We start from the raw sequence: 70,277 nt of genomic DNA on the forward strand, positions 1-70,277 counted from the left end.
ACACCATGGGGCCTCTGGACAAAAAGGGGCTGTTGTGACACCATGGCACCTCATGGCCGATTTTACATCCTGTTACCGGAAATAACTTAGGGAATAACACGACGCCACGAAGTCTAAAAGAATGAACGAGCCTTTGTGGAACCATGGGTCCTGACAGAACTGAGGCACCATTGTGACACCATGGGGGCTAACACAACCATGTGGTCATTGTGACACCATTGGGCCTGATAGAAGGAAGATGCCATGTGACACCATTGGACCTCAGGGCACACATAAGCCATTGTGACACCATGGGGCCTAACAGAACCAAGGGGTCATTGTGACACCATGGAGTTTAATGGAACCAAAGGTCCATTGTGACATCCTAGGGCCTCATAGAACTAAAGGGCCATTGTGACACCATGGCACCCACCAGAGCCAACGAGCCGTTATGACACCATGAAGTCTCATAGAACCAAGGGAATCTTGTGACACTGTAAAACTGCATGGAATCAAGTGTCCGTTCTTACACCATAGGGCCTCAGAAAGCCAAGAGGCCATTGTTACACTTATGCCTTAAGTTCTAAGTTTTTCTGTTCTGCTTGAGGGTGCTTTTCCATTGTGCCTGGGTGACGAAGACAAAACAGGACTATTCCAGATGGGAACTCAAGGACAGTTTCTTCAAACTTAAAGCCACAAGCATAAACAACATGAAAAGAGGAGGGTGGGCTAGCAAGCAAGCAAGGAGGATGAAACCTCACAATTTGAGACTATTAGTTGGACAATTGACTCCTCTATGCAAATGAACTATAATCTATACAGGCGAGATCTTATGACCAAGCCCTCTTTTGCTCCCATCTTGAAGCCATTCAGCCAGGAGTCACAACTATGGCACTGTTTCTGCAAGGGTGTAGCCTTTGAAGGCCTCTCAATAAATACCCTCTTTATTCCCCTCAGCTCTGTGTGGCCTCTGTTCCAGCTCCCCTGGACATCACTGAGACTGACAACAGGTCAGGAGACACAAGCTCTGAGGAGTTTTGTGTCTCTGCTGTGTCTTGTAAAAAGATTAAAAACAAAAGAGGGTGTTTGGGGTTGGGGGTGTTTTACTTTCTGTCCTTTGTGGAGAATTTTTTCACATTATCATGTTAAGGAAATCAGGTGGGCAACTCCCTTAGCTTTTAATTACCCAGGAAAAAAGGGATGGGTGGGGGCTGTCTCACTGGCTCAATCGCTGGTGGGGGGTTTGAGGGGTCGGGGTAGATGGTAATTCGTTCTTTTTTTTTTTTATTCCCGGGGGTGGGGGGGGTAAACTCGCCGGTCCAAACGCCAAGGAGAGTGATTTTTCTCTGCGGTTGGATTGGCCCTGCACCCTGCTCTGCTACAGCCTCCTGCTTCTGAGAACAGCGCCGAGAACCAGGACCCAAACGGTGAGCGGAGTCTTCCTTCACCCCTCTCCCACCACTGGGATACAGCCCTGCTGCTGCTGCCTCACTTCCCTGCTCCTGCTGCTGTGGCTGCTGCAGCGAGGGGCCCGCCCTGCTCTCCACCAGGACCATGCGGAGGAGAAGAGTGTCTATGACTGGAAAAGGGACTGGGACTAAGTTTTGTTCTGTTATTTCTCTGATTTTTCATAGCTGATGTTCTAGTTTGTTCTTGTTTGTAAAGAACTGTTATTCCTAAACCCACACCTTTGCCCAAGAGCCCCTTGATTTCCAAATTATAGTAAACTGGGAGGGAGGGAATTTTCACTCTCCATTTTAGAAAAAACTCCTGCCTTTGTTCTGATAGTACCTGTCCCCTAAACCAGGACACTTGGTCTGACTGGTCCAACTGCCCTTGGCATGTCAAGGGTCTCTTCTCATGTGTCCCTGAAAAACTGTGGCTCTGGGCTTTCCTTCAAATGGAAAACAACTGTCCTTCTCATCCAGGCATCCATTGCCAAAATGGGATTCTCTCTCCAAAATTCCCAATATCCAGGGATTGCTCCCAGACAAAAGTTGCCATTTCAACCAAACCTGGCTGACCTTGTCTTTCTTAGGGTAAGCTCTCACCTGCCTTCAAACACTGAGGCTCTATGCTTTCCTTCCTATGGAAAAGAACTGTCCCTCCTGCACAGGCACCCATGGCCAAAATTGGTATTTTTCCTCCAAAATTCTTATGCACAAGGGTTTCTCCTAGACAAAAGATGCCAGGACAGACAGATCTGGCTGGACTTGACCTCCTGAGGGCTGGCTCTCACCTCCCTTCCAAACACAGGGGCTGTGTGCTTTTCTTACTCTAGAACTGGCTTTCTCCTCCAGGCTAAAATGACTGAAATAAGGATTCCACTTTCAAAATTTTGCATATCCAAGGGTTGCTCCCAGACAAACCTGCCAGGACACACAGGTCTGTCTGGCCTTGCCCTCTGGTGACTGCGGTTCATCACTCCCTGAAACACTGCGGCTCTGTTATTTCCTTTCTGGGGAGACCATGGTGACACTGCAGGACACCATGGAACCAAGTGGTCATTGTGACACTGTGGGGCCCTCTGGAACCAAGAACATCATTGTGGCGCTGCTGGACCACATGGTCCCAAGGGGCCGGTGTGAAGCAGCAGGGCTTTGTGGAACCAAGAGGCCATTGTTGCATTACAGGGCCTCGTGCAGCCAAAGAGCTGTTGTGATCCTGCAGGGCACTGTGGATCCATGGAGACATTGTGGCATTGCAAGGCCTAATGGAATCATGGAGACCAGTGTGACACTGTGAGACCCCATGGAACCAAAGGGGCATTGTGACCCTGCAGGGCCTCATGGAAGTAAGGGGACATTGTGACACTTTGGAAGCAAGGAGAATATTATTAGGCTGAAGGGCCTCATGGAACCAAGCAGGAATGGAACAGATCTGGCTGGTTTGGCCTCCTGGGCACCACCTGAAAAGTCCGGCAGGTTCTGACGTGTGGAGGGCTATCACTCATCTGCCCCTGGAGCACTGGGGCCCTGTGCTTTCCTTCCTATGGAACAGAACCATCCCCATTTTCCAGGTGCCAAAGGTAGAAATTGGTACTCCCCAAAAATATCAATATATACAACGGTTTCTTCCAGTCCAAAATCTGCTAGGACCGATAGCTAGGCCAGCTCTGGCTGCCCTTGGCCTCCTGAGGTCTGTCTCTCACCTACCACCAACCACTGGGGCACTGTGCTTTCATTCCAGTGGAAAAGAACTGCCTTTCTCTCCTAGGTGTCAATGGCCAAAACCGGGATTCTACATCTAAAATTGCATCTATCCAAGGATTGTGCCCAGACAAAAGTAGTCAGGACAGACAGGTCTGGCTGCCTTGTCCTCTGGTGATTTTCTTAGACTATGAGCATAATATTTTCATTTGCCAATATCTTGGAGAGGGCCCAGAGGCTAAAAGCACATGACCACTGTATAGGGACAAAGGAGATCAGTGCTCAGTGGGGTGGACAATGAGGAGAGCAGAGGAGATCACTGGGAGGGATTAAAGAGTGGTTTCAGAGAGGATGGATAATTTTGACATAGTTAAGAAAAGCTGGAGAAATAAAGAATTAATGCAAAGAGCAGCTTGGGAGGCCCAGACTGGACAGAAGGAGAAAGGAATTTCTTTCCCATGGCAGGGCTGAAGTGCAACACATCCCCGAGAAGGAGACTGGAGCAGCCCAAGGCTTTGTGTGGCCAGGCAGAGGCAGGCAGGATGCAGAGCTGTCAGCAAAGGAAGGGGCCAGCCAGGTGGGGCAGCCGGAGGATGACGACAGCCTGCAGGGACAGAGGCACAGGGCATGGACACCGTAGGACAGCCTGGGCTGCACAGGGCACAGGGATGGGCAGCAGCTGAAAGGCCCTGCCAGAGCCAACTCCTGCAGCACTTTGGCCATGGCTGCTGGCCCTGGGCCTGAGGCCAGCAGGAAAGGACAAGTGAGCCTTGCTGTGCTGGGGCCTCATTGCCTCCTTGTCCCTGCTCAGCAGCCTGGCAGGGGCCGCCCCATGGTGCTGCCCTTGGCATTGCACATCCCCAGAGCCCAGTGGCCCGGGAGTAGCCCTGAGCAATGAGGGAGGGACAGGATGTGCCTTGCCAGGGTCTGGGGCTCAGCCCTTGGCCCTTTGCATTCCTGGAACACATTCCTGGGGCTCAGCATCAGAGACACCTTTCCCTTGTTTGTCCCCACCTGTAATCACTGCTGACAGTGTTCTACTCTAAATGAAACTTGGAGAAACTTTCTCAGTTTTGACCCTCAGTGGGGCCCATTAAAACTTCAAGAAACTTATAAGATTCAATCTTACTTTGAGTTCTTGAGAAGTTTTTTTTAAAACACACTCTCAGGGACTAAAACCACTGTAAACAGCACGAAAGCCCTGAGAGGGTCATTAAAGTCTTTGTGCTGTGCCTTTGCTGCTGAGTGGGCCTGGCTCCTGGCACAGAGGGCGATCCTGGTAACCAAGAAGAGCTTCAAAAACAAATTTCTCCTGACGAGCAGCTCTTCTCCCAGCCCAGTAGAGCTGAGGGCTCTGCCTGCAGCCTCCCTGGGCACAGCACAGAGGCACAGAGAGCTTCAGTCAATCAAAACTGGGAAGATGCTCAGAAGTGGCTGGGGCAGAATCACTCCCAGCCCTTGACACAGGAAACCTCTGGCTGCAGGACAATGCAGCTGCAGCTCCTGCAGTGATCTCCTAAAGCTGGAACATCCCAATGCCTCCAGACTCTGTGAGTACATTCTCTGATTCTCTCTTGTGCAGAGCAGCCAGGGGTGCCCAGGGCTGTCCTGCAGAGCAGGGTCCTGCAGCCCAGGGTACTGTGCTGGGGAAGGGACTCTGCTGCCTGCCAGGGACAGCTCTCAGCCAGCCCTAAGAGATGCCCACAGCACTTGGGGGAAACATCTGGGTGGAAGGAGAAAGCTGATAAGGCTTGGAAGTGTTCTCCTTGTCTGGTGAGAATGCTCCATTATTCAGGGCTGCTCCCAGGATGACATTTAACTCTAGAGCTTTTCCAAATATATTATAAAGGGAGCACAGTGAAGAAGGGACTGCATAAAATCTAAGATCTTGCCTTTTAATCTACTACTTTGGGTTGCCTGCATAGGAATTTGTACATAGTGTGCAAATTTCAGGTTGAGAAAAATTAAAAACAATTCTCTCAGATCTTAATAAACCAGGCAGTGACAGAAATCAGCACAGGGCCACTTACAGTCAGCATCAGTGTCACTTTTCCAGCCACCTCAGGTCTGCTGATACATTGCCATCAGGCAGAGCTGGCCCTGGGCAGTGCCCTGTGCTGGGAGGGGTCTGCAGGGCAGAGCTGAGCCCCCAGGGCCAGGCTGGGCTCTGGCAGCACTGGCCGGGCCAAACCCTGGGCACAGGGGAGCAGCTGCTGGCAGGGACAGCTCCAGGCAGCAGAGCCCGGGGCAGATAGTGGAGGAAAGTACCACCAAGCAGGGCTGGGATATAGAAAGTCCTCCTCAAACTGAGCTATTCCATTATTACTTTTTTTACAGACCCCTATGCCAAGGCACTGCAAATGACCAACATCAGCTCCATCAGCCACTTCCTTCTACTACCATTGGCAAACACACGGCAGCTGCAGCTCCTGCACTTCTGCCTCTTCCTGGGCATCTCCCTGGCTGCCCTCCTGGGCAACGGCCTCATCATCAGCGCCGTAGCCTGCAGCCACCACCTGCACACCCCCATGTTCTTCTTCCTGCTCAACCTGGCCCTCACTGACCTGGGCTCCATCTGCACCACTGTCCCCAAAGCCATGCACAATTCCCTCTGGGACACCAGGAACATCTCCTATGCAGGATGTGCTGCACAGATCTTTTTCTTTCTATTCTTCATGTCAACAGAGTTTTATCTCCTGACCATCATGTGCTACGACCGCTATGTGTCCATCTGCAAACCCCTGCACTACGGGACCCTCCTGGGCAGCAGAGCTTGTGCCCACATGGCAGCAGCTGCCTGGGCCAGTGGCTTTCTCACTGCTCTGCTTCTCACAGCCAATACATTTTCCCTGCCCCTGTGTCAGGGCAATGCCCTGGGCCAGTTCTTCTGTGAAATCCCCCAGATCCTCAAGCTCGCCTGCTCCAAATCCTACATCAGGGAACTTGGCCTTATTGCTGTTAGTGCCTCTTTATCATTGTGCTTTTTTGTGTTCATTGTTTTCTCCTATGTGCAGATCTTCAGGGCTGTGCTGGGGATCCCCACTGAGCAGAGACAGCACAAAGCCTTTTCCACCTGCCTCCCTCACATGGCTGTGGTCTCCCTGTTCATCAGCACCTCATTTTTTGCCTACCTGAAGCCCCCCTCCATGTCTTCCCCATCCCTGGACCTGGCCCTGTCAGTTCTGTACTCGGTGGTGCCTCCAGCCCTGAACCCCCTCATCTACAGCCTGAGGAACCAGGAGCTTCAAGGCTGCAGTGTGGAGAATGATCACTGGACAATTTAAGAAACAATGATTTACTGGCCAATTTCTTCATTTCGCTTGAAATAAAAGTGATTTTTTTTCCTTTTTTTGTGTTTTTTGTTTGTTTTAGTTTTTAGTTTACTTTTTAATATTATCCAGAAATAAAGATCATTTTTCTACCCTTTCTTTTTTTTTCCTCCCTCTTTTCTGTGGCCACAGACTGTGTCAATGAGAAGCTGTGCTCTCAGTGGCTTTAAATGAAGTAAAGGATCTTGCAACAAAGTTTTCACCAGACAGAGCTTTTCTGTTCCTTTCCCTGGAGCTGCCGCAGCAATGTCTGTGTGCAGAGCTGGGTGCAGGTCAGTGATGGCACAGCAGCTCTACTCCTGCTGGCCACACCATTCCTGATCCAGCCCTGGAACCATTGGCCTTTTGGCCACCTGGGCACACTGCTGGCTCATGTCCAGCCTGCTGTCCATCAGTGACCCCAGGTCCCTTTCTGCGTGGCCACTGTCCAGCCACTCTGTCCCCAGCCTGGAGCAGTCCAGGGGTTGTTGTGGCCAAAGTGCAGGACCTGGTACTTGGTCTTGTTCAACCTCATCTTGCTGGATTTCGGCCCTGGATCCAGCCTGTCCAATTCCCATTGCAGAGCCCTCCTACCCTCGGCAGATCCACACTCACACCCAGCTTGGTGTCATCTGCACATTGGCTGATGGTGGAGTAAATGCCCCCATGCAGATCATCAATAAAGATGTTAAACAGGACTGGGCCCACACTGATCCCTGCAGGACACCACTGCACACACGCTGGATGTGGCACCATTCCCCACCACTCTCTGGGCCTGGATGTTCAGCCACTTCTTAGCTCAGGGAAGAGTGAACTGCTCTAAGCCACAGGCTTCAGCTTTTCCAGGGAATGCTCTGGGACATGGTTTCAAAGGCTAAAGTTCTGGCAGACAACATCCACAGCCCTGCTCACACGCACCAGGCCCTGTCAGAAAACTCTTGGTGGACAGGAGCTGGGCAGGAGGCAGCCGAGTGCCCTGGCAGCAAGGCAGGCCAGGAGCACCCTGGGCTGTGTGACCAGGACATCAAGGACAGGGATTATCCAGGTCACTGGGGCCTGGTATTTGGGTTCCCTAGGGCAGGAAAGATGTCTGGCAGCTGGAGCAGGGTGAGGGAAGGGCCTCCAAGGTGGGGCTGGAGCCCTTGGGCTGTGAGGAGAGGCTGAGGGAGCTGGGCTTGTCCAGCCCGGAGCAGGGAAGGCTGAGGGGCTCCTGATCCCAGCCTGGCAGTGCCAGCCAGGAGGGGATGGAGAACACAGAGCCAGGCTCTTCACTGGGGGGCCTGGGGGGAGACAAAACACAATGGGTGGAAGGGAAATGAGGGGAGATCAGACAGGACATGTGGAAAACCTTTGTTCCCATGGGCCAGACAGGTTCTGAGATGGTGCTCTTTCTCTGTCCTTTGGGATTTTCAAATTCAGACTAAATCAAGCCTTGAACCACTTGATCTGACCCAGTTTCTGACAGGTTGGTCTCCAGACTTGATGAGGTCCTTTCCAATTCAGCTATCTGATGATCCCAGGATGATGCTGCTCCCGATTTTTGAATGGGCTGGAGTAGATGTTTATGGGACAGGAGCCCTCTGGAGCTGTAGGGGACCTGACACTCGCAAGCTGCACGAGCACATCTCATTAGCTGACGCATTTGAGTACTTTAAGAAGTGTCAAAATTTTCCCACCAGGAAGAGATCAGGAATTTCCTGGATGTGTACTGATGGCAGGAGAAGAAATACTGATCTTCCCCTCTGCCTGTGTTACCACCATACTGTCTATGATTTCATTACCCTCTTCATTTGGGTGTTTCCACCTCTCCTGTTTAATGACCATGTCTAAGGACATCTCTTCACTAGAGCAGCTGATTCTGTGGCCTTCCCATTGCTCCCAGATTTCCTCCTTCCAGTTGTTCTCTGGTCATTCCACATTAGTCAACATTTAATTGTGTTTACATCTATCGTAGAATCAGCCTTTTCTAATATATTTATCTAAAATTGTTCTTGTAATGGAAATCAATTGTGCGTGGTGGACACATCAGATACTGCTTTGACATTGCACAGAAGCTGAGGGAAGAATTTTGATGTTTATTAAATCATATCATAATTACATTTTTTTAATGTTGGCCATGAAGAGAAACTCTCTGTGCCTCAGAGTCTCACCAGTTCCTGATTCCCAAAGGACACAAACCTGATGAGTTGAGGTGCCCACTGCAGTGGTGGCACTTGCACCTCCCTCCATCCCCACAGCAGAGCTCCCTTATCCCAGAAAGTCCCTGGCAATGCAGGGATGAAAGAAAACAGGGCAGGCTGTGGGGATCAGGGGCAGGGCATGGCCAGGGATTTGGGGTGGTTGTGAGCCCAGGGCAGGAGCCAGCCCTTGGCCTTGGTGAACCTGATCCAATTGTCCTGGGCCCAGGGCTCCAGCCTGTGCAGATCCCTCTGCAGAGCTCCCTGCCCTGCAGCACAGCCACACTCCCACCCAGCTTGGGCTCACCTGGACACTGACTGAGGGTGCCCTCCATGGCCTCATCCAGATCAGCAATGAAGAGATTTCATTGCCCTGGCCCCGATCCTGAGCCCTGGGGACACCCCTGGATGTGGCTCCATTGCTCAGCACTCCTTGGGCTGGATTTCTTTTCTTCATGAAGATGTGCCTGCCTTTGGTTTTGTTTACTGACAATAAATGAACATCCCTCTGTGTCTCAGGCAGCTCCTTCTCCAAGGAAAGCAGGTGGGAGTTGTTGCCAAGGAGCAGAAAGCTGCAGGCACAGCCTGGAGTGGAGGAAGCTCAGATTTGCACAAGGCTGCTCTGATTCCAGGAGGTTGGACGAGGGAAATGATGGGGTTGGGGTAGGGACAGAGTGTGAGATTGATTGTCAGCCATAAGGGGTCTTGATTTACATATCTATTCATGCTGCATTTGGAGGTGCTGGGGATCAATATCAACAGGAGATTGCTGATATCAATCAATAAACATGAAAGGAATAAATGGGAAAAAAGACCTTCTCTCTTTTTGCTTTTAAATGAAGTATGTTTTGAATGGAGTGAAAGCTTAGACACGTCCTGCTTTATGGTCACGTTTCTGGCAATATCTTCTGTTTCAGGTGACCTGCACCCCAAATTTCTCTTGCTCCCAAGTTGTTTAGAATGTTTGTTCAAGTCTATTGTAAATTGAATTTTTTACTGAATGGCCTCAAGATTAACAGACAAGAAACTTTAAATGGACTACTTACTGCACAGGAAAAGCAAAAGAACTACAGGTAGATAGAAACACAGTAGTGCACAATAAAGTTACCTATATTACAGCTAGTGAAGAAATAGCAGAGATCAGGAATCAATGGAACTTACCACCGAATTAATGAGGGAGTGCACATGGAGCCCGTTCACTCATCTTCCAGAAAAAAAAACACCAAGATGCATCAAGACCTGGAGGAGAAGCCCTACCCGTTTCCAGGGAGTATGTGGAAGAATTCTGCTTAGTGAAAGTTTTGTGCAGCTTTTCTAGTTTGTAAAGTGAAGTGTGTGTCACTCAGAAATTCAAGGCTTGTCTCCCTTCACACTGCTCTCAGGGCAAGATGTTCATGGTCAGCTGGGAATTCCACCTCCCTGGCACCAGAGAGAACTCAGGACAGGACAGATGTCCAGCCTGGGTTATCTCAGCAATTCCTGAGAGGGGGAAGATGCCCTGAGTGATGGCCCCAGCTGATGGACAGAAGAGATGAGCTCTGCTGTGCCACAGGGGAAGTCCTGCTGCAGGAACCTCATGGAACCAAGGGTGTGTTGTGACACTTTGCAACTACAGAGATCATTGTTGAGTACAGAATCTCATGGAATCCAAATCTCCATTGTGACAGATCAAGGCCTCATGGAACCAAAAAGTACATTGTGACACCGTGGGGCCCCATGGACCCAAATCTCCATTGTGACAGTCCAGAACCTCATGGAACCAAGGGGCCTTTGTGACACTGCAAGGACTCAGGGAACCAAGGAGTCCAAAGGTCTCAAACATTCCTTGCAGGGTTCTGCCTTGGGGAACGGGAACCTCCTTGGTGGCACCTTGGGCTTGGCACACACTTGAGGAGTGTGTCTGTTTTCTGTGGGGAAAGTTAAAACTTTCAGATTCCTTCAAAAATACAAAAAGGAAAAACCCCTGTTTGCCTGAGTGCAGCCAGTTCTCCAAGCAAAGCAAGTCCCAGGTGAGTGAGGACAGACAGGATGGGGTTGGGGAATGTGGAGCAAGGTTGTCCACACTGGGTCAGACCTCAAGGTACAGCTTGTCTCAGCAGGCCAGACCTCCTGAGGAGAGACCCTGCATCAATATAAATCACAGAATGCTGCAATAATTTCTTGCTCTAACGAGAACAGAAATAAAATACACCATTCAATATAATAATAAACATTTCTAAGAAGCTCTTTGAAATAATTCTCCATAACTGGATTTGAAAACCTTCCTAAAGAACTGCATGAGACCAGAGGGAAATCAAGGCAGAGCCATGGTTTGTCAGGACTTGCTTGATCCCAATGAGCCCCGTGGTGCATTTGGTGCTGAGCCCTTGAACCTCAGGGCCTGAGAGGAGATTGCACAAACCTTTCCAGGAGTCCAAGTCAGAAGAAAAAACACAAAGCAATAATGGGCCCCACTGAGGTCCATGTCCAACACAGGCTCCTCATGGACTCCTTGGAGGAGAGAACTGGAGGCCATGATTGCCCAAAAACCTCTCAGAGACTCAGAGAGTAAAGGAGAATCCAAAGTACCTTTGAAACCTTGAGTATCTAAAAGTATTAATGAGCCCCACTGAGTGTCAATACAAAGCTCTCAGGGGACTTGTAAAAGTAGATAATTGGGGCCATGATTGCATAAACTACTGAAAGAGTTGGTGTCAAAAGAGAAACTCCAAGTACTTTAAAACACTGAGTACCCTGAAGTATTAATGAGCCCCACTGAGTGTTGTTACTGACAAAGCCTCTCAAGAGACCAATTAAAGCAGATAATTGGAGGCCATGATTGCACAAAGCTCTCAGAGACTCCAAGGCAAAAGCAAAACCCAAAGTCCTTGGAAAAACCTGCAGTCCCTGGGAGCATGAAGGAGCCCCCAGGGCCATTCCTGACCAAGGCTCCCCAGGGACTGGTCCCAGCACATCCCTGAGGCCACTGGGATGTGGGGGGATGCTGAGGGCAGGACAAGGGGTGACAGTGCCCAGCCCTGCTGGGGCTGTGCCAGGAGGCCCCAGTGCCTCAGGACAAGGTGTCTCCTCAGAGCCCTTGGTGGCACAGACCCTGCTGTGCCCCAGGGCACCAAGACTTGGCTTCTCTTTGTCCCCACCTGTCATCTCTGCCTCCAATTTCCTGCTCTAACTGGAATCTGGGGACACTTTCTCAGTCGTGTCCCCAGTGGGATTCATGAACGATATCAGAAACTTTGGAGTTACATTATCACTGAATTCTTGAAAGGTTTCCTAACAAATCACAACTCTGCCTTGATTTCTCCCTGGTCCAGTGCCTTTCATTATGATGGCTTTCAACTCCAGTAATGGAGAAATAATTCAAGGAGCTTCTCAGAAATACTAATTTCTATTTTAAAGGGTACATTTTATTACTGTTCTCTTTAGAGCAGAGGTGATTGCAGCATTCTGTGATCGATATTGATGCAGGGTCTCTCCTCAGGAGGTCTGGCCTGCTCAGAGAAGCCGTGCCTTGAGGTCTGACCCAGTGTGGACAATCTTCCTCCACATTTCCCAGCCCCATCCTGTCTGTCCTCACTCACCTGGGACCTGCTTTGCTTGGAGAGCTGGCTGCACTCAGGAAGAGAGGGATTTTTCCTTTTCTTTTGTTTTTAAGCAATCCAAAAGTCCTAATTTTCCCCATTGCGAATATACACACTCCTCAGGTGTGTGCCAGCCCAAGGTGCCACAAAGGAGGTTCAGCGCCGGGGATCGCTGCTTCGGGGGCGGTGCCTGGAGTCAGCGCCATCTTTCCTCTGTGCCTCCGAGTCCCGTCATGCCCCGCGGCCCCATGGAGCCCCATTGGAGCCGGGACTACAACGCCCGTCATGCCCCGCGCTCCACAAACACCAGTAGCCCCCCCATATGTGCCACAAGTGTCCCCCAGACCCTCCAGGATCTCTAAGTGCCCCCTCACCACCCATTTGGGACCCCCCCAATAACGTCCCTGAATCCCCTGAATGCTCCCAAGCCCACAGATTCCCATCACAGCCACTTCTGGAAATTCATCTCCTGCCATCCCCCGCGAGCTCAGAGCACCTCATAACACAGTCCCGTGCCTAAACGTCCTGCTGTGCCCCGCGCCCTAAAGAGCCTGGTTGGAGCTCTCCAAACTCCCCCCAGGAGCTCCTGAACCATATACGTTCCCGTCTGAGGACCTGAAGTCGCCATTCAGAGGCAAACGTGTCCCCACAGTGCCCTCCCGGACACCCAAACGCTCCGTAAGAACCACTTCCGGGACTACAGCTCCCATCATGCTCCACGGTTCCGGTAGAGTGCTATTCCAGCCATGACTTCATCTCCCATCACTCCCCGCGATCCAGCGAGAGACATTGCAGCTGCGCCTACATCTCCCGTGATGCTCTGCAGCCCCACTAAACCGTATTATATCTGTGCCTACAACTCCCATCATCCCCCGCGCCACACCTGGGGAGGAACCACCCGACATCTGCACCTGGGCACGATCCCAGCCTGGGAATGGCCCCAAACCCTGGAATGGCCCCAAATCCCGGAATGGCCCCCATGCCCACCCCATAGACCGTGAGTTATGGGGGATTTGTGGGATTTGTGGGGTTAGTGAGGGATTGATGGGGTTAATGGGGTCACATCCCAACCCCCGGGAATGGCCCCGCACCAGCATGGCCCCCATGCCCACCCCACAGCCTGTGAGTTATAGGGGATTGATGGGGTTAATGGGGTTATACCCCACCCCGGACATGATCCCACCGCCAGGAATAGCCCTAAATCCTGGCATGGGCCCCATGCCCACCCCACAGCCTGTGAGTTATAGGGGATTGATGGGGTTGATGGGGTCACATCCTCCCCCCTGACATGATCCCACCCCCAGGAATGGCCCTAAATCCTGGCATGGGCCCCATGCCCACCCCACAGCCTGTGAGTTATGGGGAATTTGTGGGATTCATGGGGTTAGTGGAGGATTGATGGGGTTAGTGGAGGATTGATGGGGTTAATGGGGTCACATCCCTCCCTCCAGGCATGTTCCCACTCCCTGGAATGGCCCCAAATCCCAGGATTTCCCCGGAATGGCCTCAAACCCCAGGGGATTTGGGGCAGGATTTTTGCAGATTTTTGGGAATTTTTTGTGAGATTTTGGGGCGATGTTCAGGTGTGACTTGGGGCTGATTTGGGGCTGATTTTTACTGACTTTGGGGTTGATTTTGTCCTCCTTTTTTATCCCAAATCATTTTTTTTCTCAAATCCTCCTTTTTCCAACCTCAAAATCTTTCTTTATGTGCCCCAAATGTCCTTTTTAGACCCAAAAATCTCCCTTTTACCACCCCAAATCTTCTTTTTCAACCCCAAGTTCCATTTTCCCAACCTATATCCTAACCTCAGATCTGCAATCCCCACCCTAAATCCTCTTTTCCTCCTCTAATTCTCCTTTTCCATCCCAAGATCTCATTTTTCCATCCCAAATCCTCCTTTCAACCCAAAATCTCCTTTTTTCACCCCAAATCCCCTTTTTAGGGTTTCCCAGGTGTTTTTAGGGTTCCCCAGGGGTTTTTGAGGTTTTTCCCAAGCATTGTACCCAGGGTCTCTGCAGACATTGCATCTGGAGCTGCCCCTACCCCAAATAAATCCCAAATCAACCCCAAATGAACCCTGCTGTGCCCCCCAGGGCTGGAGTGGTTTCTGGGGGGAGTTTGGGGTTTGGTCGGTTTGACCCCAAAGTTTGGGGATGGGGGAGGTTTGATCCTAAAATTTGGGGCTTGGGGGGATTGACACCCCAGGATTTTGGGGGGTTTGACAAGTTAACAAGGTGTAGGGGTTGGCAACTACTGGGTATAAATCTTCAGTTATCTTATTAACAGCTCTTACATTATGTACTAACCTGTATGATCCATCGGGCTTTTTCACAGGCAAAATAGGAGTATTAAAATCAGTTTGACACTCTTTTAATAGTCCTATTTGCAAAAAGTTCTCAGTGATTGGTCTAATTCCATTTCTGACTTCCCTTTTCGAGGGATATTTTTTGATCCTTACCGATTGTTTTCCTTCTTTGAGCTGGATTTGTGCTGGTAGAGCATTCTTTGCTCTCCCTGGTATATTAGAGACCCACACCCCAGGGAACACCTGATCTATTATTTTCTTAATAATTTCTTCTTCATTTTCCACTTCAATTCTTTTACTTATTAGCATTAAGCTTAACAGTTGCACATATTGTTCATCTTTTACCTCCAAACTAATTTCGCCATTTTTAACTATTATTTTTGCTTCCAGCTGCTCTAGCAGATCCCTGCCCAAAAGTGCAGATGGAGCTTTAGGCATATACAAAAATCGATGAATTCCCCACAGTTTCCCCAATTTATACTTTAATGGTTTACAAAAATATGCTTTTTCAGATTGACCAGTTACTCCCTTTACTACAACATAATCATTTGTTATGGTATCAGAGCCTTGTTTAACACTGAATATGCTGCCCTCGTGTCTACTAAAAATTTCACTTTTTTCTCATTGTTCCCTAGTTTGACCATAATCAGAGGGTCCTCTAGGGTAGGGCCCTCCGGTCCCCTTCAGTTCTCCTTTATGTGAGCCACCACCCCCTCCCCTTTCTGGTCACCTTTTCTCTGTTCGTCACCTCTTCTTAGTTCTGGACACTGTTTTTTCCAGTGTCCGAATTTCTTACAGAATGTACATTGGTTTTTCCAGTCGGGGTGGTCCTTGTTTTGGGGGACCTTGCTGATGTTTCCCTTTTACATTTTCTTGTATTGTTGCTACTAGTTTCTTTGTCCCTGGTTTACACCCCTCTTCTCGATTGCTGAAAACTCTCCATGCCTCATCCAGCAAAGTCTCTCAGTTCCGACTTGCTGGGGCCCACATCTTCTGGAGCTTTCACCTGATGTCCCTTGCAGATTGCCCTAAAAACAAGTTTACCAACTGTTGTATTCCCTCATCACATTCAGGATCCAGGGTGGTGTGTCAGTGCATTGCCTCTCGCAACTGATCTAGAAATTCAGAGGATTTTGAGAGGGATTCTGTTTAATAGCAAACAAGGCTGACCAGTTTATAGTTCTGGGAATTGTCCTTTCCAGTCCCTTTACTATTAATTCCTGGTATTTTGTCAGCCGGGCTCTTCCCTCTGGCCTATTGGCATTCCAACCTGGGTCCTGAAGGGGAAATACATCCTTAACATCATCTTGTGTTATTATACAATCATCCTCAGCCAGATCTTTAGCTACCTTTAAAACCATCTGCTTCTCTGATTCTCTTAAGGAGTCAAGTAGTGTCTGAATGTCAGCCCAATCAGGCCTATGTTGTTTAACCATAAATTTCATCCTTTTAGCAACACTTAGTGGGTCAACCCAATAATTTTTAGCAATCTTTTCCCAGGATTCTAAATCCCAGGCAGTAAAGGGGGTTCTGACTAACACAGGTGGCTGTTTCCCTTAGAGGGGCTTGTATGGCCTCCCTCATTTTTTTTCAGGTCCTTGATGCTACAGGACCCTGTGGGGAGAGTTCTTCTTCCTCACTATTTTTAGAGGGTGTCACAGTCCGCACAACCTGAGCGGGGGTCGTGATGGTTCGTTCGAGCACAGGGTACAAAAGACAACAGCAAGAGACTAAGGTTCTTTCAGCAGCAAGCAGCAAAGCAGTTTATTGAGGGCCAAAAATTCAGATTTGGGGTAATGGTCAGAAAGAGAGAGATAAAAAGGTGACGAAGAGAGGGACAGAGAGGCAGAGAGAAAGACAGAGAGAGAGAGAGAATAGAGGGAATAGCTACCAACACATGGGATGTCCTTGGATCATCTGTCCATGTCTTCTATCCGGGAGGAGAAAGAAGTCTCAAAGGTCTCTTCAGAGAGTAATAATTTTATAGTCCATTTCAAGGTGAGTGGCTGCTGGCCAAAAGGTGGGGAGATTTATGGACTATTGTGTTCAGAGGACCATGGCTTCAAGAATCAGGTGCAGAAAGTACGGCTGTTCTAGCCCCGTACCTGCCCGAGTCCATTGTACCGTGACAGTACAGCACAAACCCGACACAGTCCCTTGGCAAGCATCCACCTTGGCCAGACCAGAACTCCTGCCCAGAGTGAGAGGTGGGGTCCAGGGGTCTCAAGGGTCTCAGGGTCTCAGTCTCTGACGATGATTGTGAGGCAGATCAGGCAATCTTCGGACTGACCCTTACACCACCCCGTGACTCACAATCATTGTCAGAGCGCTCCTTTGTGGTGCTGTTCCGAAGTCTTCAGGACTTGTGCAAGTTGGCAGCATATCCCAGAAAAAAACAGAGACAGGAAGGTGGACAGAATAGAAGAGTAGGAAAAAGATAAGGAAAAGAAAAAAGTGAAAAAGAAACCAAAAAATAATCAATTTTCAATTTCATTACCTAGAAACAATCAATTTCTGATTACAAAGAAAATAATCAATTTCAATAAAAACCACGATGCAACTAAAATAATCAATTTTAATCAATATTCAAAATATAATATGACTAAACGAAGCAATTTTAAATTAATATTCAAAATATAAGACAATCAAAAATAATCAGTTTTAATTACTATTAAAAAAGGCAGCACAAACAAAAAAAAGCAATTTTCATCAATATCACATTTTATCTTAAATCATATCGTTAAAAGGTAATGAAAAGTAACAGGTTCTGCGAAAGGATAAATCACATCTTGCAATTTTAGTAAAGTTACAGACACAAAGATTTGAATAATGCTGTACTCAGTGCTAATTATTCTACAAAAAAGAAAAAATATAAAAAAAAAAAAACAACAAAAAACTATTTCAAGCAGTTATTAAGCATGCGCACCCATTGCCTAAATATATATACCAGTACTGTTTCAGGAATTTTGTTTGGATGATTTTCAAGTTGCAATCATTCTGTTCCGTGTCTAAGCAAATATCTTGAGCTTTGATTGCGTTACTTTCACAGCTAAACTTTCGTTGTTCCCGGACAATGCAAGTTTCCAAATTAACAGTTTGCCACTTCCCACCAATTTGACGGGCCCATTCTCTATGCTCAAAAAGATAGAGAAAACTCTGTCATGATTCAGCCCTAAAGCAATGATAGGGAATGTTGAATGCACTGAAGTGTTGCGTATTGTCAGTGCAAAGGCTGCGGCTGTGTTTGTGCTGGGGTTGTAGGTAAAATTCAGCAGGTTCCACTAGGATTGGAATTCTTTTTCAAAGTTAGTGTCACTATCCCAGATTATTCTCCAAATTTCAGTAGGAAAAGTGCCTTCCTCACCTTCTCTTACAATAGAGGCAACAACTGATTGCATCCACAATTGAGCCTGGACACAACTAAGGGCTAAGGAAATGTTATAGCCAATTTATCCATCAGTATTGCTGAATCAATGCTATTCAAAATTCCCAATCCTTTTTCCCACAACACTGGTCATTATTCATTATTATTCATTACTTAAAACAATTATTGACAATTTGTCTTGTTTGAAAAACTATGCCAAATTAAACAATATTGTTGTTGGCCGGTTTTTCTAATTAAGTATGGTCCAATTTCAATAATTTTCAGTATTGTCGGTGGAGTCTCAGGAGTTCGAGACGACCACGTGTATATTTTAAAATTTCTGTTTCAGCCTGAGCACCAAAGAAGGAATCAGGAGTCATCTTCTGTAGTTCCCAGAGGTTCTTTATTTTATCTTATCTAAGAAGTTCTTTCCCTGACCCCTGTGAGCCGTTCAGCAGATCAGTCCAAGGTACACTTTTATCTTTTTATACTCTAAACTTGTTGTGGGCTGTCAAGGTTTAGAAATTTTTCCCATTATTATGTTAAGCTAGCCGGGGTGGTTCCCCTATTAGCCGTTAAGAGCTGAAGACAAAGGAACGGCTGGACCAGCCCCAGCCCGATGGCTCCATTAGGGAAAGGTGGAGTCCTGCTTTTGTCCTTCGGCGAGTAGGAGGACACTCGCAGCTCACCGGCGGAGGAGAGAGGTTGTTTCTTCTCCGTGTTTCTTCCCCGCTGGACTCGGACTGCAAAAGCTTCCTGCTTCTGAGAAACAACGCCGAGAACCCACTGGACACCCACGGTGAGCAAGTTCTTCCCTTCTCCCACCTGGGACAGAGCTGCCGCCTCGCTCCCCTGCTCCTGCATGAGCCGCGACTGAGAGGCTGCCCTGCCCTGCTCCATCAGACTGTGCGGACGAGGAGGGGCATTGGTGACTGGAAAAAGGGACTGAGACTGTTTCGTTCTGTTCTGTCACTGGGTTTTTTTTTTGTTCTCTTTCATATAGCTGATGCTGTTTTTGTTTGTCTAGTAAATATATCAGTAAAGAACTGTTATTCCCAACCCATACCTTTTTTGCCTGAGAGTTCCTGAATTTCCTTTTCCTGGCAATACTGTCCCTTTAAACTAGGACAAAACTACATAAACATTATTTACAGTTATCTTCCAACACCTATCACTTATATTGTACAGTCTGGTTCTACCCTAAACCAATCCAAAAATGCCAACATCACCCAGAAGATGGATGCCAGGAAGAAGGAGGAAGAAGGACAGAACACGCCCAAATTCCTCCATCTTGATCCTGGATCCCTATTCTAAAAATCTTAAAAATCTTTTTTTTCACCTCGTGATAAACTAACTTATATTCTACTTATTTTTTGTGACTCTTCATCCAAAGGTGGAAATTTTTCCCAGGATTTTTGGGCTCTGTGCCAGGGCTCCTGAGCCCCCTGCCAGGGTCTCGAACCAGTCCAGGGCAGCCACAGGGATGTCCTGGGCTCCCACAGAACCGAGGAGCGATTGGATATTGTGATAGGGGTTGGGATATCGCGATAGGGGCCTGAATATTGCCATGGGGGCCTGGATATTGTGATAGGGGCTGGGGTATCACAATAGGAGCCTGGATATCACAATAGGGGCTGGGGTATCATGATAGGAGCTGGGATATCTTGATAGAGGCCCAGATATCACAATAGGGGCCTGGATATTGTGATAGTGGCTGGGATATCACGATAGGGTCCTGGATATCATGATAGGGGCTGGGGTATCATGATAGGAGCTGGGATATCTTGATAGAGGCCAAGATATCACAATAGGGGCCTGGATATCGTGATAGTGGCTGGGACATTGCAATAGGGTCCTGGATATCATGATAGGGGCTGGGGTATCATGATAGGGGCCTAGATATCATGATAGTGACTGGGATATTGCAATAGGGGCTGGGATATCACGATAGGGGTCCAGATATTGTGATAGGGACCGGGATATCACAATATCAGGTCCCCTATGTCATATTCCAGCCCTCATCACGATACCCGGGCTGCTATCATGATACCCTAGCCCCTATCACAATATCGGGGCCCCTATTGCAATATCTGAACCCTTATTGCAATATCCCAGCCCCTATTGTGATATCCCGGGCGCTATCACAATATCCCAGTCCCTATCATGATATCCCAACCCCTATGGCGATATCCCAGCTCCTATCATGATATCCAGGCCCCTATCATGATATTCCAGCCCCTCTCACAATATCCAGTCCCCTATCATGATATCCCAGCCCCTATCGTGATATCCAGGCCCCCTATCGTGATGTCTGGGCCCCTATTGCAATATCCTGGCCCCTCTCACAATATCCGGTTCTCTATTGTGATATCCCGGCCCCTGTCATCATATCCTATTACGATAGTTGGGACATGTCCTCACCTGCTCCCGGTCACCGCCACCAGAAGGTGCCGCAGCCACTCCAGGCCCTGGTTCAGGCACTGCTGGTGGAGACTGGGGATACTGGGATGGACTGGGATGTACTGGGGTGGAACTGGGAGAGACTGGGATGGACTGGGAGAGACTGGGAGGGAACTGGGATGGACTGGGAGGGAACTGGGATGGACTGGGGGGGACTGGGATGAACTGGGAGGGACTGGGATGGAACTGAGAGGGACTGGGATGGACTGAGATGGACTGGGAGGTACTGGGATGAACTGGGAGGGAACTGGGAGGGACTGGGATTGGTTACTGGGAGCATCCCCCCTGCTTCCCCCAATGATGTCATTCATTAATGAGCCATCAGTCATGAATTAATCAATTAATTAAGAGCACTTTATTAGTAATTACAGGCCCCGCCTCCTCCTGGAGGTGGCCACTTGGTCACTGGGGGGTCAAGGGGTCAGTGGTGGTCAGTGTCCCCAAGGAAGGGTCAGTGTCCCCAAGGAGGGGTCAGTGTCCCCATGGAAGGGTCAGTGTCCCCAGGGGTGGTCACTCATTGGTCAGTGGTGGTCAGTGTCCCCAAGGAGGGGTCAGTGTCCCCAAGGAAGGGTCAGTGTCCCCAGGGGGTGGTCACTCATTGATCACTCAGTGGTCAGTGGTGGTCAGTGTCCCCTAGGAAGGGTCAGTGTCCCCAGGGGGTGGTCACTCACTGGTCACTCATTAGTCACTCAGTGGTCAATGTCACAGAGGGGTGTCCTTGGGTTGGTCAGTTGGTCACTCACTGGTCACTCATTGGTCACTCAGTGGTCGCTTCTCCCCCTCCGACCACTGCAGACACCACTCCATGGCATTCTGGAACATTCTGAGCCAGGGCCTGTGCCCGGCCTTGCTGCGTCCGGCCGTGGCCGCGCTCCGGCCGGCCCAGGGGCACTGCCAGGCGCGCACTGACCACTTGGGGTGCGGCATGGCCACCAGGTGCTGGCCGCAGGTCACCAGCGCGGTCACGCCCCGGCTGGAGCCATTGGGGTTCATGGGGTAGCACTCAGTGGGGACGCCGCAGTCATCGACGTAGCGCAGCGCGGCCAGGCCGGACTGGACACTGCGCGTCAGCAGTGAGGGTGGGCGGAACTGGAACCAGCCTGGGAGACCAGGGACAGAGGGGTCAGCAACCGGTGGGACTGGTTAGACCAGTTACTGACCGGTCATGGACTGATGAGACTGGTTAGACTCGTTACACCAGTTACAGACCAGTCAGGGACTGGTGGGACAGGTTAGACCAGTTACAGACCGGTCAGGGACTGGTTAGACCAATTAAACCAGTTATAGGCTGGTCAGGGACTGGTGGGACCGGTTAGACCAGTTACTGACTGGTCAGGGACTGATGGGACTGGTTAGACCAGTTACTGACTGGTCAGGGACTGGTGAGACTGGTTAGACCAGTTACAGACCGGTCAGGGACTGGTTAGACCAATTAAACCAGTTAAGGCTGGTCAGGGACTGGTGAGACCAGTTAGACCAGTTACTGACTAGTCAGGGACTGGTTAGACCAGTGACAGAGCGGTCAGGGACTGGTGAGACTGGTTAGACCAGTTACAGATTGGTCAGGGACTGATTAGACCTATTACTGACTGGTCAGGGACTGGTTAGACTGGTTAAACCAGTAACTGACTGGTCATGGACTGGTAAGACTGGTTAGACCAGTTACAGACCGGTCAGGGACTGGTGGGACTGGTTAGACCAGTTACAGACTGGTCAGAGACTGGTGAGACTGGTTAGACCAGTTACTGACTGGTCAGGGACTGGTTAGACCAGTGACAGAGCAGTCAGGGACTGGTGAGACTGGTTAGACCAGTTACAGACCAGTCAGGGACTGGTTAGACCAGTTACAAATTGGTCAGGGACTGGTGAGACTGGTTAGGCCAGTTACAGACTGGTCAGGGACTGATTAGACCTATTACTGACTGATCAGGGACTGGTTACACTGGTTAGACCAGTAACTGACTGGTCATGGACTGGTGAGACTGGTTAGACCAGTTACAGACTGGTCAGGGACTGGTGGGACTGGTTAGACCAGTTACAGACTGGTCAGGGACTGGTTAGAACAATTAAACCAGTTAGAGACCGATTAGGGACTAGTTAGGGACTGGTTAAACGAGTTACAGACCAGTTAGGCACTGGTTAAACCAGTTACACCAGTTAGGGAGCAGTTAGGGACTGGTTAACCAGTTACACCAGTTAGAGACTGGGTAAACCAGTTACAGATCAGTTAGATACCGGCTTGAGACAGCTTCTAGCCCAGTTCCACCAGTACCTTCCAGTATAACTAGTGCTCCCAGTATCCCTCATCCCCCATCACTCCCAATGCTCCCCAGTCCCTCCCAGTATAACCAGTGCTCCCAGTATCACCAGTATCCCTCATTCCCCATCATACCCAGTGCTCCCCAGGCCCTCCCAGTGCTCTCAGTATAACCAGTATCCCTCATTCCCTATCACTCCCAGTGCTCCCAGCCCATCCCATCCCCTCCCAGTGCTCCCAGTATCGCCAGTACCTTCCCTGTGCATCCTCCAGACCCCGAGCCGTGCCCCCTCCATGCCCCAGTGCTCCCAGTATCCCCAGTATCCTTCATTCCCCAGCACTCCCAGTGCTCCCAGCCCCTCCCAGTATAACCTGTGCTCCCAGTTTGCCCAGTACCTTTCCCATGCACCACCCAGACCCCAAGCTGCGCTCCCTCCATGCCCCAGTGCTCCCAGTATCCCTCATTCCCCATCACTCCCAGCCCTGCCCAGCCCCTCCCAGTATCCCGTTTGCCCAGTATCTTCCCCGTGCGCCACCGAGACCCCCGAGCTGCGCCCCCTCCATCCCCCAGTCCCTCCTACTATAACCAGTGCTCCCAGTATAACCAGTATCCCTCATTCCCCAGCACTCCCAGTCCCTCCCAGCCCCTCCCAGTCTCTCCCAGTATTCCCAGTTTGCCCAGTACCTTCCCCATGCACCACCCAGACCCCGAGCCGCGCCCTCTCCATCCCCAAGTGCTCCCAGTGCTCCCAGTACAACCAGTATCCCTCATTCCTCAGCACTCCCAGTCCCTCCCAGTCCCTCCTAGTCCCTCCCAGTTTGCCCAGTACCTTCCCCGTGCGCCACCCAGACCCCGAGCCGCACCCCCTCCATGCCCCGCAGCATCAGCGCCGGGCCTGGCTCCACCCGCACGGTCACGAATCGCGACTCGAAGCGACCCGAGAGGTTCCGCTCCAGGGCCACCGCCCCGGCCAGGCCCGTGGGGACATCTGCGACACGGGAGTGGCACCAGTGTCACCTCAGTGTCACCTCATGGACACCAGAGTCTCACCAGGGGAGGGGACAGCCAGGGGACACCCCCAGGGATGCCACCGCCCCGGCCGGCCCACGGGGACAGTGCCTGTGACACGGGAGTGGCACCAGGGTTACCTCAGTGTCACCTCAGTGTCATCAGGGTGTAATCAGGGGAGGGGACAGCCAGGGGACAGCGAGGGGACAATCCCAGGGATGCCACCACCCTGGCCGGGCCCGCAGGGACATCGCCTGTGACATCAGGGTGGCACCAGGGTCACCTCAGGGACAACGGGGTGTCACCAGGGGGAGGGGACAGCCAGGGGACAGCCAGGGGCCAGCCAGGGGATAGTGAGGAGACATCCCCAGGGACGCCACTGCCCCGGCCGGGCCCGCGGGGACATCACCTGTGACACGGGAATGTCACCAGTGACACCACAGTGTCACCTCATTGTCACCAGGGTCACCTCAGTGTCACCACAGCATCACCAGAGTGTCACCTCAGTGTCACTGGGGAGGGGACAGCCCAGGGACAGCCACGAAAGGTAAATCCCAAAGGGACAAAGTTGGGGACACTTTTGGTGACACCGAGGTGTGACACAGGTGGCACTCAGGTGACACAGGTGACATTAATGACATTCAGGTGACACACAGGTGACACAAGTGACTCTGAGCTCACACAAGTGACACAGGTGACACTCAGGTGACACACAGGTGACACTCAGGTGATACAAGTGACATTAACAATACTCAGGTGACACAAGTAACACTCAGGTGACACTGAGCTCACACAGGTCACACACAGGTGACACAGGTGACAGTCAGGTGACACAGGTGACACTCACCTGGTGGCAGTGTCCCCACCCAGCCCAGCAGCGCCATCAGCTGGCAGCCATTGCACACCCCGAGGCTGAAGGTGTCCCCAAGGCCCAGGTGTGACACAGGTGACATTGAGCTCACACAGGTGACACAGGTGACACACAGGTGTGGATAGTCTCCCTGAGCAGTGGTTGAGAGACAAAGGACACGGGGATAATATCAGGCTGGTTAAAGTATGAGCAAAGGTTGGGACAAGGGCAGGGTACCCTTGCGGGGTTTGAAGAGGAACAATAACAAGGGAGTATAACAGCATGTTATGGGAAAAGTACACGAAGAGAAACAGCTTAACAGCAAGGCTTCCGACATGCGTCAAAGGGCTGATAAATAGCTGTACCAATCATAAGCTATGGTTTTGCAATATGCATGAGCTTGATTATTTACTGTATAAGAGGACAACAGCATTATAATAAAGTTGAGACTTGTTGACCATGATAGCTTGAGACTTGTCTCCCGCGTCATCCTGCAACAATTGGTGACCCCCGACGTGCCTCGCCCTTTTCGGAACCGGGGGAGGACGTGGGCAGCCGTGCGGAGTACTGACGACGCGTTGGGTTCGGGTCCTGCACGCAGAGGGACAGCAGAAGGGCAAGCGGGGCCCCGTGCCCGGGATGCTACAGCGGTGGGTCTCGCCAATACGTGCCGCCGAGACTTGGAGAGGCTGCAATAGCGCTAACGTAAGTATGGACAGGCAAGCAGCATATGAGTTATTAACAGCCACTTTGAAACATAGGCAGGTCAAGGGAATAGATTTGAGTAAAGACCTTCCTGCTTTGCTACAGCACACAGTATCCTATGGGTTTTTTGTGAACCCCCACTCGGTGCAGACGCTGGCTGAGTGGCGGAGGTATGGGGATAAGTTGTGGGAGTTAACCCTTGAGGACGATAAGCCAGCAAAAAAGTACGGGAAGCTATGGAAGGTTGTGCATAATGAGCTACTCATGATGCAGGCTGAGAAAAGGGCTGCAGAAGGGGCACGTAGTGCACAGGAAAAGAACAAGGACTATGGTATAGACTGGGGTGCGACAAACCCCCCCATGTTTAGTTCCGTTACCCTGCCTTCTACTATGCCTTCTGCGCCCCCTGAGGAGGAAATGACAGAGCGGCTTGATCCGCCCGCCCAGCCTCGGGGCGGGACGGAGCGGCTTAATCCGCCCGCCCAGCCTCGGGGTGGGGCGGAGCGGCTTAATCCACCCGCCCAACCTCGGGGCGAGAACCCCTTCCTCAATCCGCCTCCGCTGCCGCCTCCGGGGCCGTTGGCTCCACCCCCGGATGACGAATCCGATTTGGGAGGGACTGCGGCCAGGGAACAGCAACAGATGTGGAACATGCTTGCCCGGGAGGCCATGGATAAGGGGGATGAGGACATGGTGGAGGCAGCTAGAGATATGTTGGTGTTCCCTGTGACTTTCACTCAGGCTGTGAGCGGACTGCAGGCTAACATTACATCATTGGATTGGAAGTTGCTTGCTCAGTTCCGTTCTACCGTAGGGAACTACGGGGTGGCCAGTGAGCCAGCAAGGCAGATGCTGGATTATATGTTCTCTGCATTTGTGCTATTGCCCACTGACATCAAAGGCATAGCTAGATTGATGTTCTCAGCACACCAGAAATTATTGTTTGAAGCCCATTGGCAGCAGGAAGCTATAAAATCGATGACCACTCCACGTGGCCCTGTGACCCCCTTCATGGCATAACCCTTGATGAACTATTGGGTTTAAGCGCATATGCTCGGGTAGAGGCTCAGGCTCTGATGGGGCCAGAACGCTGTAGGGAGGTGATGGCTGTGGCCAGACGGGCTATGGATAAGGTTAAGGCCCCAGGGGGGTTGCCTATATATATGGTGATAAAACAGGGAAGAGAGGAGCCGTTGGGGTCGTTTGTGGATAAGGTGATGGAGGCCATAACAAGGGCAGGAGTACAGGAATTTATGCAAGAAGGGTCATTGAAGCAGTGTGTACTGCAGAATGGCAATGCCCACACACGCTCTCTCATTAGTACCATGTCTGGGGATTGGTCTATAGCTGATTTGCTAGAAAAGGCATCCTCACTGCCTGTAGGGCCGCAAGCATTTCTACCTAGTGCGTTAGATAAATTAGGAGAAGGGATGAAAGCGCAAGCTGAAGCTCTTCAAGAACAGACCAAAGCAGCTCAGAGTCAGGTGTTAGCTGCCCTTGCACCTCTCCAAGCGGCTACGGCAGGCCCCGCTCCCGACCAACCAATGAAGGCCGCATGAAATGCTTCCGGTGTGGCAACTTTGGCCATACACGTCGTAACTGCGAAGCAACTGGAGTGTGGTGTGGAAAGTGTCAATCGAATACCCACAACACAAGTGCCTGCCGAAGGAAGTCGGGAAACGGCAAGAGCAGCGCGAACAGCGGCCGCGCGGGGACACAAGTTGCAGCTGTCACGTCAACATGCGATCACTGCAGCCAGCCACCGCAGGGAGCCTCGGCCTGGACCTGGTAGCCGCAGTAGACGTCACCTTGTTTAACGACCACCCTGTTAAAATACCCACGGGACTTTACGGACCAATCATTGTTGGGGAACAGCCTGCTGGCGGACTGCTGCTTGGACAGTCATCGGCCAGCATGCAGGGTTTGTTCGTGCTGCCCGGGGTAATTGACTCTGATTATACAGGGGAACTTATGATAATGGCGTATACCCTCTTTCCACCATTTACAATAACCAAGGGCCAGCGCATTGCTCAGATTATCCCACTCCCTCAACTGACTAAGGGTATCGCTCCCCTCGATCAACAACCACGCCAGGATAAAGGTTTTGGATCTACCGGAGGTTTGGTTCTCCTTACACTGGATCTTACATCGCGGCCCCGAAAGACTTGTAAGATCACGCTTCAAGGGGAAAGTATCACTGTATCCGGACTTTTGGATACGGGAGCAGACACCTCTATCTTAGCGCCTGAACACTGGCCAACCGAGTGGCCTACGCTCCCTTCTGCTACAACTGTCACTGGCATAGGTAGCATGACCTTAGCTCGCCGTACCCCCGTGGCGCAGCTGGAGGTAGAGGGTAAGACTGTTCCCATCACGTTCTCCATTGCACCCCTACCACCAACGGTGCAGTGCCTCCTTGGGCGTGACGTACTGTCTCAATTGGGTTTAGTCCTCACAAATGACCACCCTTTAACGTGAATGCCATTGCTTGGGACTTCCCGCTACCACTCACGTGGAAATCTGAATCCCCCATGATGGTTAAGCAATGGCCACTAAAGCGGGAAAACCTCCAACAAGCTCACCTGCTGGTGGAGGAACAGTTTCGGCAAGGACATTTAAAACTGTCAACCAGCCCATGGAACACACCCATCTTCGTCATCAAGAAAAAGTCAGGAAAGTTTCGGCTTCTGCATGATCTTCAGGCCGTTAATGCGCAAATGGAACCCATGGGGGCGTTGCAGCCAGGGTTACCGAACCCCGCCATGCTTCCCGAGCGGTGGACTTTGCTGGTAATTGATTTAAAGGACTGTTTCTTTACAATAGCCTTACATCCTAGTGATACAAAGAGATTTGCATTCACCCTGCCTGCCTTGAATCGAGGTGAACCGGATAAATGATTTGAATGGACTGTGTTGCCCCAGGGTATGCACAATTCCCCCACACTCTGCCAGCTATACGTCGATGTGGCTTTACAACCATTACGCCGACAAATGCCGCACACTATTATATACCATTACATGGATGATATCCTTCTCGCGCAGAAAGAGCAGTTCACACAAACGCAGATCGATTTCATCATCCGGATGCTGGCAGAATTTTCGCTAGTTGTGGCCCCTGAAAAGGTACAAAGATCGGCACCGTGGAGATACCTTGGGTGGACCATCACAGACCAGAGGATTACGCCTCAGAAATTGGACATTGCAACAGAGATTTCCACCCTACATGAAGCTCAGAAACTTCTCGGCGATCTCCAGTGGCTTAAACCAGTGGTAGGAATACCCAATGATCTGCTGAGTGACCTGCGCCCCCTACTCAAAGGGACTGACCCCTGTACGCCCGTAGCGCTCGATGACCACCAGCGGCAGAGCCTAGACAAGATACTGCACCGCATTGCTACTGGTTTTGTGGCTCGATGGGATTCTACAGTTCCCCTCAGCCTCATGCTTTGGGCATCACAACAGCATTTGCTAGGCGCCATAGTGCAAACAGTAAAGAAAACGGGGGAGATACAGGTATTAGAATGGCTGACCCCGCCTCTTCAGCAGAGACGAACAATATCACCAAAACTTTTACAACTGGCATCATTGATCAAGAAGGGTCGCATACGGACAGTGGAAATCAGCGGCATGGAGCCTGCGACGATACACCTCCCCATGGAACGGGATACTTTGGACTGGTATCTAATAAACTCAGCAGAGTTGGCCGACGCGCTACTCACTTCAGGAGCCACTGTTGCTGTGGCGCCAAAAGCATTACAGTGGATAGGGGAGTGGAACTGGATCGTGAGGCCGCTGAGGAGAGAAAAGCCCATTGCCAGAGCAATAACAGCATTCACTGATGCGGGAAAGCGTAGCCGTCGAGCTGCTGTGGTGTGGAAAGTCAGGGGCAAATGGCATCAACAAATACTAGAGGCTCACCCTGATGATAGCCTCCAGACCCTGGAATTGCTTGCTGCAGTATGGGTTATGTCTAACATATGGGAGCCTGTGAATTTAATCTCAGACTCCTTGTATGTAGTTGGATTTGTAGCCAGAATTGAAGACGCCTCCATTAAGGAGGTGGAAAACAAGCGCTTGCTCGATTTGTTCTTACAATTGAAGCGCGCTATCAAGGACAGAACAAATCCATACTCTGTCATCCATATTAGAAGTCACAAATGGGAGGTCGGGCTAGGGGAAGGAAATGCGCGGGCAGACAGGCTTGTTATGGCTAGTGTAGAACAAGTTGCTACCAGCCTAGCCTCAGCTAGAGAGGCTCATGGACTGTTCCATCATAACGTGAAAGGCCTAGTCAGACAGTTCAATATAAAAATGACAGATGCGCAAGCGATAGTGAGGGCCTGTCCTGTATGTAGTCAACATAATGGGGGTCTGGGTTTAGGACTTGGAGTGAATCCCAGGGGTCTTAAATCAAACGAGATCTGGCAGATGGACGTCACACATGTGGCAAGCTTTGGCAGATTGCGATGGGTGCACGTTACCATTGACACCTTTAGTGGGTTTATGTGGGCGACTGCTCAAGCAGGGGAAAAAGCCCTCTACGTCATAAGACATCTCACTAGCTGTTTTGCCTTAATGGGGGTCCCCAGGCCAATAAAGACAGACAATGGCCCTGCTTATGTGGGCGGTAAAGTAAACAGGTTCCTAGATACGTGGGGAGTCAAGTATATAACAGGGATCCCACATTCCCCCACAGGGCAGGCGGTTATAGAAAGAGCCCATGGCATGCTGAAGCGATATATTAGTAAGATGGAGGAACAAAGCGATATCCATACAAAACTCGCCAAGGTGTTGTATGTCATCAACTACTTGTGTGTGTTTGGGGAACAGAAGGAGCCGTCAGCCATCCGTCACCAAGCCGGCATAAATAGGGAGGCCCCCACGGAGGAAGTATGGGTTAGGTATAGGGACCCCAAAACGGGGGTATGGCAGGCACCAGCTAAGGTACTATACTGGGGCAGAGGCTACTTATGTGTTTCCACCCCCTCAGGTACCCTGTGGGTCCCTTCCCAGTGGGCTCGACCAGCTAATGTTCCCGGCAAGCACTGCCAACCCGGAACTGAACCTTCTGCGGAATAAACTGTGTCTCCAGCACTGTGTGGAGGAGCTACAGAGTCTATCCAAGAGGCCATTGAACTGGGACTGACAAAATCCTGAGTATCACTTCGATGCTATTTTGGATAGGTGTGAACGTGAGCATTGGACACTAGACACGTTAAAATGTCTATCATGCCAGGGCAAGCGTTGTGGTGGTAGGGCGCTGGTGTTAATGATTTGTGGGGGTTGCGGGAGGAAGGTAGTAAGGTCACAGTGGGGTTCTACGCTTTTGCTTTGTCACACGTGCGCGTTCCATAAGCAGACAGAATCGTGGCAGAGAGACACCCAGCAATTAACAGAGACTCATTCCCTTAGGGAAGCCCTGTTGCTTTTTGAGAACAGAGAGGACTGGAACAGGTTACGAGTCAAGTGGGCGGTCCAGCACACAGTGAAACACATAAAACAAAGTAGAGCTAGTCAGATTCTTGCCTTCTGTTGTGAGGTACCCTCATACAGGCCAAACCCCCAGGAGCTAGAGACCCTCCCTGACAGGAATCCAGAACTAGTAAAAGCCCTGTTCAAATTATCAATATGAGCCCTGTAAGTGCCATGATACTCCTTATACTGGAAAGAGTAGTCACCCTAGCCCAGAATCGACACTTGGGCCCCAGCACAACCGAAGGACAACGTCTGGGTGACATTAGCCAATCGAACAGGCCAAGAGGCTATTTGTCTGTCCTTGTCCTCACCTGGCAACCTATTTTCTACCTGTTTGGTGGGGTTGCCCTTAGACAACCTACCTTGCCCTACCGAAGCAGCATTTTTCTGCTAGGCCAATGAGTCGCGGTCGTACACCGACCGATGGGATCAGGTGGTCCCATATTTCCCACGGGCAGCCCTGGAACCACAAGAGCTAGAAATTTTGGGTACGGTAAGGGCCGATTTCTGTGTTCGATTCAATTGGACTAGTGTCTACCGAGGGCTCGGAAAGAAGCAATTGCTACCAATTAATGTCAATTCGAGTCTTAAAATGTACCAGAACGCGTCCATGTGGTGCAATTACACGAGTCCAAATGTCTCAAAATCCTCCAACACGCCCATACAGTTACCTCAAGGAACATTTTTGATTTGTGGAGATCGAGCTTGGCCTGGGATACCCTCGAGGTTAGAAGGTGGCCCATGTACTCTAGGGAGACTAACCCTATTGTCACCAAATGCATCTATGATTATCCAACGATATAAGAAACATAAGCGAGCCAGAAGGATGGTGCGTGCTTTCCAACCTGAGTGTGATGATCAGGCTCAATTCTGGTCACCAGGGGAGAGGGTCCTGGGATCCCTAGTACCAGGGATAGGCACTGCACATGCCTTGAAAACCTTGAATAAATTGGGCTGCTGGTTGGCGAAACAGACTAACGCAACGTCAACCGCTCTATCTGGCCTGACAGATGTAGACTCAATCCGTCATGCCACATTACAGAACAGGGCCGCCATAGACTTTCTCCTACTGGCTCAGGGCCACGGGTGTCAAGATTTTGAGGGGATGTGCTGTATGAACTTGTCAGATCACTCTGTGTCGATACATGCCCAGTTAGATAAGTTGGCTACTCTAACGTCACACTTACAAGAAAACACAGGGTTTGGGCTCAATGACTGGCTAAGGGGTCTAGGTCTCGGACCTTGGTTGACTTCCCTCCTTCAACACCTGATCACTATAGGGATAGTTCTTTTTGCACTTGTACTGCTTGTGCCTTGCTTTTGCGCATGCCTTAGAAAGGCCCTAAATAGAATGATCCTGGACAGCACAGCTACCGCTCTGCTAGCGCATAAAGAAAACGGGGGAAGTGTGGATAGTCTCCCTGAGCAGTGGTTGAGAGACAAAGGACACGGGGATAATATCAGGCTGTATGAGCAAAGGTTAGGACAAGGGCAGGGTACCCTTGCGGGGTTTGAAGAGGAACAATAACAAGGGAGTATAACAGCATGTTATGGGAAAAGTACACGAAGAGAAACAGCTTAACAGCAAGGCTTCCGACATGCGTCAAAGGGCTGATAAATAGCTGTACCAATCATAAGCTATGGTTTTGCAATATGCATGAGCTTGATTATTTACTGTATAAGAGGACAACAGCATTATAATAAAGTTGAGACTTGTTGACCATGATAGCCTGGGACTCGTCTCCCGCGTCGTCCTGCAACAATTGGTGACATTGAGGTGACACACAGGTGACATTAGTGACACACAGGTGATACTGAGCTCACACAGGTGACACCCACCTGCTGGCAGTGTCCCCACCCAGCCCAGCAGCGCCATCAGCTGGCAGCTGAAAGTGTGACACAGGTTTCACACAGGTGACAGGGAGGTGACACAGGTGACACTCAGGTGACACAGATGACACAGAGGTGACACACAGGTGACACAGGTGACAGGGGACACTCAGGTGACACTCACGCATTTCTCCAGGTACAGGGTCGGGTTGTCCATCAGAGCCTTCACCATCCCCATCACATAAATCAGCAGTGCCAGGTTGTTCTAAACCACGTTGACGCGCACCTGGGGACAGGAGGGGACACTGAGGGGACACACCTGGGGACAGGAGGGGACACTGAGGGGACAGGTGGGGATGCATCTGGGGACACTGAGGGGACAGGTGGCGACACGAGGGGACATCTGGGGACAGCTGGGAACAGGTGGGGACACTGAGGGGACACTTGGGGACATCCCCTAAATTTTGGGGGGAATTCCCAGGATTTTGGGGTCAGAATTTGGGGTGAATTCCCAGGATTTTGGGGGGAATTCCCAGGATTTTGGGGTCAGGATTTTGGGGTGAATTCCCAGGATTTTGGGGTCAGGATTTTGGAGTGAATTCCCAGGATTTTGGGAGGAATTCCCAGGATTTTGGGGTCAGGATTTTGGGGCAAATTCCCAGGATTTTGGGAGGAATTCCCAGGATTTTGGGGTTAATTTGGGGGATTTTGGGTCCCTCACCACCTCGGAGATGAAGGTGCTGAAGCGCGGTAGCATCTGGTACAGCCCGGGGTCGGTGGCGATGCTCTGGAGAGCCTCCTGTGGGGACATTGGGGACACTGGGGACATTTGGGGACATTAGGGACATTGGGGACATTTGGGGACATTGAGGATTTTTAGGGGATTCTTTAGGAATTTTTTGGGGATTTTTGAGGAATTTTCGTAGGATTTTGGATCTGTGATCCCTGCAGGATTTTGGGGTGACTCTGGAATATATGTGAGATTTTTATGGGATTTTTATGGGTGATTCTGGATGATTTTGAGGCGTTTTCGGGATGATTTTGAGCCCATTTTGTTCCGATTTTTTAGATTTTTATGGGACTTCTTTTTTTTTATTTTTTAGGATTTTGGGGTGATTTTGGGGTTTTGACCCCTGCAGGATTTTGGGGTGACTTTGGGATTTTTTGGGGATTTTTTGGGGGCGATTCTGGATGATTTTGAGGCCTTTTTGGTCCGATTTTGTGCCGATTTTTTTTTTATTTTTATGGGATTTTTGTGGGGATTTTTGCAGCTTTTGGGGTGATTTTGGGGCTGTGACTCCTGCAGGACTTGGGGATTTTTTTGAATTTTTTGGGGGATTTTTTTGGGGTGATTCTGGACGATTTTGAGGCATTTTAGGGCTGATTTAATGGGATTTTTATTGGATTTTTAGGGGAATTTTTTGGGATTTTGGGATTTTTTGGGATTTTTGTGGGATTTTTATGGGGTTTTTGTGGGATTTTTATGGGATTTTTTGGGATTTTTGTGGGATTTTTATGGGATTTTCATGGGGGTTTTGGGTGATTTTTGAGCCAATTTTGTGCCGATTTTTTTTTATTTTTATGGGATTTTTTTACGATTTTGGGGTGATTATCGGCAGTGATCCCTGCAGGATTTTAGGATGTTTTTGTGGTATTTTTGGGATGTTTTTAGGATATTTTTAGCGTCACTCCCAGCCCGTCTGGCCTCGCAGGACCCCACACAGGCCTCAGTGATCTCCTTCTAGGGGTAGATTTGGAGCTGATTTTGTGGGGTTTTTTTGGGAATTTTTGGGATTTTTATGGGATTTTTTTGCAGTTTTTGGGGTGATTTTGGGGCTGAGACCCCTGTAGGATTTTTGGGTGACTTTGGGATTTTTTGAGATTTTTTTGGGGGTGATTCTGGATGATTTGGGGGTGATTTTTTTGCTGATTTTTTGTATTTTTACGGGATTTTAAGGGATTTTTGAGGGATTTTTTTGAGACTTTTTTTTTTATTTTTGTGGGACTTTTGTGGGGAGTTTTTGGGATTTTTGTGGGATTTTGTGTTCATTTTATGGAAATTTTTGGACATATTTCTAGGATTTTGTGACATTTTTGTTGGATTTTTATGGGATTTTTCGGGGATTTTTTTGGGGGTGATTCTGGATGACTTTGAGGCATTTTTGATATGATTTTGGATGATTTTATGCCGATTTTTTGGATTTTTTTTTTTATTTTTTGCAGTTTTTGGGGTGATTTTGGGGCTGTGACCCCTGCAGGATTTTGGGGTGACTTTGGGATTTTTTTGGGATTTTTTTGGGGCAATTCTGGATGATTTTGGGTCGATTTTTTGCCGATTTTTTTTTTTATGGGATTTTTTTGGGATTTTTTTTAGGATTTTGGGGTGATTTTGGGGCTGTGACCCCTGCCGGATTTTGAGGTGACTTTAGGATTTTTTGGGGGTGATTTTGGATGATTTTGAGGCATTTTTGAGGTGATTTTGTGCTGATTGTTTGAATTTTTTTTTTATTTTTATGGGTTTTTTTGGGTGATTTTGGGGCTGTGACCCCTGCTGGATTTTGGGGTGACTTTGGGATTTTTTGGAGGCGATTCTGGATGATTTTGAGGCCTTTTTGCGTCGATTTTGTGCCGATTTTTTTGATTTTTATGGGATTTTTGTAGGGATTTTTGCAGCTTTTGCAGTGATTTTGAGGCTGTGACCCCTGCAGAATTTGGAGATTTTTTGGGATTTTTTTAGGATTTTTTTGGAGTGATTCTGGATGATTTTGAGGTATTTTAGGGCCGATTTCACGGGATTTTTATTGGATATTTTTGGCGAATTTTTTTGGATTTTGGGGTGATTTTTTTAGGATTTTTGGGTGATTTTGGGGTGATTTTTAGGCCGATTTTGTGCCAATTTTTTTTATACTTTTGGGATTTTTATGGGATTTTTTTAGGATTTTGGGTCTGTGACCCTTGTATGATTTTAGGATATTTTTTGGGTGACTCTCAGCCCGTTTGGTCTCACAGGACCCCACGCAGGCCTCGATGATCTCCTTGTAGGGGCAGATTTGGGGCTGATTTTGTGGGGTTTTTATGGGATTTTTTTAGGATTTTGGGGTGATTTTGGCACTGTGGCCCCTGCAGGATTTTGGAGTGACTCTGGGAATTTTTGGGGATTTTTGGGTGATTTTGGGGTGATTTTTGTGCCAATTTTTTTCATTTTTTGGGGATTTTTGTGGGATTTTTTTTTTTTTTATTTTGGGGTGATTTTGGGGCTGTGACCCCTGCAGAATTTTGGGGTGACTCTGGGATTTTTTTTGGGCGATTCTAGATGATTTTGATACATTTTTTGGGTGATTTTGAGCCGATTTTGTGCTGATTTTTTTTATTTTTGTGGGATTTTTATGGGATTTTTAAAGCATTTTTTAAGGATTTTTTGGCTATGACCCCCGCAGGATTTTGGGGAGTTTTTAAGATATTTTTAGGGTGACTTACAGCCCATTTGGCCTCGCAGGACCCCACACAGGCCTCGGTGATCTCCCTGTAGCAGAGCTGCTGTTCCACCGAGAGCTCGCGGACACTGCGCGGCTTCAGCCACAGGGGTGGTCCCTCCAGCAGGGGGGGCTTCTTCTCCTTCCCTGTTTGGGGACCCCAAAAATGTCAGAGATCCCCCCAAAATCATCCTGAGTTCCCAAAATTATCCTGAGCCCAAAAAATCCCTCAAAAATCCCATTTAAAGTAGCCCAAATCCACCAAAATTCACCCAAAATTAACCCCAAAATTGTCCCAAAATTCCCCAAAATCCCCCCAAAAATTCACTGAAAATCCCCCTCAAAGAACCCCAAAATCCCCCTTAATTCTCGCCAAAATTCCTCTCAAATCACCCCAAAATTCACTCCAAAATTCCCCCTAAAATCCCCAAAATCCACTTCAAAATTCCCCTAAAACTCCCCAAAACTCCCCCAAAAATTCCCCCAAATTTCCCTCAAATCCCCCCAAAATTCACCCCAAAATTGCCCCAAAATCCTCCCCAAAAATTCACTGAAAATTCCCCTCAAACCACCCCAAAATCTCCCTTAATTCTCTCCAAAATCCACCCCAATTTTCCCTCAAATCCCCCCAAAATTCACACCAAAATCCCCCCAAACATTCACTGAAAATCCCCCTCAAACAACTCTAAAATTCCCAAAATTTCTCTCAAATCACCCCAAAATTCACCCCAAAATCACCCTAAAATTCCCCTTAAATGCCCCCAAAAGTTCCCCCCAAAATTGTCCCAAAATTCCCCAAAATCCCCCCAAAAATTCACTGAAAATTCCCCTTAAACAACCACAAAATTCCCCAAATTCACCCCAAAATTCTTCTTCTTCTTCTCCTTGCCTGTTTGGGGCACTCCAAAATCTCAGGGACCCTGCCAAAATCACCCTGAGTTCCCAAAATTATCCTGAGTCCAAAAAATCCCCCCAAAATCCCATTTAAACCTCCCCAAAATCCCCAAAATTCACCCCAAAATTGCTCCCCAAATCCCCAAAATTTACCTCAAAATTCCCCCAAATCCCCCCAAAATTCCCCAAAATCCCCCCAAAACTTCACTGAAAATTCCCCTTAAGCAACTCCAAAATTTCCTAAAATTCCTCTCAAATCACCCCAAAATTCACCCCAAAATTGTCCCCAAAATTCACCCCAAAATTGTCCCCAAAATCCCCCCAAAAAATCACTGAAAACCCCTCTCAAACTCCAAAATTCCCCAAAATCCCCCTTAATTCTCTCCAAAATCCCCCCAAATTCTTCTCAAATCACCCCAAAATCCACCCCAGAACTCCCCCCAAAATCCCTTAAACCACCCTAAAATCCATCTCAAAATTGTCCCAAAATCCCCCCAAACTTCCCTCAAATCCCCCCAAAATTCCCTCCAAAATTCACCCCAAAATCCCCCCAAAATTCACCCCAAAATCCCCCCAAAATTCACCCCAAAAATTCCCCCAAATCCCCCCAAAATCCCTCCAAAAATTCGCTGAAAATCCCCCTCAAACAACCCCACTTCCCCAAATCCACCCCAAAATTCACCCCAAAATTGCTCCCAAAATCCCCCAAAATCACCCCAAAATCCCCTTTAAACCCCCACAAAACCCCCAAAAAATCCCCTTTAAATCCCCCAAAAATCCCCCTCAATCCCCCCAAAATCCCCTTTAAACCCAGCCAAATCCACATTAAACCCCCCCAAATCCCCTTTAACCCCCCCAAAAAATCCAAAAATCCCCCAAAAATCCCCTTTAAATCTCCAAATGCCCCCCAAATCCCCTTTGAACTCCCCCAAAATTCCCTTTAAATCCCCTAAACCACCCAAAAATCCCCATTAAATCCCAAAAAAATCCCCATTAAACCTCCCCAAACCCCCTAAAATTCCCCAAAATCCCCCAAAAATGTGAAATCCTGACCTTTGGGGTCAGCCCCAGCCCCCCCTGGCCCTTTGTGTTTTGGGGTCCCCTCCTGCTCCTGGCTGGGCTTGGCCGATTTCAGGGCTCGGTGGCCTCGGCTTTCTGCTGCTCCTTGGGGGCTGGGGGGAAAACGGGGTCAGGGGACCCCAAAATACCATGGGGACCCCAAAATGGGTGAGGGGATCCCAAAATGAACCTGGGAGGGGGTGAGGGGACCCCAAAAATTCATGGGGACCCCAAAATCTGAATGCGGGGGGAAATGGGGTGAGAGGACTCCAAAATACCATGAGGACCCCAAAATGGGGGGAGGGGACCCCAAAATAAACCTGGGAGGGGGTGTGGGGACCCCAAAAATTCATGGGGACCCAAAAAAATTAATGGGGACCTCAAAATCTGAATGGGGGACCCTAAAATTAATGGGGGGGGGAAATGGGCGTGAGGGGACCCCAAAAACTGAATGGGGACCCCAAAAACAACCCCAAAATAACCACGGGGGACCCCAAAATCATCCTGGGGATCCCAAAATGGGTGTGAGGACCCCAAAAACTGAATGGGAACCCTAAAAAATGAATGGGGACCCCAAAAATGGGGTCAGGAGACACCAAAATCAACCAAAAATTGTGGGGGAGGACAAAAAAACCCCAGGAATTTGGAATGTTTTGGAGAATTTTAGAGGTTTTTTTGGGGGGGAATTGGAGGATTTTTTTGGGGGTTAGGGATTTTTTTTTGGGGGGGGTTTTTTTGGGGGCCTCACCCAGGGGGGTTGGTTTGGGGTTTTGGGGGTTTTTGGGGGTCTCACCTGGGGGGAGGGAGTTATTATAAATTATATTTAATAATATTTATAGTAAATTATAATTTTTTTCCTTAAATTTTGGGGGGTTTTCCCAATTTTGGGTGAATTTCCCCCAATTTTGGGCAATTTTCCTTCAATTTTTTAAATTTTTTTCCCCAAATTTTGGATAATTTTCCTTCACTTTTTCTCCCTTAAATTTTTGGAATTTTTTCTCCATTTTGGGTGAATTTCTCTCAATTTTGGGCAATTTTCCTTGAATCTTAAATTTCCAAAATTTCCTAAATTTCCCAAATTTTACTAATATTTTCCCCACAATTTTGGGTGAATTTTCCACAATTTTGCCTATTTTCCTTCAATTTTTTAAATTGTTATCCCTTAATTTTTTTTTCCCATTTTGGGTGAAAATTCCCGCAATTTTGGGCAATTTTCCTTCAATTTTTAATTTTTTTCCCCTTAAAATTTTGGAATTTTTCAATTTTGGGTGAATTTCCCTCAATTTTCCCCCGATTTTTTTGCCCTTTTCCTGGATTTTAATGATTTTCCCCAAATTTTGCATTCCCATGAATTTTAGGGTCAATTTTTCCACATTTTGGTTAAATTTTACCTCCGCATTTTTTAATTTCAGAGCCAGATCCACGTCCCCAGTCGTGAGCTTTCGTCTCTTGCCCATGTGCATGAACTTCAGGGCGTCCCTTTGGGGCAAAAAACCGAGATTTTGGGAAAATTTGGGGGGAGAAATGGATTTTTGGGGAAAAAGGGGATTTTTTTGGGAAAATACCCCAGATTTTTGGGGGGGAAATGGGATTTTTTTGGGGGAAATGGATTTTTGGGGAAAAAATGTGATTTTTGGGGGTAAAAAAATGGGATTTTGGGAAAATTTGGGGGGAAAGGGAAAAGAAGAACTTTTGGGGAAAAATTGGATATTTTTGGGGGTAAAAAAGAGGATTTTTTGGGAAAATCGAATTTTTTTGGAAAAAAAGATTTTTGGAGTTAAATTCAGGGGGGAATGGATTTTTTGAGGAAAAATGGGATTTTATGGAGAAAAATGGGATTTTTGGGGGGAAAATGGATTTTTGGAGGGAAAATGGGATTTTTTTGGGGGAAAAAAACCCTGATTTTTTGGGGGAAAATGGGATTTTGTGGGGGGTAAAAAAATGAGATTTTGGGAAAATTTGGGGGGGGGAAATGAGAAAAATGGGATTTTTTGGGGAAACTGGGATTTTTGGGGGGTAAAAAATGAGATTTTGGGAAAATTCGGGGGAAAAATGAGTTTTTGGAAAAAATGGATTTTTTGGGGTAAACATGGGATTTTTAGGGGGAAAAATTAGATTTTTTGGGGGGTGGAAATGGATTTTTTGGACAAAAAATATATTTCTTGGTTAAAAAAGGGATTTTTGGGAGTAAAAAAATGGCATTTTGGGAAAATTTGGGGGAAAATGGATTTTTGGGGGGAAAAGGGGATTATTTTGGGGAAAAAATGGATTATTTTGGGAAAAATGGGATTTTTATGGGGAAACAAGGGATTTAGGGGGGGAAATGGGATTTTTTGAGGGGGAAATGGGATTTTGGGGGGTAAAAAATGAGAGTAAAAAGAGGGAAAAAAACATTTTTTGGGGAAAAAAGGGGATTTTTGGGGAAAAAAGGGGATTTTGGGGGCTAAAATATGAGATTTTGGGGTGGGATTTGGGGGACAAAAGGGGATTTGGAGGCAAAAAATGGATTTTTTTGGGGGAAAAGGGAGTTCAGAAAAATTTTGAATTTAAGAAAAAGGGATTTTAGAGGGGATTTGGGGGAAAAATAAATTTAAGAAAGCATTAGAGTGGTTTGAGGGGAAAAAGGGAGTTTAGGGGAGAAAAAAAGCGAAAAAAGTGGAGAAAATTTATTTTAAGTCATGAAAATTGGTGAGGAAATCATAAAATTGGGAGGAAGTAAAATTTGGGGAGAAATCTGGGAGAAAAAGTGAAATTTTGGAAATAATTAAGGGCAGAAAAAGAGATTTTCGGGGATTAAAAAAGGGTCCAGAAAAGGAAAATTTTAAAAAAAGATAATTTGAGGGAGAAATTTTAATGTTGTGAATGAGGGAAAAAAATTTTTTGGGGGAAAAGTTGAGTTTTAAGGGGTCCCAACCCCAAATTTTGTAGTCCCCTAACAATTTTCCCCTTTTCCACCTCCAGTACCCCCTAATTTTGGGGTCCCCAAATCATTTCCCACCTCCTGTACCCCCCAAATTTTGGGGTCACCTCACAACTTCCAACCGCTAAATTTGGGGTCCCCTCACAATTTCCCCCCTTCCCACCTCCTGTACCCCCCCAATTTTGGGGCCCCCTCACAATTTCCCACCTCCTGCACCCCCCAAATTTTGGGGTCCCCTCACAATTTCCCACCTCATGTAGCCCCCCAAATTTTGGGGTCCCCTCACAATTTCCCACCTCATGTAGCCCCCCAAATTTTGGGGTCCCCTCACAATTTCCCCTTTTCCACCTCCTGTACCCCCCAAATTTTGGGGTTCCCTCACAATTTTTCCCCCTCCCATCTCCAAATTTTGCGGTCCCCTCACATCTTCCAACCTCTAAATTTGGGGTCTCCTCACAATTTCCCCCTTCCCACCTCCTCTACCCCCCCAAATTTTGGGGTCTCCTCACAATTTTCACCTCCTGTACCCCCCCAAATGTTGGGTTCCTCCTCACCTACTCCACCTCCTTGAGGCGGTAGCTCGCCTCCTCCGCCAGCAGTTGGCACGTCTCCTCAAGGACCCCCTGCACCCCCATGGCCTCCGCCATCACCTTCATGGACTCGGCGGGCAGCAGCGTGTGGCTCAGCTTCTTCTCCTCCGCCATCTGCGCGCTCTGCCCCGAGCCCCCCGAAGCCGGGGGGGAACCCCCAAAAAGAGGCGGCGGGATCGCGGGGAACCCCGGCCGTTCAGCGCCGCCGCGGGTCCTGGACGGCGCCGCTTTTGTGTAAAAATGCCGGTTTTGTGTAAAAATGAATCGCCGTCAAATCGGCTGGAGATGGCAGCGGTAATGATTATCGCGATATGTCGGTGTGGCGTGAAGGTGAAGATGGTTTTGTGGAAGGTGCGGGAGGTGGCGGTGGGTGGGGGTTGCTACAAAGCTGCCGGGACCTGCGGAGAGGCGGGAAAGGGAGGCGGGGCCCGGCAGGCACTGCGCATGCGCGGGCTGGAGGCGCGCGGTAACGGAGTAGGAGAGACCATTGGGGAAAATGAGGGGGGATTGTGGGGGACAGTGAGGGGACATTGGTGGGGGACAATTGGGGGGAGGAGGGGAGGATGGGAGGGAATGGGGGAGGCCGTTGGGGGGGGGAATGGGGGAAACCACTGAGTGAAAATGGGGGGATCCTTGGGGGAGGCGTGGGGGAAACCACTGAGGGAAAATGGGGGGATCCTTGGGGGAAACCATTGTGGGGGGAATGGGGGAAATCAAGGTGGGAAAATGGGGGGATCCTTGGGGAAAACCATTGTGGAAATGGGGGGGTAAAGGCGACCCTTGGAGGTCTTTTCCTACCCGATCTCCCCCCCCACACAGGACATTGGGACCCTCCAACAACCACCCCCTCCCAAAATCCCCTGGGACGTCCCCAAATTCCTCCCCTAAAACCTCCCAGACCCCCTCAAACCCCCCTGAGACCCCTTAAATCCTGAGACCACCCCCCAAAAAACTCAAAAATTTCTCAAAGACCCCCAACCCCCTCAAAATCACCCTGAGACCCCTCCTGGATCCCCCCAAGCTCCTCTCAAATGCCCCCCAAATCCCCCAACCCTCCCCAAATCCCCTCTGAACCCCCTTTAAACCCCCCCAAACCCTCCTAAATTCCACTAAACCCCCAAATACCCTTTAAACCCCCTAAATCCCATTTAAATCTCCTCAAATCCCTTTTAAATCCCATTTAAACCTTCCCAAATCCCATTTAAATCCCCGTTAACCCCCCCCAAATCCCATTTAAATCCCCTTTAAACCCCCAAAATCCCATTTAACTCCCCCAAATCCTCTTTAAACCCCAAAATCCCATTTAAATCCCCTTTAAAACCCAAAAATCCGATTTAAACCCTCTTTAACCCCTCCAAAATCCCCTTTAACCCCCCCAAATCCCCCTTAACCCCCACAAATCCCATTCAAATCCCTTTAAACCCTCCCAAATCCCATTTAACCCCCCCCAAACCCCTTTAAAATCCCATTTAAATACCCTAAATCCCATTTAAACCCCACAAATCCCATTTGAATCCCCTTTAACCCCCAAAAATCCCTTTAAAATCCCCTTTAAATCCCATTTTAAGCCCCATTTAACCCCCTCCATGCCCCGCCGCTTCCTCACTACTCCCCTGGACTCCCTCACCATCCCCGGTCCCCTCTACTCCATCCAAATCCTCCAAGTTGGCTACCACACCCCCACCCCCGCCGGCCCCGCCCGCGCCGACGGCTCCATCACCCTCATCTCCGGTGGCCCCCTGACCGTGCTGGTGGACACGGGCGGCCCTTGGCTACGAGACCGTCTCCCTGGGCTACTCCAAACCCATGGAGTGACCCCCGACGCCATCACGCACGTGGTGGCCACCCACGGCCACTCGGACCACGTGGGCAACCTGAATTTATTCCCGCAAGCCACGATGTTGGTCGGCTTCGACCTCAGCCGTGGCGAGGGGATTTACTTGCCCAACGGGCTAGCGCAGGGCGTGCCCTTCGTGCTGCATCCCGGCCACCTGGAGGTGGCTCCCACGCCCGGGCACACGCGAGCCCACGTCAGCCTGGTGGCCACGGGGACCAGCGAGGGGACGGTGGTGGTGGCCGGGGATGTGTTCGAGAGGCGAGGGGACGAGCGGGAGTGGCGAGCGCTGAGCGAGGAGCCGGGCGAGCAGCGCAGGAGCCGGCGGCGAGTGCTGGCCATGGCTGATGTGATTGTGCCCGGGCACGGGGAGCCCTTCCGGGTGGCGAGCGACAGCGACAGGGGGCGGCGGGGCCAGGAGGAGGAGGAGGAAGAGGAGGAGGAGGAAGAAGGATCTGGGCGGGAGGAAGAGGATGGAGGAGGTGAGAGAGGAGGAGGTGGCGCTGGGGACATGGCGACAGCTCTGAAATGGGACATGGGGACAGCGCTGGGGACACGGGGACAGCTCTGAAATGGGACACGGGGACAGCTCTGGGGACATGGGGACAGCTCTGAAATGGGACACGGGGACAGCTCTGGGGACACGGAGACACCACTGGAGGTGGCTCCAGGATACACGGGGACAGCGCTGGGTACACGGGGACAGCTCTGGGGACACCTCTGGGACATGGGGACACGGGGACAACTCTGGAGATGGCCCTGAGGGGCATGGGGACATCTCTGGGGACATGGGGACTCCTCCAGGGACATAGGGCAACCCTGAAATAGGACACGGGGACACCTCTGGAGGTGGCTTCAAGGGACACGTGGACAACTCTGAAGACACAGGGACAGCTCTGGGGACACTGGGACACCTCTGGGGTCATGGGGACATTGTTGGAAGAGGTTCTGGGGACATGGGGACACTTCTGGGGACACGGGGACAGCTCTGGGGTTGTGGGGACACAGGAACACTACTGGAGGTGGCCTTGAGGGGACATGGGGACATCTCTGGGGCACAGGGGCAGCTCTGGGGACACGGGGACAGCTCTGGAGGTGGCTTCAAGGGACATGGGGACAGCTCTGGGGACACGGGGATACCACTGGAGGTGGCCCTGAGGGACATAGGACACCTCTGGAGGTGGCATTGGGGACATGGGGACACTTCTGCAATGGGACACAGGGACATGGGGACACTTCTGGAGACATGGGGACGCCATTGGAGGTGGCACTGGGGACACAGGACAGCTCTGGGGACACAGGGACATGGGGACACCTCTGGGGATGTGGGGACACCGTTGTAGGTGGCCTTGAGGGACATGGGGACATCTCTGGGACACGGGGACACTCTGGGGATGTGGGGACACCAAGGAGGTGGCCCCGGGCACAGGTGACACCTCGGGGTGTCCCCAGGTGAGCAGAGCCCTGCGGAGAGAGCGTGAGGGACGTGAGTGTCACCTGAGGGTCACCTGTGTCACCTGAGTGTCACCTGAGCTCCATGGGGACATCCCTGAGTGTCACTTGTGTCATCTGAGTGTCACCTGAGCGCCTTGGGGACATCCCAGGACCCTCAAGATGTCACCAGACCCCCTTGGGGACATCCCCGAGTGTCACCTGAGCCCCTTGGGGACATCCCCAGGACCTTGGAGACCCCAAAATGGGGACAGGACCCCTTGGGGACATCCCCAGGACTCTGAAGACCCCCGAGTGTCACCAGACCCCCTTGGGGACATCCCAGGACCCTGAAGACCCTGAAATGGGGACAGAACCCCTTGGGGACATCCCAGGACCCCTGAAATGTCACCAGACCCCTTGGGGACAGCTCCAGGACATTGGAGATGTCACCACAACGCCTTGGGGACATGCCTAAGTGTCACCACACCCCTTTAGGGACATCCCAGGACCCCTGAAATGCCACCAGACCCCTTGGGGACATCCCCGAGTGTCACCTGAGCACCTTGGGGACATCCCTGAGTGTTTGAAGACCCCAAGATGCCACCAGACCCCTTGGGGACATCCCCAGGACCTTGAAGACGCTGAAATGGGGACAGGACCCTTTGGGGACATTCCCAGGACATTGGAGATGTCACTGCAGCGCCTTGGGGATGTCCCAGGACCCCTAAAATGTCACCAGACCCCCTTGAGGACATCCCTGAGTGTCACCAGACACCATTGGGGACATCCCCGAGTGTCACTTGAGCACCTTGGGGACATCACAGGACCTTGGGGACCCCCAAAATGGGGACAGGACCTCTTGGGGACATCCTTGAGTGTTTGAAGACCCTGAGATGTCACCAGACCCCCTTGGGGACATCCCTGAGTGTCACCTGAGTGTCACCTGAGCACCCTGGGGACATCCCTGACTGTCACCTGAGTGCCTTGGGGACATCCCCAGGACTCTGAAGACCCCCGAGATGTTACCAGAGCCCCTTGGGGACATCCCCAGGACATTGGAGATCCCTGAAATGGGGACAGGACCCCCTTGGGGACATCCCCGAGTGTCACCTGACCCCCTTGGGGACATCCCCAAGCCCGCCCTGGATGTCCCAGTTCCCTCCCAGTTCAAACCAGTTCCCTCCCAGTTCAAAACAGTTTCATCCCAGTGACCCCCCCGAAATGGGGACAGGACCTCCCTGGGGACATCCCTGAGACCGTCCCAGTTCAAACCAGTTCCATCCCAGTGCCATTCCAGTCCCCTTACAGTTCAAACCAGTCCATACCAGTTCAAACCAATCCCTCCCAGTCCCCTCCCAGTTCAAACCAGTTCATCCCAGTATGGCCCCAAACCCCAAATAAATGCCATGACTGCCCCAGTGCTCTGTGTGTGTGTGGGGGGATGTGTCCCAGTTCAAACCAGCTCAGACCAGTGAGCTCCCAGTGCCATCCCAGTTCAAACCAGTTCAAACCAGTGAGCTCCCAGTCCCCTCCCAGTCCATTCCAGTTCCCTCCCAGTCCCTCCCAGTTCCATCCCAGTCCCTCCCAGTCTATCCCAGTGTCCCCCCAGTTCCCTCCCAGTCTATCCCAATTCCATCCCAGTTCCCTCCCAGTCTATCCCAATTCCATTCCAGTCCCTCCCAGTCCCTCCCAGTATCCCCAGTCCCGCCCCTCCCCTTTCACCCCCTCCCCTCCTCCCGCTTTTGCACAATCCCCAAAATCCCCCTGGGAGGGGGAGGGGCCGCCCCAGTTCAAACCAGTGGCTCCCAGTATCCCGCTTGCTCTCCCAGTAGGTCTCACCCTTCGCTCCCAGTAACCCCCCCAAACCTCTCCCAGTGCTCCCAGTAACCTCCAAACCCTCTCTAAACTCCCCAAATTCTCCCCAAATCCCCCCCCAAACCCACTCAGGACCTCCCAAATCCCCCGAAATCCTCCCCAAATCTCCCCCAAATCCCCCCTAAATCTCCTCAGGATCCCCTAAATGCCCCCCAAATCCCCCCTAAACCCCCCAAATCCCCCCCAAACCCCTTTAAATCCCCCCCAAACCCTCCCCAAATCCCCCCCAAATCCCCTCTAAACACCTCAACGCCCCCCTCCCAAGCCCCCTCCCCAAAATGCCGCTGCCTCGCTTCGCCCCCTGCGCGTTCCCCTGCGGTGCCGCCTGCAGACCCTGGCCGTGCTGCAGTGGGTCTGCTCCTTCCTGCTGCTCGCTGAGCCCCCCAAAAATGTGGGGAGGGATCCCCCAAAACCCCCCGGGCTCCCCCGACCCCTCTCGGGCTCCCCCAAAATCCCCCACCCCCCTTTGTGCCCCCCAAAGTTTTTTAAGGCAGCGCTGAGCGCTCCCCTCCGTCCGAAAATTCAAATTTTGGGGGGGGGGTTTGGGGGGTTTAGAGGGAATTTTGGGTTTTTGGAGGGGATTTTGGGGTTTGGGGGAGTCTGAAGATTTGTGCGGGGCTTTGGGATCTGGATTTGGGGAGTCTTAGGGTAAATTTGGGAGTTTTTTGGTTTTTAGGGGAATTTTGGGAAATTTCGGAGGGATTTGAGGGAATTTTGGGGATTTTTGGGGGGTTTTAGGGGAATTTTGGGGGGATTTTGCGGGGGGTGGAAAATTTGGGGGGATTTGGAGTCTGAATTTGGGGGGATTTTGGGGGGTTTGAGGGAATTTTTGGGGAATTTGGGGATTTTTTGGGGGGGTTTAGGGGATATTTTGGGGCATTTCAGGGATTTTGGGGGGATTTTTTGAGGATTTGGGGGGTTCTGGGGGAGGGAATTGGGGGGGAGGAGTCCCCAAAATCCCCCCCAACCCCGCTTTGTCCCCCCTCTCCTTTTTATCCCAAAATTTTTAGGGCAGGGTTGAGGTTTCTCATCCCAAAAAAACAAAAAAAAAAATCCCAAAAAATCTCAAAAAATCACAAAAAAATCTAAAAAAACCCCCCAAAATCTCAAAAATCTCCCAAAAAAATCTAAAAACAAGCCTAAAAAAATCCCCCAAAAATCCCAAAAATTTCTCAAAAACATCCCCCAAAAAATCCTAAAAAAAATCCCAAAAAATTCCTTAAAAAAATCCCAAAAAAATCCTCAAAAAAAAATTCCTAAAAAAGGCCTAAAAAATCCCAAAACTGCAAAAAAAATCATTAAAGATTTCAAAAAAATCCCCAAAAAATCCCCCAAAATGCCAAAAAAATTCCTTTAAAAATAAAAAAAATACCAAAAATTCCCCCCCAAAAAATCCCCAAAATGCTGAAATTTTTTTTAAAAATCGAAAAAAATTCAACAAAATAATAAAAAAAAATTCTAACCCCCCTCAACAAAAATCCCCCCAAAAATCGCAAAAATTCCCAAAACATTCGCAAAAAAAGTCTAAAAAAATCCCAAAAAATCTCAAAAAATCCTCAAAATTTCCCCAAAAAATCCCCCCAAAAAATCCCAAAATATCCCCCCAAAAATTCCAAAAAATCCCTCCAAAATTCCAAAATATTCAAAAAAATTTCAAAAAAATTCCCAACAAATGCCCCCAAAAATCTAAAAAACCCTCCCCCAAAATCCTTCAAAAATCGCAAAAATTCCCTAAAAAAATCCTAAAAATTCCCAAAAAATTCCACAAAAAATCCCCGAAAAAATAAAAAAATCCCAAAAATATCCCCAAAAAAATCGCTAAAAAATCCCCCAAGAAATCCTCAAAAAATTCCAAAAAATTCCCTAAAAATTCCCAAAAAAATCCCCCAAAATTTCTAAAACAATCCCCAAAAAATCCCCCAAAAATAAAAAAAAAATCCCCAAAAATCCCCCAAGCTCCCCGTGTGCCGTGTCCCCCAGGGCAGCTGTGCCGGCTCTGTTCGCGCTGGCGCTGCGGGGCCCGCTCTGGTTGCCCGCGCTCCTTTACGGGCTCTGGCTGCTGGCGGACCGGGACACTCCCCGCCGCGGGGGGCGCCCTTGCGCCTGGGTGCGGGCCTGGCCCGTCTGGCGTCACTTCCGGGATTATTTCCCCGTCTCGGTGAGCCTGGGGGGGGTTGGGGGTGTCTGAGGGGGTTTGGGGTTCTTGGCTGGGGTTTTGGGGGGTTCTGTGGGGTTTGGAGGGGTTTGGGGGGATTTTGGGGCGTTTTGAGGAGTCTTGGTGGGTTTTGAGGGGTTTCGGGAGGGTTTCGGGGGGTTTTGGGTGGTCCTGGGGGTTTTTGGGGGGGGTTCGGGGTCCTTGAGTGGAATTTTGGGGGGGGGGCTGGGGGGTTTTGGGGGGTTGGGGAGGGGATTTGGGGGTCTCTGGTGGTTCTTTGGGAGGGTTTTGGGGGGTCTTGAGGGGTTTGGGGGTGTCTCTGATGGGGTTTTGGGGGGAGGTTGAGTTCCTTGAGTGGAGATTTGGGGGGATTTTGGGGGGTCCTGGAGAGGTTTTGGGGGGGTTTGAGGGGGTCCCGGTTGAGTTTGGGGGTCTCTGAGTGAGGTTTGGGAAGGGTTTGGGGGGTCCTGGGGGGATTTTGGGGGAAGTTTTGGGGGGTCCTGGGGGAGTTTTGGGGGGTCCTGGTGGGGTTTGGGGAATTTTTGGGGTCCCTGAGTGCAGTTTTGGGGGTGTTGGGGAAAAAAAATCGAAAAAAGATTTTAAAAATGGAAAAAAATAGAAAAAAAAAAATTGGGGAAAATAATAGAGAAAATTGAGGAAAAAATAGAAAAAATAGAAAAAAAGGGAAAAAAATGGGGAAAAAATCGAGGAAAAAAAATAGAAAATATGGGGGAAAAAATCCAAAAAAATTGGGAAAAAATCGAAAAAAATTGAGGAAAAAAATCGGTAATAAAAAATCTAAAAAAAAAGGAGAAAAAATTGGGGAAAAAATCTAAAAAAATTGAGGAAAAATCTAAAAAAAAATTTTGAAAATCTAAAAAAATTTGAAAAAATAGAAAAAATGGGAAAACATAGAAAAATGTGAAAAATTTTTAAAAATCGAAAAAATCGAAAAAAAAATAGAAAAAATGAGAAAAAAATAGGGAAAAAAGGAAAAAATCGGGAAAAAAATAGGAAAAAATGGAGGATAAAATCCAAAAAAAATGGGAAAGAAATCGAAAAAATTCGGAAAAAATCGGGAAAAAAATCAGGAGAAAAATAGAAAAAAAGAGAAAAAAAATAGGAAAAAAAAAAGGGAAAAAAATCGAAAAAAAATTCCTAAAAGCTTCCCGAATGTTCCGTTCACAACTGATCCACACGACACTGCTGGACCCCTACAGAAATTCCATTTTCGGCTTCCACTCGCACGGGGTCCTGGCCGCGGGGGCGTTCGGGAATTTCTGCACCGAGGCCACCGGGTTCGGGGCTCTCTTCTCGGGGCTACAGCCGCGCCTCCTGCCTCTGCCCTGCTGGTTCCGATTTATGATAAAAATAAATCCCAAAAAAGTCTCTCCAAAAAAATCCTTGAAAATTCCTTTAAAAATAAAAAAAAAATCCCCCCGAAAATCCCCCCCAAAAATCGCAAAAAAATCCCCAAAAATTCCTGTAAAAATGCCAAACAATCCCCCCAAAAATAAAAAAAAATCTCCCAAAAATCGCAGAAAAATCCCTAAAAATCCCTTTAAAAATCCCCCCAAAAAAACCCTAAAAATCCCTTTAAAAATCTCTCCCAAAATCCAAAAAATCTCCCCAAAATCCCCAAAAAGCCCCAAAATTCCCCTCCTACCCCTGCCCTGCTGACTCTGCCTCCCGCTCTGCCGGGAGTGAGCCATGGCAGGAGGTGAGAGGGGAAAATTAAATAAATGTTCATTAGGGGGAGAGAAAGAATAAAAGAAAAAAAAAAGAAAAAAAAAGGAAGAAAAGGGAAAAAAGAAAAAGAGAAAAGGAAAAATAAAAAAGAAAACAAAAGAGAAAAAAAGAAAAGAAAAAAGATAGAAAGAAAAAAAGAAAAATAAAGAAAGGAAAGAGAAAAGGAAAGAAAAGGAAAAAAAGAAAAAGAAATAGAAAAGGAAAAGAAAAAGAAAAAGAAAAAGTAAACATGAAAAGAAAAAGAAAAAAGAAAGGAAAAGGAAAGCAAAAAGAAAAATAAAAGAAAAATAACAAGAAAAAGAAAAAGAAAAAAAAGGAAAGAAAAAGAAAAAGAAAGGAAAAGAAAGGCAAAAAAAAAAAAGAAAAAAAGAGGAAAGAAAAAACCCCCCAAAAAATCCCCCAAAATGTGCGAAAAAATTAAAAACATAAATCCCATAAAAATACCCCAAAATATTCCCTGAAAAAAATCCCAAGAAATTCCTTTAAAAATCCCCCAAAAGAATAAAAAAAAATCCTTTAAAAATCCTTTTAAAATCCCCAAAGTTCCCAAAAATTCCTTTAAAAATCCCTAAAAATAAAAAAAAAAATTCCAAAAAATCCCTCATAATTCCCCCAAAAATCACAAAAAAATCCCCCCAAAATTCTGATTTTTTTTCCCATAAATTCTGATTTTTTTCCCCCCTTAAATTCCGAATTTTCCCCCCATAAATTCTAATTTTTTTCTTTTTTCCCCCATTAAATTCCCTTTATTTCCCCCATTAATTCTCCTTTCATTTCTCGATAAATCAGATTTTTTCCCCCATAAACTCTGATTTTTTTCCCCCATAATTCCAGATTTTATTTCCTCAGAAATTCTGATTTTTTCCAGCATAAATTCCCTTTTTTATTTGATTTTTTCCCCATAAATTCTGAATTTTTTCCCCCATAATTTCAGATATTTCCCCCCATAAATTCCTTTTATTCCCCCATAAATTCTGAATTTTTCCCCATAAATTCCCTTTCATTTCCCGCATAAATTCTCCTTTTATTTCCCAATAATTCTGTTTTTCCCCCCATAAATTCCCTTTTTAAATTATTTTTCCCTGATAAATTCTGATTCTTTCCCCCATAAATTCTGAATATGTCCCCCTTAAATTCCCATTTTTCCCCATAAATTCTGAATTTTTCCTCATAAATTCCCTTTTTAAAAATTTTTTTCCCTGAAAAATTCAGATTTTTTCCCCCATAAATTTTGATTTTTTTCCCCCATAAATCCTGCATTTTCCTCCCATAAATTCTGAATTTTTTTCCCATGATCCCAGCAATTTTTAACCCTTTCAATTTCGTTTTCTGTGCAGGTTTGGTGTCCTCAGAACCCTCCAGCCTGGAGCATTTACTGTCCCGGCCCAGGGGGATGGAGGTTGCCGTGATCGCCCTGGGGGGACCCCCCGAGTCCCTGGAGGACGCTCCGGCTGCAGCTGCTCAGCAGGATGGGATTCGTCAGGATTGGCCTCAAATTTGGGTAATTTGGGACATTTTGGGGGGTTTGGGGTCATTTTTGGGGTTTTGAAAAAAATCACAAAAAAAATCTCTCAAAAAATCGCAAAAAAATCGCTGAAATTGCAAAAAAAAATTCCTAAAAGTTGCCAAAAAAATTTCGACAGAAATCATAAAAATTGTAAAATATTTCTATTAAAAGTTCTCTTAAAAACTCCCCCAAAATTTCCAAAAAAATTTTTAAAAAAGTCCAATAAAATTCGCTGAAAAAATCCCCCCAAAATCACAAAAAATTCTGAAAACTCTTCGCTAAAAGATTCCCCCAAAATCTCCCAAAAATTCCCAAAAAATCCTAAAAAATTCCCAAAAATATCCCAGAAAAAAAAAACCCCAAAAAATCCTAAAATATGCCCCAAAAATGCAAAAAAAAATCCTAAAATATTCCCCAAAATTAAGAAAAAAAAATCCCCAAAAAAATCCCAAAAAATTCCCAAAAAATTCCCAAAAATTCCCTAAAAACCCCTCAAAAAATTCCAAAAAAATTCCCCAAAAATCCCCAAATCCTCCTGAGGATGTCCCTCCAGTTTGGGTCATTTTGGGGGATTTGGGGACCCCCCCGAGTCCCTGGAGGTGCAGCCGGGGGCGCTCAGGCTGCACCTGCTCAGCAGGACGGGATTCGTCAGGATTGACCTCAAATTTGGGTAATTTGGGACATTTTGGGGTTTCTAAAAACAAATAAAAAGATCGCAAAAAAAATTGCACAAAAATTGCAAAAATCGCAAAAAAATTACAAAAAACTGAAAAAAAATTCCCCTAAAATTGCCAAAAATGTCCCAAAAAGTTCTGAAAAAAATCCCTCAAAAATACAAATATTCCAAGAAAATCTTTGCCAAAATATCCCCCTAAAAATCCCCCTAAAAATTTTAAAAAAAAACCTCACCCAAATAATTTCTTCCAAATTCCTCAAAAATTCCCAAAAAATTCCCACAAAAATTAAAAAAAAAAATTGGCAAAACAAATCCCAAAAAAATCACCCCAAGAATTCCCAAAAAATTCTAAAAAAATAAATCACTAAAAATTCCCCCCAAAATTAAAAAAAATTCCCAAAATATTCCCGAATATTAAAAAAAAATTCCCAAAAAAATCTAGAAAAATGCCCCAAAAAATCCCCAAAATATCCAAAAAAATTCCCAAAATATTCTCCAAAATACAGAAAAAGATTCCCAGAAAAATCCCCCAAAAATTCCCCAAATCTCCCCAAAAAAATCTAGAAAAATCTCAAAAAGTTCTCCCCATAAAATCCCCAAATCCTCCCGAGGATTTCCCTCCAGTTTGGGTCATTTTGGGTCATTTTGGGGGATTTGGGGACCCCTTGAGTCCCTGGAGGCACAGCCGGGGGCACTCAGGCTGCAACTACTCAACAGGACAGGATTGTTCAGGATTGGGCTGAAATTTGGGGAATTTGGGGCATTTTGGGGCATTTTTTGGGTTTCTAAAAAAATCACCCCAAAAATCGCAAAAAAATCGCTGAAATTGCAAAAAAAAATCGCTAAAAGTTGCTAAAAATATTCCTCAAAAAATCACAAAAATTGTAAAAAATTTCTCTTAAAAGTTCTCTGAAAAACTCCCCCAAAAATTCCCCCTGCAAAAAATCCAAAGAAATTTGCTAAAAAATTCCCCCCAAAATCACAAAAAAATCTGAAAACTCTTCTCTAAAAGATTCCCCCAAAAATTCCTAAGAAATCCTAAAAAATAAAAAAAAAAAGTCCCAGAAAAAAAATCCCAAAAAGTCCTTAAAAATTCCACCAAAACTTCAAAAAAAATTCCCCAAATATTCCCCAAAATGAAGAAAAAAATTCCCAAAAACATCCATTAAAATTCCCCAAAATATCCCAAAAAACGCACCCATGGCCTTGAGCCAACAACAAGAATGAACGGCCGCCCTGCTGGCAGTGCTGCTTTTTTGCACCAATTTATTGTCAATTGACATTGCTGAAGAGCAGCACTAGTGGCATTAACTTCCTTTGCAAGCCAGTAGCCAAGCTTGTTTACAGAAGCCAAGGAGTGAGCGGTACCAATTGCTGGTATTAAGCACACAAAGTCCCCAGCGAATCTAGTTCCTGTGGCTGCGAGGACAAAGCTGGAAAGTCATGCATCCTTCTCAGATCCTTGTACCATGTCTCATCTCATCCTGCAGGTCTTTTGCCAGGTGTCCTGGCACCACCACCTGGGCTGCAATATCCCTGGGGCTGTGCAGTTTTGCTGCCTGCTCTCATTGTACAGCTTACCAAAACGCTTCTCACCAGTGGGGACCCCACCAAGCACGTGTGAAAGGGATCACCAGGGCCTGTCATAGAGATGCACACAGGATCAGTGTGAGCAGCATTTGCAGGGTGATCCATATGTTTGTGCCATCCAGTGCAGGGGGTGAGACACTTGCAGAGCTTTCACCAATCAGGATGATGCAATGGCCGCACACAACTCACAGAGCCCATTTCATGGGGTGACCTGTGGAGACACAAGCATAACTGCTCCCCGCAATAGCAAGTTTACAGGTCAGCCCACTGCCCTGTTACTGGATCCTTTACCATCACCAGAGACCAGGGACAAGCCTGTGTATCAAAAGAATATTGCCTTTCACATGCTGTTTGGCCAGCTTCATCTCGATTCAGAAAACTGAGAACATACAAGGCTTTTGCTAACCTGTCATGTGGGCACTCCAACTCCCCCTTCTTCTGTTTTTCAAGCATGGTTTTTAATGGTCTGTGGGCACGTTCAACATAGTGAGATACACCAGTGGGATAATGAGGGATACCTGTGTTGTGGGAGACACCCCATTGTTGTAAGAACTGGGATTCTGTTCAGAAGCATAGCAGGGCCTTTGTCTGATTTAACAGTGTCTGGAAGGCCCAAAGCATGTGAGCCAATGCTGAGTAACATCATGAGCCTTATATCCTGTGTGGGGTTGAAATTAAAACACATGAGAAAGTGTCAACATTACATGAACTTCTTTTAAACTACCAAACTCTGCAGCATGACTAACACCAGTTTGCCAGGTAGAATTGGCAGTCAGGCCTCAAGGACAGACACCTTCTGCCAAAGGGGCAGCAGCAACTCCACAGCAAGAGGGACATGAAAGCAGAATGACACGACCTTGCAAGGAGGTTAATTGAAATTGCTTTTGTGTAGAGGGTTAATTTCGGTGAAAAAAGTAAAGAGATAGCTTAACCTGAGCAAACTTCTTAGGTACAACATTTGTCATGATAGCGAGATCTGCTCAGTTATTACCTTCCGCAACAGATCTGGGTAAACGTGTAGGAGAACGAACGTGTAGCACACTAAAGCTGTGCTGTCAATTGTTAATCAAAAGCCATATCTTTCACAACTCTAAATATAAGAGGGTTATCAACATATCACACATACGAGGATTCCAGACACAAAACTACATTAACAGCATGTGCAGAATCTGTTACAATATTGAGCAGTTCTTGTGAAAAGAGTTGAAAAGCATAGCGGATAGTGGCTAACTCCAAGATTTGCACTGAAGCATTTGGTGATGTAAGAACCCTTTTATGCCATTGGGCACAGTCACCCTTACACCATACTACTGCAGCTTTGCTGGTTCTGCTGGATGCATCTGTAAAAACAGTCATTCCATCCATGGGGGTCAAACTGCAGCAGTGTTTCACATAGAAGGGGAGGCCACTCACCTCTGTCCGCAGCTGATGTGAAGGGTAGTGAATAGACAATTGTCCTGAAAAGTCTGCAAGTGCAATCTGAAAGTTGGTGTCCTCTGACAACAACCATGACAAGTTTCCTTTGTTCTCAGGCACATCGATTACATGTGGATCCTGGCCACTGAGTGTCTGTGGCTGCTCGCAACCTTTCATGATGAGCTGTGCAAACATCTCATTGACAGTCCATACAGTCTTTGCCACTGTATGAGGTAAAAATCGCCACACTGATATGTGTAAGGGATCACTGTCATCAGCAAAACACTGAAACAAGACTGCAAAAGGTTGAAATTTGCTAGTTACTATAGCAAGGGCAATGGGTTCATCTGGGTCAAAACCTCCAGTCTTGATGCTTTTCCAGTACCTGAGCACAATGTCCAAGAGCCTTCTTAACCTCTGGAGTTAGCTGTGGGGAAGAACTGAGATCAGGGTTACCTTTGAGTCAAGCAAACAGGGTGTGAAAAAGCTCTGTGGATAAACCTAGAATGGGATGTAACTGGTTCAAGGAACCTAACAATTTCTGCACATCATTTAAGGTCAAGTTACCTTTAACACAAAGCTTTACAGGCTCAGGGCAGATAGTTTACTGAGTGATTTTCCACCCTAGGTAATATCCACAGGGTCTGCTGCTGCCCTTTCTTGGGTCCAATGACTGATCCAGCTACCTGAATTGCCTGAATGAGCCACCTGTATGGAACACAAAACAGAATGGTCTCCAGTTGCAAGTAAAATATCATCCATGTAGTGGGATATAGTTACCTCAAGAAACTGGTGGCACACAGGTTTCAGAGTAAGGTCTACCACTTTCTGACCTACAGTTGGGTTGCTGCACATGCTTGTGGAAAAAACTGTCCAGTGATACCTTTTCATAAGCTGTGCATGGTTTAGGGCGGGCACTGAAAAGGCAAAGCCAGGTGCATCATCAGAGTGCAAGGGAATGGTGAAAAAGCAGTCTTTTAAATCTATGACTATGAGGGACCAATTGAGAGGAATCATTGCTGGAGAGGGAGGTTCAGTTTGTGAAGAACCCATTGGCTCAATGACTGCATTTACCACCAGTAAGTCATGTAAGAGTCTCCATTTACCACTTTTCTTGGGCAATCAGATTACAGGGGTGTTCCAAGGGCTAGAGGATGGCTGGATGTGCCCAAGAGATAGCTGTTCTTCTATGAGCTGCTGTAGGTTTGGAAGCTGCTCCTGACACAGGGGCCATTGAGAGACCCAGACAGGGTCATCTGTCCTCCATGTGAGCTGTATAAATGTTGATTTCTTTTCCTTTTGCCAGCTCTAAGGCCCGGGTTAAGGCAATTATTTCAGCTGTTTGTGCAGAGGTGTCTGTTGGCAATGGTCCAGACTCTATCACCTCTCTGCTGGTGGTAACTGCATACCCAGCATGTCTTTTTCTACTGATGATATAACTGCTCCCATCAGTGAACCAGGTCTCAGCATCCTCGACAGGGGTGTCCTTCAGATCTGGGCAACTGAAGTAGGTGGCTTCAATGGTCTCCAGGCAGTCGTGGATCACTGGTTCTCCCTCACTCCCACTGAGGAAAGAAGCTGGGTTCACAAAGTTAGTTACCACAATTTCAACATCATCTTGTTCTACCAGTATGGCCTGGTACTTTAGAAATCTTTGTGGGGAAAGCCAATGTCCCCCTTTTGCCTCCAGGACTGCAGACACTGTGTGGGATACTAGCATGGTCATCTTCTGGCCTAGGGTGAATTGCATGCCTCTGGGATGTTCACTGCTACTGCTGTAACAGCTCTGAGGCACCCTGGCCACTCCTTGGCTGCTGTATCCAGCTGTTTGGAGAGGTTGGAAACTGCCCTCCGGTACAGTCCCAGGTCTTGTACTAGTACTCCCAGAGCAATCTCTCGTTTTTTTTTGCGAGGAAACAGAAAAATGGTTTACTCACATCTGGAAGTCCCAGGGCTGGACTGACATAAGAGCCTTCTTTAGTTGGTCGAAGGCTCGTGTTGCTTCTCTTGTCCACTGAAGATCCCTGCTCCTTTCTGTGATTAAGGCATACAGGGTTTAACGAACAATCCATAGTTATAAATCCACTGTCTGCACCACCCCATCATGCCTAGAAAGGTTCTCAGTTCTCTTACTGTCTGGGGTTTTGGGGTTTGGCATATTGCTTCCTTGCAGGCTTGTCCTTCTCCAGGTGGGGGTTCCCAAGATTTCAAATCCTTTGCCAACTGTTCTCCAAATATGGTAGGGGAGTTCTTGAACTCCTGGGGTAGTAATACACTATGTGAGCTGAATTTTACATCTAGTTTTGCGATTCTCCCATTCAAATGCAAAGAATTTCTGGTTGGCTTCTTGGAGAAGGAGGCAAAAGAAAGCATCCTTCAAATATAAAACAATAAACCAGGTTAGTTCAGGTGTCAAACAAGTTAACAAGGTGTAGAGGTTGGCAACTACTGGGTATAAATCTTCAGTTATCTTATTAACAGCTCTTAAATCTTGTACTAACCTGTATGATCCATTGGACTTTTTCACAGGCAAAATAGGAGTATTAAAACCAGATTGACACTCTTTTAATAGTCCTATTTGCAAAAAGTTCTCAATGATTAGGCTAATTCAATTTCTGTCTTCCCTTTTCAAGGGATAGTGTTTAACCCTTTCCAATTGTTTTCCTTCTTTAAGCCGGATTTGTGCTGGTAGAGCATTCTTTACTAGAGGCCCACACTCCAACGAAGAAGTGATTAATATTTTTTTTTTAATTTTTCTTTATATTCTGCTTCGATTTCTTTGGTTATTAACTTTAGGCTAAACAATTCTACATATTGTTCATCTTTTACCTCCAAACCAATTTTCCCATCTTTAAATATTATTTTTGCTTCCAGCTGCTCTAGCAAATCCCTGCCCAAAAGTGCAGCTGGAGCCTTAGGCATGTACAAAAATCGATGAATTCCCTACTGGTTCCCCAATTTATACTTCAGTGGTTTGCAAAAATATGCTTTTTTAAATTGGCCAGTACCCCTCTTTATTATAACATAATTATTTATTATTATCAGGGCTTTATTTAACATCAAATATGTTGCCTTTGTGTTTACAATAAATTCCATTTTTAGGTATCCTTGAATTACAGTAATTTCACGAATACAAGCCGAACCAATTTGACTAAGATTTTGCTCCTAAACCGGAAATGCGGCTAATAATCAGGAGCGGCTAATACAACCTCAGAAGTGCCTGCCAGAGTGCTGAGCCGAGCAGCTGCAAAGTCGGCATTTTGCGATTGTTACAAATCGCTACTTTGTTGCACCGCGGGTGGAGCCTGGCTCCCTGCAGGCAGCACGGGGGGTGGGGAGAGAGGCGGGAGAGCTCTCTTTCCTCCTCTGCCACAGCCCAGGGGAGAGACGGGGGGGGCCCGGCGCCGCCATTGCCGCGGCCCGGGGAGGAGAGGGGGGACCCGGGCCGCCCCTACCGCGGCCCGGGGAGGGGGGGGGAAGCCCGCGCCACCATTGCTGCGGCCCGGGGAGGGGGGGGAAGCGCGCGCCGCCATTGCTGCGGCCCAGGGAGGGGGGGGAAGCGCGCGCCGCCATTGCTGCGGCTCGGGGAGCCGACAGGAGCCCCGCGCAAGCCATTGCTGTGGCCCGGGGAGCCGACGGGAGCCCCGCGCAAGCCATTGCTGTGGCCCGGGGAGCCGACGGGAGCCCCGCGCAGCCATTGCCGCGGCTCGGGGAGCCGACGGGGTGCTTTGTCCCCGCCCGCCGCCGCCGCGGCAGGAGTGGGGAAACTCCGTCCCTGCCCGCCGCCGGCGCCACGGGCGCGGGAAAGCTCCCTCCCCGCCCGCCGCCGCTGCCGTAGGAGCAGGGGAAGCTCCGTCCCTGCCTGCCACCGCAGGGCAGCGCCGACCCAGGGTGACCGAGCCCAGTGGCAGCGCCGGCCGGCCCCGAGCTGCAGCACCGTGCTGGGCCACCTGGCCCCGTCAGCGGCCCCTAGCGGGCCGAGCCTGCACAGCCTTAGCTCAGCCAGTAAACCCCACCCTGCCGCGGTTCTGTTACTAGTTGCACGCGGGTCCTCGCTGCGAACGACAAAGTGGCTTATATTCGGGTGCGGCTTATCTATGGACAAAAACCGAAATATTTGCCAACACCCAGAGATGCGGCTTATAGTCAGTGCGGCTTGTATTCGTGAATTTACTGTATATATTTATTAAACTTACAATTTTCATCAAACGGCACAACAAAACACAACTCACAGGTTAAAGTCACAGCTCCTTGTTGGACAGGGAAATTCTTTTAGCCTGGGATCATTCCTTGAACTTTTTATTCTTTGACATATTATTTTACCCGCAAAGAGAAAGGGAAAGAAATTAAAACAACCAACAAAAAAAGGGTGAATATGAAAAAACAGTGAACCAACTCACTTAAAATAACTCTTCTAAAGCTCAAGTCACTGACCAAGAAAAATGATTATTTTTTCAACACAAATTGACACTAGCTTTTGTCTCAAAATGTTCACCACACACTCTGCACAACTAAGGAGAAACTCATTTTTATTCACCTCTAAGGCAACTCACATATCACAACCAAACACTCTCAAGCACTTCACTTACAAAACCTACACAAAATAACAAAGCAAAAATTTATTTTCTCTTTCCTTTAAATTGCTCATTACAGGTTGCTAGTAAACCAAACCTTTCTCATTATACCTTGGGTTAAATATTCACAAAGCTATGCCAAAAATCTGTCAAACTGACCAAAACACAGTTTCTCTGTGGTGGGGTGGGCAGCAGCTCTGGACTCATGTCGCTGCCTCACCCCTCTGCATTTAGAAACTAACCTTTTACATTAGCAATTCTAAAACCTCACAAAGAACTAACTATTTTTATTTTACAGTTAAAACAAACAGCCAAAATTAAAACTTTTTAAGGTTTAGCAGAATCTGAGATGTTGTCTAGGCAAAAACTTAGATCATCCCACCGATGTCCATTATTGGGATTACGCTGGACTATGCTGAGCATAATTTTTATATCGTCTTGCACCGCTCGCTTCTTTTAAACACAAAGCAGCTCAATCACACACAAAGTAATACACTGTCCACAGTTCTGCTGCATATACACACACAGTCTAGTTACACATACATCTTAGCTCACACAATTCATATAATGCAAGTGCTCCAAATTCCTCCACTTTTTAGGTGTAAATATTTTTTCTACTACTCAGGTGTAAATTTCAAAATTCTTTCACACCTTACACGTACAAAATTTTTGCCAACACACTCTCGAAAACACACAAACCAAAACACATACGGCACGCCACTAACTCACAGTTCAAGCACACAAAACTCACAAAAGCAAGTTGCACGCTCAAACATGCACACACATTTAGCATGCACAAACTGTGATCACTGTATTCTGCAACCCAAAAATGCAGTCATCACACCCCAATGCCAGCAGTCAGTGCTCCAAGCTGGAAATCAGCACCGCGCTACCTTTAAACCAAAAATAACAATGGAGCCACCACTGCTCCTGTACCACAACAACACTGGCATTACATACCAATGCCCACAGCCAGTGCCTCAGGCTGGAAATCACACAGTGCTGCCTTTAAACTACAAATAAAACTGGAGCCATCACTGCTCCTGTACAACAATAATACTGACAACGCTGTTATTACAGTTGCCCGAGCTCCACTGACTCCTTGCCATGCAAGCTCTACTCCCGGCAGCCTGCAAGCCTTGGCAAAGTCCAGGTGCAAAGGCCTAAAAAAGGCCTACTTTGTGCCTAGCAGTGGCTGCATGGTAATCGCCAGGCCTGTGGGACAAGGGGCGGCCATGCCCACCAGGCCTTTGTGACCCGCGGTGACATCGTGCCCAGAGGCCATTGTGACGCAGGTCCGCATGGTGACAGTGGGGGCTGCCAATCCCTGCAGTGCTCACTCCCAGGAGAGCAGCTCTCTGAGGAGGCAGCAGCTTCTCAGGAGGCAGCAACTTCCCTGGGTGATTGTGGTCAGTGTTCATCAGAGCACTCCCACAATGTCAGAGAAGCAGGAGACAGATGCCTACAACCAGCCCCGTGAGGGGCAGCCACTGCTGGACCAGCGGCGACAGGTGAGGGACAGGCATGGAGGCACAGGCTGCAGTGCAAGCTGAGGGAAACCCTGGGGTAGAGACAGCCAGGCCTGGCACCAGGCCTCGATCTGTGGAGGGAGGGTCGCTGCCATGGCCCAGGCCCAGCAATAGCGCAGAGGCCACCAGCACAGCTGGCAACCCAGCCCTGCCTGACTGCCCCTGGCCAGCACCTGCCTCGGAGCCAGGCCCAGCCTGTGAGGGACACTGAGCTGATGCAGCCACCTCCATGCCACACCTCCTCCTGCTTCCCACAGGTGACCCCCAGGAAGCCTCAGGTGTCACTGCAGGTCACCTGGACGACCATCACGCCCCTCTCTGGGGACAGGCCGACTCTGTGGCCCAGACCCATCCGCTCATGGAGCCCCACCAGATCTCGCACACGCAGGGGCAGCCGGGAGGGTGGGCACTCTGTGCCCCATGGCACTGTCACACGGCCACAGAGTTTGTCTGTGTCCAATTTGCCGCCTTTCCACGGCCCAGTGTTGGCACTGGCACCTCCACGCCAGCTCGGATGTCAAACATCAAGAGCATCCTCTGACAGTGTCAAGCTGCCCACTCTGCCAGTAGCGGCACAAGCCTGTGGATCCTTTCCCAGGGCCACAGCACGTGCTGTGGGAGCAGCCTCTGGAAGTGTCAAGCTACCCTTTCTGCCAGCAACAGCAGCAGAAGCCTCTGGATCCTCTCCCAGAGGCACAGCACCTGTTGTGGGCTCTATGGCCAGGGGTCAGCGAGAGCTGGTGCCACCTTCCCCGTGGAGCACTCTGGCTGTGGTCACAGCCCAGGGAACCCCTTCCCTGGAGAGCACAACCAAAGGGCTCTGGCACGGCTTAGCGGTAAGGCAGGGCCAGAGCCTGCCACCCTTGCAACCCGCACGCAGCGCGCCACTCCAGACTGGGACTCCTACAGAGGCCTTCTTGCAGGATTCAGGAACTGCCTCTTGCAAGACAGGTCCATGGTGTCCACACACACCCAGGAGCAGTCAAGTGTCCACTGAGAGGTGGATGCAGGCTGTCAGGAGCAGCCCAGTGTTTCCATCTCAAGCAAAGGCTCCACAGCAGAGGCAGGAGAGTGCTCTGAACTCCTGTCCCCTGCCCAGCTGGCAGAGCAGAGCGCTGTCTCTGATGTCTGGCAGGCCTGGGACGCTTCTCTAAAGGAGCCAGAAGAAAAGCAGGAGGAGGGAGAGCTGCCAGTAACAGAGGTTGCAGGAGAGCAGGACAGTGACCTAGAGAGCTTGTCACTTTCCCTGTTGAATGAGAACCAGGTAGAGGCAGCAGCTTCTGCCTAGGCTGGAGATGCCTGGGACAAGGGGCCCAGCAGGCTCTTCCTCACATCAGAGGCTGAGGAAAGCTCAGACTCCTCAGTTTCTTCTTTGTCCAGAGGAGGCTCCTGTGAGGACAGGGTAGCAACTCATTGGCCAGCCGATCTCGCTGCACTTCCCAAGCAACTCTGCATGGGGCGTAATACTTTGTTGCACCTTATGCCAGCAAAAGAGGAGATGGAGAAACTGGAGAAAGAAAAAATGCTTGCAGAGCTCTTTGAAGACATCTCCTCCTCCATGGGCAATGAAGGAAGGCCCATGAGCTCCAGCTGCATCCTCTGGGCTCCATCAAGTCCCACCCCAGGAGCAGTTGCAGACCACTCGCTCTTGCCTGCCCTCCTCTCTTCACGTTGTGTATGCTTAGGACCTGAAGTCTGAAGAAATTGTCCTTGAGTCCATGGCTGAAATCAGACTATTTTTGTCTTCATCACTCTAAGCACAACGGAAAAGCACCCTCAAGCAGAACAGAAAAACATAGGACTTAAGGTATCTATGTAACAACGGCCCCTTGGCTTTCTGAGGCCCTATGGTGTCAGAATGGACATTTGGTTCCATTTGGTTTAACAGCGTCACAAGGACCCCTTAGTTCCATGAGGCCCTACGGCGTCACAATGACCCCTTGGTTCTGTTAGGTCCCAAGGTGTCACAGTGGTCCTTGATTCTGTTAGGTCTCATGGTGTCACAATGGCTTATGTGTGCCCTGAGGTCCAATGGTGTCACATGACATCTTCTTCTGTCCGGCCCAATGGTGCCACAATGACCATCTGGTTGCATGAGCCTCCATGGTGTCACAATGGTCCCTCTGTTCTGTTAGGAGCCATGGTGCCACAAAGGCCCATTGTTTCTTTTAGACTTCATGGCGTCACGTTATCCCCTAAGTTCTGTCCAGCAACAGGATGCAAAATTGGCCATGAGGTCCCATGGTGTCACAATGGCCTCTTTGTTCCTTTAGGCCCTGTGGTGTCAAAACGGACCCTTGGTTCCGTTAGGCCCCATGGTGTCAAAATGGACCATTTTTTCTCTTATGCCCCATGGTGTCACAATTGCCCTTTGGTCCCATGAGATCCCATGTTGTCACAATGTCCCCATCATGTGTTAGGGCCTAGGGTATCAAAATGACCCTTGATTTTATTACGTTCCATGGTCTCACAATAGAGCCTTGATGCCAGTAGACCCCAAGGTGTCAGAATGGCCCCTTGGTTTTGTTAGGTCCCATGGTGTCACAATGGCCTCTTGATTCCCTGAGGCCCCACGGTATTGAAATGGTCCCTTGGTTCCATGTGGTCCCATGGTGTTAAATGGACTCTTGGTCCCATGAGACCCCATGGTATCACAATGGCCACGTGGTTCCGTTAGGCCTGATTATGTCACTATGTCCCCTCAGTTCCATGAGGCCTCATGATGCCACAATTTTCCCTTCCTTTTCTGATTGTGTCACAACAAACCCTTGGTTCCATAATTCCTCATCATTCCATCATAGATCCTCTTGGTTCCATGAGGCACCGTGGTGTCACAGTGGCCCCTTCATGCTGTTTGTGCCCAAGGTGTCACAATGGACCCTTTTTCCATGAGGCCCAATAGTGTCACAATGACTTCTTGGTTCCGTTACAGCCCATGGTGTCACAATGGCCCCTTGGTTCTCTTAGGCCCCATGGTATCAAAATTGCTCCTTGGTTCACTTAGGCCACATGGTGTCAAAATGGCTCGTTGGTTCTGTTAGGCCCTATGGTGTCTCAACGAACCCTTCATTCAATGAGGTCTAATGGTGTCACAATGTCTCCTGGGCTATCTTAGGTTCTATGGTCTCCCACTGGCCTCTTGGTTCTGTTAGGCCCCATGGTGACACAATGGCTCGCTGGTTCTGGTGGGTGCCATGGTGTCGCAATATCCCTTTGGTTCTGTTAGGCCTATGGTATCTCAATGAACCCTTCGTTCCATGCGGTTCGATGGTGTCATAATGACCTCTTGACTCTATGAGCCCCCATGGTTTCACAATGGCTGCTTGTTAGGCCTCGGGGTGTCATAATGACCCCTTGGTTCCATACCGCCCCATGGTGTCACAGTGGCCCCTTGGTTGTTTTGGGGCTTATGGTGTCACAATGGCCCCTTTTTTTCCTGAGGTCCCATAGTGTCACAATGGTATCTTGATTCCATGAGGCCCTGTGGTGTCACAATGGCCACTTGGTTCCATTAGGACCCATGATGTCACTATGTCTCCTCGGTTCTATGAGGCCTCATGGTTTCAAATGGTTTCACAGTGGTCATTTGGTTCTGTTCAGCACCATTTTTTCACAATGGCTCCTTGGTTCACTTTGGTCTTAAGTGGTCACAGTGGACCCTTGGTTTCATTACCTACCGTGGTGTCATAATGGCCAATGATTCCATGAGACCCCATGGTGTCACAATGGACCCTTGGTTTCTTTCCGCCATTAGTGTCAGAATGGACTCTTTGTTCCCTGAGACCCCATGATATCATAATGTACCCTGGATTCTATGAGTCCCCGCAGTTTCAGAATAGACCATGGTTCCCCTGGGCTCAATGGTGTCACAATGGACCATTGTTTCTGTTTGGCTTCATGTTTTCAGAATGGACCCTTGGTTCCATGAGGACCCATTGTGTCATTATGACCTCTTGGTTCTTTGATTCCCCCTGTTGTCATGCTAACCCCTTAATTCTGTTGGTCTCGGTGCTGTCAGAATGGACTCTTGGTTCCATTAGGCCCCATAGTATCTCAGTGGCCCACTTTTTCCATGAAACCTCATGGTTTCACAATGGGCCCTTAGTTCCATCAGGTCCCTTGGTGTCACAATGGCCCCTTGGTTCTAAGTGGCAGAATTCTGCCACTGTGATCCTTTGGTTCTATTCGACCCCATTACGTAACTTTGGCCCTGGGTGCCCTGAGGCTCCATGATGTCATAATGTCCCCTTGGTTCTATTAGGCCCCATGGTGTCACAGTGGCCCCTTTGTTGCAGGAGGCCCTGCCATGCGGTCCTGTGGTATCACAATGGCACCTTGTTCAATTAGGCCCCAAGGTGTCACAATGGCCCCTTGGTTCTGTTAAGCCTCATGATGTCACAATGTCCCCTCGCTTCTATGAGGCCCCATGGTGTCAAAATGACCCTTTGGCTTGCTTAGGCCCCATTTTGTCACAATGACTCCTTGGTTCTGTGAGGACCCATGGTGTCACAATGTCCCCTTGGTTGCATTTGCCCCCATGGTGTCAAAATGGCCCCCTTGGTTCTATGAGGCCCCCTGGTGTCACACTGGCCCCGTGGTTCATCAAAAATCTATGATGTCATAGTGGCCCATTTGTGTCATGCGGCTCCCTGGTGTCACAATGACCCCTTGGTTCTATGAGGTCCAATGGTGTCACAATATCACCTGAGATCTATGAGTCCCCATGGTGTTCCAATGGAGCCTTGGTTCTGTTAGACCCCATGGTCACCCAGTTGCCCCTTGGTGCTCTTATGCCCCATGGTGTCACAATGGCCCCTTTGTCCTGTAAGGCTCAATGGTGTCACAATGGCCCATTTGCGACCTGCGGCCCTGTGGTGCCACAGTGTCCACTTGGTGCCCAAAGGCCCCATGGTGTTGCAATGTCCCCTTTGTTCTGTCAGGGCCCATGGTGTCACATTTGCCCCATGGTTCTGCTGGCCTTAATGGTCTCATAATGGCCGATTCGTGCCCTGTGGTGACACAATAGGCTGTTGGTTCTATTGGGCCCCATGGTGTCACAATGGCCCCATGGTTCCATGAGGCAACATGGTGTCACAATGGCCCCTTGGTTCAGTTGGGACACATGGTGTCACAATGGCCCCTTGGTTCCATGCAGCCCCATTGTGCCACACGTGTCCCATTGGTTCAATTAGACCCCATATGGTCACAATGGAACCTTGGTACCCTGAGGCCCTATGGTGTCGCTGTGGCTCCTTGGCCCTCTGAGATCCCATGGTTCCAAAATGACCCCTTGGAACTGTTAGGTTCCATGGTGTCACAAAGGCCTCTTGGTTCTATGAGGCCCTATGGTGTCACAATAAGCCCTTGGTACTGGTAGGGCCCCTTGTGTCACAATGGCCCATTTGTTCCCTTGGGCTCCATAGTATTCACAATGGCCCCTTTCTTCTATTAGTCTCCACGGTGCCCCTTGTATCATTTAGGTTTCACATGGTTTCACAAGAGACCCCTGGTAGCATTAGGCCCAATGGTGTCACAATGGACCCTTGGTTCTGTGAGACCCCATGAGTTCACAATGGACCCTTGGTGCCCTGAGGCCCCATGGTGTCACAATGTCTGTTTGGTCCTGTTAAGCCCCATGATGTCACAATGCCCCATTGGTTCTGTGAAGCCCCATGGTGTCACAATGATGCGTTAGTTTTATGAGGCCCCATGGTGTCACAATGGACACTTTATTCCATTAGGACCCTGCATGTCAAAATGACACCTAGCTTCCGTTAGGACCCATGGTGTCACATTAGCCCATTGCTTCCTTTGGGCTCTATGGTATTCACAATGGCCTATTGCTTCTGTTAGTCTCCATGGTGCCCCAATAGCCCCTTGTATCCTTTAGGCTCCATGGTGTCACAACGGTGTCACAATGGTGTCTTGGTTACATAAGGCCCCATGGTGTCACAAGGGACACTTGATTCTATATGTACTCACAGTGTCACAATGGCCCCTTGGTTCTCTTATGCCCCATGGTGTCATAATGGTCCCTTGCTTCCATGAGGTCCCATAGTATCACAATGGCCTCTGGTTTCTGTGAGGGTCCGTTATGTCCCAACAGGCGTTGGCTTTATGAGGACCCTTGGTGTCACAATGGTCTCTTGGTTCCATGAGGACCTATGATATCAGCATAGCCTATTGGTTCTGTTAGGACCCATTGTGTTACAAAGACCTCTTGTTTCTGTTAGTCTCCATGGTGTCACAATAGCCTCAATGTTCTATGAATTGCTATGGTGTCAAAATTGCCCCTTGGTTCAGTGAGACCTTATTGTGTCACAATACCCCCAGATTTCCATGAGGCTCCCTGGTGTCACAATGCATATTTGGTTCTATTAAGCCCTACACTGTCACAATGGCCCTTTGTTTCTGTGAGGCCTCTTGGTGTTACTATGGCCTCTTCATTTCATGAGGTCTCATTGTGCCAAAAAGGCCCATTGGCTCTCAGAGGATCCAAAGTGTCACAACAGGCCCTAGTTTCTTTTAGACCTCATTGAGTCACAATGGACCCTTGGTTCTTTTAGGCTCCACGGTGTCACAGTTGTCCCTTGGTTATGTGAGTCCCCTGGGTGTCATAATGGCCACTAGGAGCCATGAGGCCTCATGGTATCACGCCATGAGGCCTCATGGCCCGTTGGTTCAATGAGGCCCCATGATATTCACAATGGCCCCATTGTTCTGTTAGGTCTCAGGGTGTCAAAGAAGCCCCTTGGTATTGTTAGGCCGCATGATATCACAACCCTTGGTGCTAACAGACACCCTGGTGCCACAATGGTCCCTTGGTTTTATGAGGCCCATTGGTGTTGCAATGGCCCTTAGTTCCATGAGGCCAATTGCTGTCAAATGTCCCCTTGGTTCCCTGAAACCCAGTGGTGTCACAATATCTCCTTGGTTCAATTAGGCTCCATTATTTCAAAACGGCCTCGTAGTTCTATCAGTCTCCAATGTATCACAACGACCCCTTGATTCTATGAAACCCCATGGTGTCACAATGACCCCTTGATTCCATGAAGCCCCCTGGTCTGACAATGGGCCCCTGGTTCCATTAGGACACATGTTGTCACAATGGCTTCTTGTTCCATAAGGACTCTGTGCCACAATAGCCCCTTGGTTCTGTTAGACCCTGTCCTGGTTTGGAGGACAGATGTCTACTAAGAAAGGTAGAAGACTCTCTTGGAAATGAAGAATGTAAACGGCCTTCCTCCAAATTATTATAATTTTGAAATTAAGGGTCTCTCAGGCAAAGATATGGGAATTAGGAATAGTAGTTCTTTACTAGGAAAATTAAAATAGAAATACAGTATTACAAAGAAGAAACCCCAAATACTGACAAAGTCAGAATACAATCTGACATCCCGTTAATCAGGGTGTTGGTAGCAGTTCAATTAAATGGTGGCAGCAGTCCTCTTGTAGTGACAGATGTGGTTTAGTTGAAGCAGTGGTCCTGTAGAAGGGTGCAGTTTTCCTCTGAAGGTCCAGTGATAATGTGGAAAGGTCCGGGTTTTCCTCTGGGATCCAGTGGAAAAAATGCTACCTTGGTGTTCCAAATCTCAGGTTTTATCTTGGTAGGAAAGGCTTGTACCCTCCCTCTGACTGGAACATCTCCCAATGGGATGATGTAATTTTATCAGTCATACAGTGGGACTTAATGCCCCATTGGAAGATGATATCTTCCTGGAGGAAGGATGGGTAGTGAAAAAGATAATGACTGTCCCACCTGGGTTTAAAGATGGCCCATTAGCAGATAATATGCCCCATGTAGATAAGAACAATGGACCCTTGATTATTTTAGTCCCCATGGTGTCCCAATGTCCCCTTGGTTCTGTGAGGCCCAAAAGTGTCACAATGGCCACTTGCTTCCATGAGGCCTAGTGATATCAGAATGGTGCTACACTTCCATGAGGCATCATGATGTCACAATGACCCCTGGTTTCTGTGGAGCTCCATGCTGCTCCAATGGCCCCTTGTTACTACGAGGCCCTATGGTATCACAATGGACTCTTGGTTCTGTGAGGCCCAATCAAGTCACAATGGCCCCTTGGTTCTCTTAGGCCCCTGTAAGGGGCCTCACAATCATCGTCAGAGACTGAGACCCTGAGACCCCCACTACTCACTTTGAGCAGTAGCTGCTGGGCCTGGCTGAGGTGGATGAAATCTTCCCACCTTTTGGCCAGCAGCCCCTCGCCTTGAAATGGACTATCACTCTCAGAAGAGACTTTTGAGACTTCTTTCTCCCCATGGATGAAAGACATCGCCAGATGATCTGAGGACATCCCATCTGTTGGTAGCTATTCCCCCTATTCTCTCTCTCTCCCCCTCTCTACTTCGTCATCTTTTTAGCTCTCTCCTTCTCACCATTACCCCAAAACTGAATTGTTGGCCCTCAATAAACTGCTTTGTTGCTTGCTTCTGAACAAAACCTTAGTCTCTTGCTGTTGTCTTTTGCACGCTGCGGTTGAATGAACCATCACGACCCCCGCTCAGGTTGTGCGGACCGTGACAGCCTCATAGT

General features: G+C 48.7%; 3 protein-coding genes and 1 long non-coding RNA gene across 14 annotated transcripts; 3 read left to right on the plus strand and 1 right to left on the minus strand.

Moving 5' to 3' along the window:
• Nucleotides 1–4,549: 4,549 nt before the first annotated feature.
• LOC117011480 (olfactory receptor 14A16-like) lies at nucleotides 4,550–6,423 on the plus strand. The gene is made up of 2 exons (XM_033086886.1): nucleotides 4,550–4,678; nucleotides 5,466–6,423. Exon 2 carries the CDS (start codon nucleotides 5,489–5,491, stop codon nucleotides 6,410–6,412), a length of 924 nt encoding a protein of 307 aa, XP_032942777.1. The 5' UTR covers nucleotides 4,550–4,678; nucleotides 5,466–5,488; the 3' UTR covers nucleotides 6,413–6,423.
• Nucleotides 6,424–13,072: 6,649 nt separating this feature from the next.
• Nucleotides 13,073–18,745, plus strand: LOC117011487. Its single transcript, XR_004420987.1, has 3 exons — nucleotides 13,073–13,188; nucleotides 18,213–18,332; nucleotides 18,411–18,745. It is a non-coding gene; the product is annotated as an uncharacterized LOC117011487 (long non-coding RNA).
• Nucleotides 16,509–41,785, minus strand: LOC117011481 (phosphoribosylformylglycinamidine synthase-like). Of its 11 annotated transcripts, XR_004420981.1 has the most exons (9): nucleotides 41,349–41,437; nucleotides 37,869–37,987; nucleotides 35,926–36,068; nucleotides 33,170–33,247; nucleotides 32,633–32,734; nucleotides 28,156–28,258; nucleotides 24,437–25,128; nucleotides 23,445–23,569; nucleotides 21,337–21,423 (listed from the first exon to the last, which is right to left on the minus strand). XR_004420981.1 is itself a non-coding variant. In XM_033086888.1 (7 exons), exons 5-7 carry the CDS (start codon nucleotides 24,721–24,723, stop codon nucleotides 21,074–21,076), a joined length of 762 nt encoding a protein of 253 aa, XP_032942779.1. In that variant the 5' UTR covers nucleotides 24,724–25,128; nucleotides 32,633–32,734; nucleotides 33,170–33,247; nucleotides 35,926–36,068; nucleotides 41,349–41,429; the 3' UTR covers nucleotides 20,871–21,073. The 11 variants fall into 11 exon arrangements, 6 of the variants coding, with proteins under 6 accessions (XP_032942779.1, XP_032942778.1, XP_032942781.1 ...); XR_004420980.2 differs by lacking the exon at nucleotides 28,156–28,258 and having other exon boundaries at nucleotides 24,898–25,128; nucleotides 41,349–41,785; XR_004420982.1 differs by lacking the exon at nucleotides 24,437–25,128.
• Nucleotides 41,786–42,878: 1,093 nt separating this feature from the next.
• On the plus strand, nucleotides 42,879–45,812 carry LOC117011482 (metallo-beta-lactamase domain-containing protein 1-like). Its single transcript, XM_033086894.1, has 2 exons — nucleotides 42,879–43,700; nucleotides 44,671–45,812. Exons 1-2 carry the CDS (start codon nucleotides 42,971–42,973, stop codon nucleotides 44,697–44,699), a joined length of 759 nt encoding a protein of 252 aa, XP_032942785.1. The 5' UTR covers nucleotides 42,879–42,970; the 3' UTR covers nucleotides 44,700–45,812.
• The last annotated feature ends 24,465 nt before the right edge of the window (nucleotides 45,813–70,277 follow it).

This window comes from Catharus ustulatus, unplaced genomic scaffold, assembly GCF_009819885.2.
Source record: "Catharus ustulatus isolate bCatUst1 unplaced genomic scaffold, bCatUst1.pri.v2 scaffold_62_arrow_ctg1, whole genome shotgun sequence".
Lineage (NCBI taxonomy): Eukaryota > Metazoa > Chordata > Aves > Passeriformes > Turdidae > Catharus > Catharus ustulatus.

Bases quoted from the DNA above. Each gene is read 5' to 3' on its own strand.
- LOC117011480 (XM_033086886.1), top strand. From the start codon at position 5,489: ATGACCAACATCAGCTCCATCAGCCACTTCCTTCTACTACCATTGGCA.
- LOC117011481 (XM_033086887.2), bottom strand. The intron at 32,735-35,925 runs GTAAGTCACCCT...TCCTGTCCCCAG, and splicing joins CCTGCGAGGCCAAATGGGCT to GTGCGCGTCAACGTGGTTTA. The intron at 21,424-23,410 runs GTACTGGGCAAA...CTGGTCTCCCAG, and splicing joins CTGGGTGGCGCACGGGGAAG to GCTGGTTCCAGTTCCGCCCA.
- LOC117011482 (XM_033086894.1), top strand. From the start codon at position 42,971: ATGCCCCGCCGCTTCCTCACTACTCCCCTGGACTCCCTCACCATCCCC. The intron at 43,701-44,670 runs GTGAGAGAGGAG...GGGTGTCCCCAG, and splicing joins GGAGGAAGAGGATGGAGGAG to GTGAGCAGAGCCCTGCGGAG.